At 40.6% G+C, this 59,121-nt stretch overlaps 1 protein-coding gene across 8 annotated transcripts; it reads left to right on the top strand.

Annotated features, from left to right (window-relative positions):
• Positions 1-1,903: 1,903 nt before the first annotated feature.
• Positions 1,904-52,651, top strand: LOC134661321 (polyhomeotic-proximal chromatin protein-like). Of its 8 annotated transcripts, XM_063517326.1 has the most exons (30): positions 1,904-2,413; positions 8,701-9,346; positions 10,315-10,503; positions 10,849-11,034; positions 13,011-13,166; positions 13,365-13,493; positions 15,382-15,494; positions 17,264-17,408; positions 17,999-18,089; positions 19,170-19,205; positions 21,107-21,273; positions 22,050-22,199; positions 24,624-24,819; positions 26,107-26,270; positions 32,628-32,737; positions 35,036-35,150; positions 36,636-36,741; positions 37,315-37,424; positions 38,376-38,486; positions 39,442-39,531; positions 42,831-42,974; positions 44,210-44,348; positions 44,979-45,148; positions 45,699-45,822; positions 46,261-46,352; positions 46,448-46,526; positions 46,628-46,693; positions 46,931-47,190; positions 48,460-48,679; positions 52,529-52,651. In XM_063517326.1, exons 1-29 carry the CDS (start codon positions 2,379-2,381, stop codon positions 48,676-48,678), a joined length of 4,338 nt encoding a protein of 1,445 aa, XP_063373396.1. In that variant the 5' UTR covers positions 1,904-2,378; the 3' UTR covers position 48,679; positions 52,529-52,651. The 8 variants fall into 8 exon arrangements, with proteins under 8 accessions (XP_063373396.1, XP_063373398.1, XP_063373397.1 ...); XM_063517328.1 differs by lacking the exon at positions 19,170-19,205 and having other exon boundaries at positions 36,654-36,741; positions 46,427-46,526; XM_063517327.1 differs by lacking the exon at positions 19,170-19,205 and having other exon boundaries at positions 46,427-46,526.
• The last annotated feature ends 6,470 nt before the right edge of the window (positions 52,652-59,121 follow it).

Below are 59,121 nucleotides of genomic sequence, written 5' to 3'. Positions count from 1 at the left end.
CTATTTTGTGAGCTTATAATGGCAAATTTAAGTAAAAACGCCGAAGTTAAAGCGGTGTTTTTAGGCACCTTTAGAATTAATTCTTCTGAGCGGATATATAGAAATAAATTTGCTTTAATTACTTCATTTTTGGCGTTTTCGGTTACAAATCGACTACGGCCTCCTAAAAAAATGCATAATATTATTAATAGGAATACCTAATTAAGACTACACTGAATATCTTATTATACTTATTTATATCGTTTTGAGATAATAATAATTATTATTAATAATTGTAATTAACTAAAATATGAACATTTTACATTTTACTAGCTGTTCCTTGTATGTAAGTTGTAAATTTCGTCACCTTTCTTGATACAGATCCGTATTATCCGAATTATCCGGATATCCGGATCCGTCAAATTTTAATATCCGAAATATCCGGATCCGAAAAATTGACGGATCTTGCAAACCCTAGCCGTGGCAAAATGCCGGGACAACGCGAGGAAGAAGACCAAATGAAAAATGAATTAGTTAGCTTTTAACCTTCCTATTTCTCTATTACTTATACCTAACTGAAAACTATTGAACCCTGTGACAAAAAAGAATTATAGGCCTCGACCCAATATTTTATCGATATCGATAAGTAATACTGAAAAAAGATAGATATAAAAAAGTGTTTGTTTTGTATGCCAGATTATTATATGTACATAAGTATATGTATACTTATGTACATATTGAAAAAAAAAACAGTTCGATTGTCCAATCCACAGCCCAGCCTGCTTAATTAAATCAACTGTCATTTTAGTAAAGGGAATATTGTTAGTGCTTACATAATAAGGCTATAAAATAAAACTAGACTTTCCTTATTCAGAAATAAAATAATACAAATCAGTACCTATAGATTAATGGCTCTACTAGCGACACCTTAGTCACCACTATACTGCTATGGTTGTAGGAGTAATAAGTTTGAGTAAAGTCCCATAGATGGCACTATACTGACACGTCGTAATAACTCAATTACAAAAATATAGATGGCATTTTAAACAATCCGTAACTAAAAAAATTATATTAACAATTATGTTATTAAAAATATTATTAATGTATTAAGTAATTTGGATATAAAGCCAATAATTATTAAGTAAAAATATTTGTACTTAAATTTTGTAATTCGAGCTTTGAATTCTTACAAACATGTAAATGAAATAAAATTTAATATTACAACTATTAATATTATAACATTAATAAATATTACAACTATAAAAGTACCTACCTATCAAGTACTAGTTTAAAACGTCAAACTGCTTGGCTACGTAGGTCCATTGATACCTATTTTAATTTAATAACTTAGTTTCAGTCTCTTGCGGTCTTTTCGATCTACTAGTTCTAAGAATAATGCAGGTTTTATATTAGGAATCAAAATATATGTATTTTATGAATAGATAGGTAGAACTAATCTAGTAGTTGTGTGTTCAATGAATTCAATGTAAATTAGTCCAACATTTTTTTACAGCAAGTGTGACTACTGTACGACTCGTAAACCCATCGCAAACCTTATTACAGGCCAGCAAAAGTGTTGTTATTTATTAATAATAAGTGCTGTTAATATATTAATAAAATAATTAAGGTAACAATTTAATCACTACCAGGTCCTGGTTTAATATCTATTAACTTATACGTTCAACAATATTTCTACATATGTAATATGCGACTTATAATAATATGTGTTGTATATTAAATATATACATTTATTTAATAACATATTCAACATTGTTTATTACTGTTAGTAGGTTAGATGACAGTTTTATTGCATTAAGAATGGGCGTCAAATAGGGAACAGTTATATTGCTGTCGGCTAGGCTTTTTGGTATGGCGCTAGCTTTGAAGAGCCATCACGGCTTCGGACTTCGCCGTTTCTTTTGCACGTGAGCGTTAGAACGGGATGGCTATAGTAGCATTAATAATCGCACAAACTCTAATTTCGTCCCTCGCGCCCTTTCGTGTGCTTTCGTGCCGATCTGAATAACCGGTTTTGTTTGTGGAACGGTTGTAAACCCGACCGACCAATGGCTGCTCTGGGTTTCCAGCAGGCGTTCTATTGGCGACGGGTGAGCGGTTCGGTTCCGAGCGGGGTAGAGTGGGGTGGCGCGGGGCAAGGGTGCGCCTCACCGGTAGCGCGCGCAGTTGTGTTTCGCCATTCGAAAAGAAGGTTATTGTTGCAATGAGACGGGCATCGGACTATCGATAAAGTGTGTTTGTATGTCGTTTTCGTCGATAATAAGTGTTGTGTTTACTTTCACCCGTGCGAATGTCTCAATCCTTACCTTTTTGTTTGTTTCTTTTAATCACTGCCGCATGGGACGGCGCTTACGTTTCAGTTAACCTTTTATTTTGAAACGATGGAACGTTGTTCTTATGGTTTTTACACCAAAAGGTATTTTATGTTATTTTTTTATTTTATGATTGCGATCGGTGTGGGTGCGTCGCGTGTGTCTAAGCTATTTGTCATCGATATAGTGGACACGAATAGCAATATCAACATTGACAAACCGAGTGTGACTAGACTGACATAATAATGAGTGAAGGAGAAAGGATAAAATTTGCCTTGATTGTACCCTATTTGGGATGATTTCCGACATGACACCTCAGTGTATCCGTTCGCTCACCCTGCCATAGCTATAACGCAAGGGTAGAGCACTGGTGTAATGGCAGGGGGCTCTGTGGCTATTATTATTGCAAGGCTTCTGGTAAAAGCTGACAATGTGAGGCCCTACCGCTCGACGGTCGGCTGTTAGGGGAGGGAGGACGCCGTCTGTCTGCACACATGCAGAACCGGTTCGCGCTCTGACTCCCCTTGTGTCGGTTCTCTCTATCTAACACCACGCGAATCCAAGGCGCCCTCTCTCTCTCGCACCTTTTCATTTATTTTTTGCTTCCCCTTGTGAAATAATGCCAGACGGGTCGTTCCGTTCCTTATTATTATTTTAGTTATGTCTAATCCCCTAACTCATCACGCTTACTAATATAACAAATACTAATATCTTCTAAAAAAACTTTGGAATAGTTCAGAGTTATATTAATATAGTTCAGCATGTAAATAATTTTAACGGGTCTTAGTTTAAGTTTAGATGCTACTGATGCTAGTCTGATGCATGTTAAAAAGTAATACCATTTTACAAAAACCTTGGTAGTGTGTACCTATCTAGTTTTAAGCTTGTACTCTATTGTGAACACTAAACAATCCAGCCAAGTTAATCTATTCTTGTGCTCGACTGGGTTCCCACTCACCTCCTTGGTACTGGTTACTGGTACCTATCTAGTCGTACGACGTATAAAAAACACATACAGCACTAACTATGATGATGTGAACTATGATTAATTGATTATGTATCTGCAGATACATAATTATAAATTATAACCTTCTTTTAGTTTTGTTTCGCGAATCTTCTAAGTTTTCATGAATGTCATAAATGGACGTGTTTTCTAGTATGTGTATGTAATCCGCTCTAAGTTGAGTGAGACTTCGCGATTTGCAATAAAACTTGGTACCTATCTTTTATGGTAGAAACGAAAGTAGATAGTGAAAAAAATATTATGAAACGTAGGTATTAGTAGATTTTGTCATAAGGGAGCAAAATGATATATCTACGGCAAGGGTGTATATTGAATCCTGAAACAAGCGAAGGATTCTATAATAGAATCCCGAGCGTAGATTCAAGTGTTAACGCGCAAGGCGGCACTTTGATCCCTACTAACTGGGAAGAAAAGGACCACTTTCATTCCTCCTAGCAGGGAAGAAAAAGCATTTTTTCTAATAAGTGATGTGAAAAAGAAATTACAATTTCTTTTATTTGAGTTAGTATCCCTGTCTTCAATTTATTTCCATCCTGCAGGTTTGCCGTGGCATACACTGTGAACGCACCCTTATGAGCAGTATTTCGAGTTAAAAACAGTTGTCAAATAGCCTTTCAAATTACCAAATTAATACCATCTTTGTCAAATTACCTTAAAACTAAACTAACTAAAAAGTAAACAGTACCCTACACATTGTATGTGGCTTCGCACGCCGTTTCGGTGTGCGAGCGGGATATCACTATATACGCGCATAGCGTTGTCACGCTCATACAATGGATCGACGTGCGAATTCGCACCAGTGTGATAACCGCGTCAGTCAAGTTTACCTTTAATACTATACACAGATTGTTTATTACCATATGATTAAGGTATATCTTTTACACCAAAAATCATCCCCTAAGGCAGGCGAATGGGGTTGAAACTGTTGGAAGTTGGAAGACAGTTTTATGTGCGGACGATGTCGTAGGCACTAGGCAGAAGCTAGTCGAGCAAGGTAATTAAAATTTTAAAGAAAGTGATCTCACGGGTCTGTAATAGATATACAGATTCTGTTTAAGTATATGCGTATATATGCAGCTTACGATAACCCCTGATATCTACATAGACATAGAACATAGGAAGCCATGTACGTCCTCTCGCACACCGATACAAAATGCACACCTTAATCCTGTTTGGTCTTGTATATACATACCTACAATACACACACCCTTGCGCACTGTGCACCCATAAATTTAAGCATTGCAATTGCTAATTATAGTCATTATGTGTTCGCCTGGAAAGCCGAAGGGCTCCTTTATTTAATCGACTTCAAAATTGCAAAAGGACGTTTGACTGGTATTGTAGACCTTTCTGTTACACGCGTACATCTAATCGAAACATCTGAAACAAGTGACCTGAATGGTCAGAGTGCCTACCGCGAACCACGTTCGACGTGTTGCCTCTCTGTCGCACTTGTAAATTCGTACGTAAGTGTGACAGGGAGGAAACACGTCGGACGTGGTTCGCGGTAGGCCCTCAGAACCGAGTAGGCTAATCCCGTCAAGAAGCACGGGTGTGTACATAATACCTATCCACTGTCGCGCGTGAGAAATACATACATAGGTACTTATAATGTGTTTCTTTCTAGTTCTAACTAGGCATAGACTAAAGACTAAAACAAGACGAGTGTTCTAGGACAAGTAGCGCAACATGTGTTTCTGTGCTATTTGTCGTAATAAATAATTACTTGTCCCTTCTTAATTCTCTAATTACTTTTATTCACTACTTGGTAATCGCTTACCATCAGGCGATTCGTCTACTTTCGATACAATATCATAAGAAAAAAACCGGCCAAGTGCGAGTCGGACTCTCGTTCCAAGGGTTCCGTACATTACACAATTCTTAACAATATCAAAAACGAATTAAGTCCGACTCACGCTTGACTGCACAGTTCTAATAGGTTTTCCTGTTATCTATAGGTAAAGAACTATATTGAGTATTTTATTCATAATTTTAAACCCAGTAGTTTCGGAGATAAGGGGAATTACTTCTAAATCGTTTATCCTAAAATTATTAAAAAAAAAATATGAGATTCTCATAATGTGCTCTTTCATTTGATATGTAACATGATATAGTTTAAAAACCTTTTTTTTAACTTTCTCGTTTACCCCGTTTCGTTATAAGTTGCCCCCATGTGTAAAATTCATTTGTTTTCGTTACATGTCCGTCTTTGGGTCACAAACTTACATATGTGTACTAAATTTAAACTTAATAGGTCCAGTAGATTCGGAGAAAATAAGCTCAGACAAGACAGACAGACGCACGAGTGATCCTATAAGGGTTTCGTTTTATCCTTATTAGGTACGGAACCCTAAAAACTATCCTTAAACCCAATCAGCAGGAATCTATAACGGTACTAAATTGGTAGAAGCTTACAAAATATGACTTTATATATTTTCGTTGCCAAGTTTCACTTTTAAAGTAAAAAAATAAAATATCGATATAATTCCACCTACATGATAACATCACTAACTCACGTAACGGTGAGTTCACAACTTCACTTGCCTGTCAAAGCTGCGGGACTATACTTCGTTTTTACATATAAAACGCTCGCGCGCCGCTCACGTCCCGCCCGGAAAACGCGCCTGTGTGACGGAACCTTAAGCCGGGTAAGTAAAATTTTGCTAACGAGGTCTATACCTAGATTCACGATAGCCGCAGGCTTGAATTATAGACTTCGAGTTTGCAATATTTTTACCCCCGGAGTTAATATAATTTTTTCGTCACACTTGCAAAGAAAAAAACTTAATATGCTTACTTAATATATAGTTAAGTAACTGTTTCTCGATCTCACTTATGGGTGCGGCGCACCAAGGTTGCGGTGCGGTGGGGGGGGGGGGGGGGGGGGGGGGGGGGGTTAGGGCTATAAATCGACTATAACTCACTGGATGAACTCACTAGGGCTATAACTCACTGGATGAACGATCATAACTTAGAAATAATTTTTCAAAGACTTAATGCAATTTGGGCCCTACCAAAAAAACCCCGTTACAAATAGACTTCTCATACAATAACATAAAACTAGAATGCGTTGATAGCTTTACACTTCTTGGCTTGGATATCGACTCCAATATAAATTGGAAAGCGCACGTAAAAAAGATTGCAAATAAAATGTCTAAATTCACCTATGCATTAAGAGAACTAAAAAAAACCACTGACCTAAAATCTGCCCTTGCAGCTTACTACGCGTACGCCTATTCATGGTTAAAATATTCTATCATCCTATGGGGGAATAGCATAGATGCAAACGAGTTGTTTATTCTCCAAAAAACATGCGTAAGAATATTAGCAAATATCTATTGCCCTGACAGTTGCCAACCCTACTTCATAAAATTTAAAATCTTAACCTTAACTTCAATTTATATCTTTGAAATTTGCAAATTTGTACGTAAATACCCCGCTCTATTTAAAAAAATTGCTGACCAACCTAGACGATACGAATCGAGATATAAAAATAACCTTATACATACAACAAACTCAAATCTGAAACTACATAGCACCAAACTCAAATCTGAAACTACATAGCACAAGCCCACAAAATATGGCCATAAAAATTTATAACAATTTACTTAACGAAATAAAAGACATCGAATTGGAAAAAATATTTAATAAAACTTTAAAACAATACTTAATCAAAAAATGTCATTACAGCTTACAGGAGTATTTTAATGAAAATGAGTAAACAGCAAATAAATATTAGGTACGCTGGTCTAACTTCTAAATACCTACTTGCGAGTAAATATAGCTGATCCATTTTACATAATCGTACTTGTTGTGTACCACGGTCTCGGTGCGAAAGAAAAATGTACATACCTACTTATTTGTATAATTCTAGAATATTTACTATTCAACCACCCTGCAATTGATGAAATTATGCTCGAAACGACTAGTATTGTTTACATATCTACCTGATTGCTGCGCCCAGTGTGCGCCCATCAGGGTTTCATGTGTCATTCATTTGTGTACCTACCTATACTCTTAAGTACTTGGAAAACCTGTAATGTACATGTGAATTGCAATAAATAAATACAAATACTATAGATGGTCAAACCTATTTGTCAGTAAATAGGAACAAAAACAACTATACTCATCCTTTTCTTTTGGGTGCTAGAGTACTAATGTAAGACAACGATAGTAGGTATGACTATCTCTGTCTATGTTTGAAATAAGACAGTCCTTTGACACACTATATTATAGCGACATCCCGCTCGCACATCGGAGCGACGTGCGAATCGCAGCCAGTGTGACCAACCATGAATCTAGTATTTTAACTGGATCGGTCATGAGGGGTGGGGGGAAATCACCCAACGGGATAGTCTTATGTATAGCCTGACCAGTAATATATGATAATTGTCAAGAGGGCGCTGTTATTCTCATGTATAGGGTGACAATTCAGTGTAGTATGAAAAAATTAGTTCCAGTGAAATTCCGCAACATGGCGCACCCTCAATAGATCCTGGTTCACCTATAAGAGTAGCAGCGAAAGCGCTATTATTGTTTGTCCTTGTCACTGTCTCACATTTTTTTTTTATTCCTCACCGTAAATTAGTATGGATTATGGTGGGCTTGGAGGATATAATCAAACGGAGACGCCATGTCTGTAATTTTCTGTACAAAACAGTCTGCCGATTTTTGCGGGGGAGGGGAACGTCAAATATATGCGTAACGTAAAAATAGCCATGTCAGATAAACGTCAGTCCATACATTGTGTATGACCGTTGGCCGCCTATTTTCGACAGAGGGGAAAGCCTGTTAATGGCTACTCCATTTAGTTGTATCCTCCAAGATGGTGGGCAACAACAAATAAATTCGACCAATCATAGTGTCGCATTGCGTATGTTTTGTCCCTCAGGGAGGCACGCGTACATACCACTTCTATAGGATCCTACCTTCTATGTATATAACCACCTTAGTTAAATTAACAGTGCAACAGCAACACTATCAGATACGTCAATTTACTGTCACATTGATAGCTGTGTGCGGCTACAGTGCAATGTCAAAAAATATTAAATAAAATAAAATAGTGAAAATTATCACTACGTTTTATATTTAGTAATCATAGTATAATAATTAATATCCTTTAATGTTTAATTACTGGACCCTAGTTCTTTAAACCCTTAGCAGATCTAAGTGCAATACATTAGCCATGTGTTGCTCCCTTCTAAGAAACGAAAAATTATAAATGCCAAATAAACACAGGTAGTCACAGGTATCGTTAATACGCGGGGTGTCGTTGTCGTTACTAACCTTTATGTTGTTGTATTCCTAAGATGTTAGTTATTCCTTGTGATAAAGTTCTCAGTTAATTAATTCGGGCTCACGTTTCAGATCGGAGATACTAGACAACATCCAAAAGAAGAAAGATCAAGATAAGGAGCAGATTCAAAGTGCGGGGTTCCAGCAGGTGTCAAAAGGGGAGAAGGCCGGAGGCGGGCCAGAGAATGCGAGCCCCGCAGTGACGCAGCATGTCCCGGCGCAGCTGCTGTCCCCGCCCCCCGCGCCCGCGCACCAGGTCCAGCCCGCCGAGAAGGACAAGACCATCAAAGTAGCCAACTCTACCACAATCACACTCATCGAGAACGGCTCTCTCAATGCTGACAAAGACAAAGACGCTAACTACCCTAAAAACTATTTCACTTTAGAGCCAAAGAATGATAAAAAAGATGACACCAACAAAAATAGTATTACTATAACTAGGACGGTGCCCAAACAGTCGCCTGGCCAGGACAAGCCAAAGGGGCAGCAGAAGCCAAACAAGAGGCCCTTGCAGTGTTTGGAAACACTTGCAGAAAAGGCAGGAATCACTTTCGAGGATAAATACGAAGCTGCAAACACTCTATTAGCGCTAGATAAACAGAACAATACCTTTCGAAGGCCCCAAGAATTAAAACAGCCTAAAACGGAGCCGGATAATCTTGTTCAAAACGAGGATTATAGATATAGGAATCAGAAAGAGGAGGATGATAAATTGCAGGTATGGTTTATTTAATTAGTGAACATGTTTTTATTTTTTTGTACTTAACTTTTTTTAAGACAATTTTTTTTTCTAAATATATTTAAAGTAACATTAAAGAATTAAGTAACATTGTAGGTTCAGTAGGTTGTCAAGGACAATAAAATGCCATGGTTTGACGATTAATTATTGTTATAATGGATAGACTACACAACTACAGTGTGGTACATGTTTCAAAACATCACATTTAAGTTAAATTAAAAGCATAAAAAGAAGTAATAGTCTTTATAATAAATAAATCATGAAGAGACTTGTTTGTATAGCAAGATTTCATGAAACAAGCACCTGGTCTTAAATTAGGTTGATTTGGAAATAATCAATTTCTGAGGATTTATGTATCTAATACACTCATGGACCAATTTAGTAGTAGTAGTAGTAGTAGTAAACTCTTTATTGTACAAAAAGACATATTAAAAATTAACAAAAAAATAGTAAGAGGAACAAAGGCGAACGTATCCCTTTGAGGGATTTCTTCCAGTTAACCTTTGAGTAGATACCAATTTAATTACAATAAAAAAAAAGTTCAATTACTAATTTTGGGATTAGGTGCTGTAATCCAGTACTTAATTAAACCTTATTTATGCATTCCTCTAAATTTGTCCATGTGTATATTTAATGATGATTGTGAGTTGTTTGCCTATGGATAACTTTTCACTACTTCTTATGTGATTAAAAAACATTTTAACCTAATGTAGTGGCACCAGTGACCAGTATTCTGACATTTTCATCCAACATTTTTGTCTAAGATACTAAGGGTAGGAAGCGTCTTTCTTAATGTGGCAACACTGTCCAGTAGCTGCACAATGTGACCATATTAGGAGATTGGTTCCCTACACTTATTTTCTTCGATAAAAATTTTACTGTTACTTGTTCCTGTCGATCACTGGTACCTATTACTTTCATTTTAACCAAGTTTGTTTTTCCTGCAGATCCAGCAGCAAATAATCCAGCAACAACAACAGCAGCAACAGCAATTGCAGCAGCAACTACAGCAGCAGCAATTGCAGCAGCAGTTGCAGCAACAACAACAGTTACAGCAGTTGCAGCAGCAGGCCTTGCAACGGCAGCACCAGGCCATACAGCAACATATTAAAAACCAGCAAGACCAACAAGAGCTAGTATGTATAATATGTATATACATATTAAATTATGTTTCTATACAGATTGTTTGGTAATTCAAATGGCAGATAAGTTGGTTCTATTACTATCTTGATATCTTCTCAGGCCTCATAAAAAATCTGTGCCCAGTGGCAAATGATGGACCAAACATCCTGTATAATTAGTCATTGCAATTATTATATTTACTTGTACTACCATAGCCAAAAAAGTATTAGGAATCAATGCATTTTTTATACATAACGGTAAATTTTATTTTGAAAATATGTATCAGAGCATTTCATATATTATATGTACGTGCATATTGTTGCGTCAGAAGTCTTAATTGTGTTCTTATTTTCTGATAGTTGCAGAAGCAGTTTCAACATCAACAACAGCAACAACAACAACAGCAGCAGCAACAACAGCAGCAACAACAGCAGCAGCAGCAACAGCAGCAGCAACAACAGCAGCAGCAACAACAGCAGCAGCCGAAACAAGAGCTACAGCAAGTTACTCAACAGCAAGAATTGCAACAGCAAAAGTTTTTGCAGGTTTGTGATATAATATAGCAGGGATGTTGCGAATATCCGCATCCGCAACCGCAGAACTACCGCATTATTTTCAACATCCGCATCTGCATCCGCATCCGCATAAAATCGATGCGGAGTTTAATGTGGATGCGGATGTGGAACAGGTCGGTACAGGAACGTATTAGCATTAGCGTAAGTGCTAGACTGCTAGGTAATTTAGTCATTAGCCAAAAAAACCTATTAGAAATGAGCAATTAAGCGTGAGTGGGACTTAATGTACGGAATCCTTGGAACGCGATTCCGACTCACACTTGGCCGGTTTTTTTAAATAAAAATTACTAAAATGTAATATTTGCCGTTTTTTATGTATCTATCCGCATCCGCGGATGTGAGCCTTTAAAAATCCGCGTCCGCGGATGTCAAAAAATCGGCATCCGCAACATCCCTGTAATATTATCATGCCGCGATCAGAAAGGGATTAGAAATAACAGATTTCCATACACTTACGTCAAAATCAATATGGATTGACAGCTATCTCAATCCCTTTCTAATCGCGATTCAGTAATATAATAATAGGCCTTTACCATCTGTGTCAGATGTTTAAGCAGCATCCCGGTTACGACACTTGTGTTCGTGGCTGTAAAGCCCTATACGAGAGAGGATCCCTCGGAATTCCAATTCCATTTAATTGGTTAAGTGTAAATATTTTGGACACTTTGGTCCATGTCAATATTTAATACATTGACTGTTACCTAATTAGAACTTTAGAGCAAATCCTCGTATGAATGAATAAACTAGTTTCTTTTAGCGTATACTGTCATATGGCAAAGAGAGCCGCCATTCGTAAAGTTATGAAGGGGAAGTTTGGATTTGGGATTTTGTCTAAAATTATACGCATATTTACAAACCACACAGGGTGCCAGCTATAGTTATTGGCCACTCTTAACAATAAGTGACTTGTTTCTTTCTGCCTCACTGTGGAGCCGTAATGTCACCCTATCTATATGCTCAATAAAATAAACAAAACTACAAATGTCACACGAATATTTAATTTGTATTTTTTTTAAAGGGAGTAACACTCTTCTTCTTGATTAATATAATGGGATAGCAAATAAAATATTGGGATACCGCGGCGGTAATACCGCCTCGCTTTATACGAGGGCGAACTTTTCTGTGCAAGTAGACACCCTCCATAATACGCGAGCCGTTCCTCCCTCTAATCTGTATAGGTACATATTTCGCTCCCCTATAATCCCGTCGCCATTTTGGAAAAGTACGATTTATGCGCACCTATGGTAGCCATATTGCAACGACGCATGCTTTAATTAAATGTGGGGTGCGGGTCTAACAATGCTCTGTATGTTATTACGCATCAATAGTTAAACGAGTATAATGTTATACAATAACGCAGCCAGTTGTTACATAAGACTTTTTTGCCATTTAGTCAGTAATAATATTACTTCATGGCAGTTTAGTTCATGTAATAGTAACAGTAGTAAAATACTTTATTGCACAAAACGAGTACATAACACAGATAGAATATAATAAATTTCTCTTTCAGCTAATTATGTCGATGTCTTAGGTAACTAATTTGTTTGTGGGGTATTTCTTTCCATGTTAACTTTTAAACGTAAATAGTTTATTAATAACATAAAATACAAGTTTTAACTAAGGCGAGGGTTACGAAAGATGAGTACGATATGAAAAAAAACCGGGGCTGTTTCCTTTCTTTTGTGAACTGCGCAGTGCGCACCCCTCTTTAGTAACGTCTAAAGTACAGTCAGCAGCAGAAGTTGCTAAGCGGGCCTGGTGTTCATAATGATTTTGACGCGACTTTATTGTTAAGCGAATAAGAGGTAATTTTGAACACCTCATCCGCTTAGCAACTTCTACTGCTGACTGTTGCGTCGTTAGATTTGAGCATATGTATGTGCTTTGCAGTGGTGTGTTTTTTTTCTAATTGTATGTGTTTGTGTGAATGTAATTTCTACCGTCAGGTGGTGAACAACCAGCCGGTGCACACGCAGCAGTTCAACGTGCCCGGCATCGGCGAGATCAACCTCAGCTTCCTCGCCTCGCCGCAGAGCAACGTTAATCTGCTCTTCGACAAGAGCCAGAAGGCCGGCATGAGCGGCGACATCAAACAGCAACAAGTACGTACAATACAACTATCTATTGGAATGATTACTTCTTGACTGACACGGTCACCCACAAGCCGAGCTAATATTATTTCCAAATTAAATGTAACATTTCCTTTTAAAGGTAATTTATTCGGCTTAACTTAACATCTCAAAATTATTGAAATTATTTTAGCGGTAGTTTTTTAAATAATGTTTATAATTATTCTACAGCAATTAGTAGACGGTCAATCGCAAGTAGTCCAGCAGCAGATGAGCATGGCGCAGCACGAGCAGACGCAGCAGCATCACCAGACAGTCACGGTCGTCTCCTCCATGCCCAGCTCCCTGGCCGCGCACCAGGTGAGTAGTGCAGTAGACCAGCCGCTGGTCCAGCAGTAGAGGAGCATGGCGCAGCACGAGCAGACGCAGCAGCGTCACCAGACGGTCACGGTCGTCTCCTCCATGCCCAGCTCCCTGGCCGCGCACCAGGTGAGTAGTGCAGTAGACCAGCCGCTGGTCCAGCAGTAGAGGAGCATGGCGCAGCACGAGCAGACGCAGCAGCGTCACCAGACGGTCACGGTCGTCTCCTCCATGCCCAGCTCCCTGGCCGCGCACCAGGTGAGTAGTGCAGTAGACCAGCCGCTGGTCCAGCAGTAGAGGAGCATGGCGCAGCACGAGCAGACGCAGCAGCGTCACCAGACGGTCACGGTCGTCTCCTCCATGCCCAGCTCCCTGGCCGCGCACCAGGTGAGTAGTGCAGTAGACCAGCCGCTGGTCCAGCAGTAGAGGAGCATGGCGCAGCACGAGCAGACGCAGCAGCGTCACCAGACGGTCACGGTCGTCTCCTCCATGCCCAGCTCCCTGGCCGCGCACCAGGTGAGTAGTGCAGTAGACCAGCCGCTGGTCCAGCAGTAGAGGAGCATGGCGCAGCACGAGCAGACGCAGCAGCGTCACCAGACGGTCACGGTCGTCTCCTCCATGCCCAGCTCCCTGGCCGCGCACCAGGTGAGTAGTGCAGTAGACCAGCCGCTGGTCCAGCAGTAGAGGAGCATGGCGCAGCACGAGCAGACGCAGCAGCGTCACCAGACGGTCACGGTCGTCTCCTCCATGCCCAGCTCCCTGGCCGCGCACCAGGTGAGTAGTGCAGTAGACCAGCCGCTGGTCCAGCAGTAGAGGAGCATGGCGCAGCACGAGCAGACGCAGCAGCGTCACCAGACGGTCACGGTCGTCTCCTCCATGCCCAGCTCCCTGGCCGCGCACCAGGTGAGTAGTGCAGTAGACCAGCCGCTGGTCCAGCAGTAGAGGAGCATGGCGCAGCACGAGCAGACGCAGCAGCGTCACCAGACGGTCACGGTCGTCTCCTCCATGCCCAGCTCCCTGGCCGCGCACCAGGTGAGTAGTGCAGTAGACCAGCCGCTGGTCCAGCAGTAGAGGAGCATGGCGCAGCACGAGCAGACGCAGCAGCGTCACCAGACGGTCACGGTCGTCTCCTCCATGCCCAGCTCCCTGGCCGCGCACCAGGTGAGTAGTGCAGTAGACCAGCCGCTGGTCCAGCAGTAGAGGAGCATGGCGCAGCACGAGCAGACGCAGCAGCGTCACCAGACGGTCACGGTCGTCTCCTCCATGCCCAGCTCCCTGGCCGCGCACCAGGTGAGTAGTGCAGTAGACCAGCCGCTGGTCCAGCAGTAGAGGAGCATGGCGCAGCACGAGCAGACGCAGCAGCGTCACCAGACGGTCACGGTCGTCTCCTCCATGCCCAGCTCCCTGGCCGCGCACCAGGTGAGTAGTGCAGTAGACCAGCCGCTGGTCCAGCAGTAGAGGAGCATGGCGCAGCACGAGCAGACGCAGCAGCGTCACCAGACGGTCACGGTCGTCTCCTCCATGCCCAGCTCCCTGGCCGCGCACCAGGTGAGTAGTGCAGTAGACCAGACGCTGGTCCAGCAGCAGAATGGCACAGCTATGCTCGTGGCGTATTTCTTTAACCACGCCACTTAATCGTAGTTTATGTGACTAGGAACTTTGCTACTACATAATGAAGGGATAAAAAATACGAGTGTGGGTTTATGAATGATGGTAACCCTGCAACTCCAGAGGAGTTACATGCGCGTTGCCGACCCTAACACACCGCACTTACGTTGAGCTGTGGCAACCTTACACAGCAAATACTAAAAAGTGTGTAAATATGTAGGTAAAATACTAGGTATTTTAATTCGAGTAAGGATAGTTAGAAGGCATTCGTTTTGTGCAGGTCCAACAACAGCAGTCAGCGGCGGGCATGCAGCAGCAGACGAGCGCCGGCATCTCTAGTATGCCGCCGCTTCAGAGCCTGCCCCCGAACACGCAACACCCGCAGCAAATCAGGTTGGTATGGTACTCCGCAAGTTGTAGAGAATAGCGCTCGAAAAAGTTTAGAAGTTTCGCGGCTTTCTTAATCCCATTATTAATTAGTAAAGTTATTACCTAAATCGTACAGTCACCAGCATAAATATATGACTGTGGGCAGCCGTGCAAAAATATCTGATGCTCCATTGGAGGCATAAGTATATGACGACACTACCTCGGTAAAAATATGTGATGTTTTGTGGCCGGCAAAAATATCGTTAGTCTGTATCCGCATAAATATCGGATTGGGTAGTTTTAAAAATATTTGATGACTCACAAAAATCAAAATGATGTGATTACTCTCATCTGGCATAAATATCTCTCCACTGGGAATGCAAATACATCGGATGGCAGACGGACCGCCTTTATATCTGACACGAAATTATGAAATATGTCATCAATCGGCAAAAACGAACCATACCTGGATAGCATAAAGCCTTAAATTGTATGAAGTGATTTGACAATTCACGAAAAGAGTGCAGACTTGTCATTGCATATGTCTGTCTCACGTATTTCATTTGCAATTTTAAATTGTGACATAATAAAAAATCAGGTATACTTTTAATAGAAGATGTGTAATAAACCTCCTTACATAAAAAAGAATGATGAAGAAGTCAACTTGTGAGACTGTGACAAGGACAAACAATAATAGCGCTTTCGCTGCTACTCCTACTGAAAGATACATAAGACTATCCCGTTCGGTCATTTCCCCACCCCTCATGCCAGATCCAGTTATATACTAGATTCATGATACGTTCAAACTTACAAATAAATTATATCCATTTTATTCCGTCAAATCGATGATAGAATATAATGTGAGACAGACATATACAATGACAAGTCTGCACTGTTTTCGTGAATTGTCAAATCACTTCATACAATTTACGGCTCTATACCAAACATGTATGATTCGTTTTTGAAGATCGATAACATATTTATGATTTTCCAACGTGTTAGATATATAATAGGCGGTCCGTCGTCCATCCGATGTATTTGCTTTCACAGTGGAGAGATATTTATGCCAGATGAGAGTAATCACATAATTTTTGATTTTTATAAGTAATCAAATATTTTTAAAGCGATCCGATATTTATGCGGATACAGACTAACGATATTTTTGCCGGCCACAAAGCATCACATATTTTTACCAAGGTAGTGTCGTCATATACTTATAGCTCCAATGGAGCATCAGATATTTTTGCACGGCTGCCCACAGTCATATGCTGGTGACTGTACATACTACGTGCCACGCGCGTATATACGTGCGCGCAGCATGCACATAAGGGTGCTATTCCATCTGTCCAATATTTATGTCCAAAGTGCATTTGATCAAAGAAATTGGGTGACTTAATCAAATTTACTAGAAATACCGACATTAAGTGGAGAGAAAATATTCTTAACGCTAACTTACAGAGCCAAGTATTTAAAAATCTCAGCTTTTTATTATGCTTAGGTTCGTTAGTGTATTTTTTCTGCGGTTATTATTGTTATTAATCTTGGAGGATATAATCAAACGGAGACGCCATGTCTGTAATTTTCTGTACAAAACAGTCTGCCGATTTTTGCGGGGGAGGGGAACGTCAAATGTATGCGTAACGTAAAAATAGCCATGTCAGATAAACGTCAGTCCATACATTGTGTATGACCGTTGGCCGCCTATTTTCGACAGAGGGGAAAGCCTGTTAATGGCTACTCCGTTTAGTTGTATCCTCCAAGTTATTAATATAAGAATACGTGTTGATTTGCAGCGCCGAATGGGGCCACAGCCGCGTGCAGGTGATCCAGCAGCCGCTGCAGAACAGCACGTACCTGCAGCAGCTGTACAACGCGCAGGGCCCGCTGCTCATGCCCGGCAACATCCTGCACCCCGGCATCAACTCGCAGCAGATACAGGTATTTGAATATATTTGAATACTGCTCATGCTCAACGTCGTTTTGGTATTTTTGGTGACTACTTTAATGCTTCGACAGAAGATAAGATACGGAACTCTTCGTATTTTTTTAAATGTCGTGGGAATAATGGTACTATCGAATAAAAGTTGAAGGAGTTGAATTGCAATCGCAAATAAACAGGAACATGTTTACCAATACATACAATTGTGATCATTACTTCTTTTTTATAAGGTGAAAGTCGTTGACGTTCACAGCCCAAACAGGTCGACTATGCAGATTCATGATACACCATTACATTTCTATAATCCAAACAAAGTAACCATGTTGGTTACGCAACTCAATTAGCATAGCATTATCCGTAAACAGTAGTATTTCGCACCAGATGGCTGGCGACAACCGCAAATTATTTTTTTGAAAAGCTTTTCCTCTTTGAAAGGCTTGATCCCCGAGGCGGCGGCTTTTCGTGTTTCTAATTAACTTGTCACGGACGAAGATATTGACAACGTATAATGATTCTCGTCACAACGTTTTGTTACACACAAATTATCTTTTTACGTAAGTAAAAAAAATTGTCTTGTATTGTGTTTCAGGTGATCGCCGCGGGAAAGCCGTTTCAGGGCAACCAACTGGCTCCGCACATGTTGACTGCGCAGGGCAAGCAAGTACTGCAGGGGCAAGCCGGTTGGTACCAATACTGATACATTTCACTATATTACTCGTACATCTTTACGAGCATACTTTTTACCCTCTAGCTAGAGATATGCATCTAATCTAAAGGTCCACATTATTAATACATTCCACAATAGTAATATTAGCCAGTCTGCAGGCCAAGGGTTAATTATAGTTAGTCTAACAATACCTGTAACAGTCCAGCAGCTATGAACAGTCAGCAACAGAGAGCCCTTGCATAGATGGTTGTATGCAAAGGTGCTAAGTTAATAGTATTGCTGAGTTTACTTACATTAATTCCTGCTATAAATAGTTGTCCCAAATAGACAGATTGCGTTGCTAATAGTGGTTATATTGACCTTTACTGTCGTGAATAAATGTTTTTATTTAAAATAGCGATTGAATGGGAAAATTTTAAATACTTAAATAATTCTGGCACTTATTTAGATAGATCCTAGAAGTTAAACATTTTAGTACTATTTACAAATAATGTACGCGGCAAACCGTACACTGGCTTTTCAAGAGCGTGGGCTTACAGTGCAAGGATCAATTCTATTCCTGATGAGCGAATTATTGCATTATAATTAAAAATACATCTGCAATTTACATCACTTGCAGCTAGTAGCCTCATAAATCAAAATCAACTAAAATTATATTTTTTTAGTATGGTTCGCTTTTTGAGAGTAGAATCTGTCCTTGCATCGAAAGCGCCACCAGCACCCACCCTACTTTCGTACATCTTGTGTAAATCATTCGCTGAAGGCGTGCGGGCTTTGTTGCTCTCAGAACGCATTCAAATTAGTCATCAATGTTTTCCTCACGACATTTTTGCGCGGCAAAATTATTCATCATATGTTCAGTACTAGCAGCTTAGGTTCCGAAAGCGATAGCGTAACTAACACCGCTACCCACAGCTGGCCAACATTCGCTGATACAGTATCCTAGTTACTCATCGGTTGTTGCACCCCTTGTTGCAATAGTGCAGCCCCCTCTGTAGAATTTACCTATAAACCCTCATAGTATATTCAAGCAGCTCTAATGTATTTACTATCCCAATGTGAATATGAACTTCCACACTATTTAGTTTTTCAGTAAACTTTGCAGGTCTAACGACGTATCAGGAACAAGGTTTATAAATTTTGGAATTGGATTATAATTTGGTTTTTCAGTCTCGTGATTGATGGACTGTGTGTCTTGATTTTACGAGGGAGTCTCGTTTTGTTTCCTTATTTGGTACTGATCAAAATAATAATTGGCATTTGAATTCCGTTCTGTTCCAAGCTTTTGTTGAAAACGTTGAAGCGATTGAGTTCTGTTTTTGTAGGTTCTAGTTTGGAGCGTCCGCTTTTTTACACATTTATTGTTACATTCTTTTAGTTGTAATTGAAGCACTTATTAACAATTATTTAGCTTGCTTTTAGATAAACTCACTTAGTTAACCAAAAAAGCCAGTGAGATCTTAAAAGTTTTTTTTGTGAAATAAAGTCTGAAACATGACCCAATTAACCAATATCAAAATGACACTCAACTTTTAAGATTTCCTTGAACATTCTGGCTGTCTGTATAATATTTTCTCTCTTGTTATGATAATGTTATCATTTTATAAAATTACTTTCTCTTCTCAGGGACTGAAATCTCAAACTAAGATTGAGCAATGACTTATTGATCTGTGAATAATGATTGATGTGTCGGAAAATTCCGTATATTTTTTTATATTTACCGTATATTTACACAATTTCGTATTCTAAGAATAAATTTGCAATGTCAGCATTGAATAATTTTACGGTTTAGACTCTTAAGTGAGTCTAAACCGTAAAATTATTCAATGTTAGTATGTCTCACAACAGTTTAAATTCGAATGTCAGCATTGTTTTAGTAATATATCGCTATTTAGATAATTTTGCCTCAAATGTCTCTGAGAAGAATGAAGAAATAATAAAATAAGAGGATAGTGGACGACCACTTCTCCGTTCTCCATACAACATTAGGATTTAGAACGAATAACTAATTCCATACAAATTTTATTTGCCGCAAAATCAGATAATAATTCAAAAATCTGAAAAAAAAAAAACGAAGGGGCATATCCGTGATTAATATATAGACATCAAACTTTGTAATAAAAATTATTTCTATAACGTTAATATCCAGAGGGAAATGGGAACTACGTTTGTATGGAAAAGCATTCTCGCGCGATCTTCCACTTTCGTCTGAAGTACTTTGCTACGTTGGCTACGCCATGACACATGAAATCGTATTCAACGTAAGGCCAGTGCTGCCAAATACGGGATAATTTCGTACAAGCTGTATTTGGCGGACTGGCGGTTCCTTATGACACATCTAAAAAAATTGAAAACGCTTATACCTATTTGTAGTTCTCACAGATGCATATCATCAGACTAATCTTAAATTCGTTATACATTTGCCATTAAATAACTATACATTTGAACATGTTAATAATATTCAAAATTAACAGTGAGATATCAAATAGTATTGTGGCGTCTCCTCCAGCTATCACGTCGGGGTCACCAGTTTAGCGAAGGTAGAGAGAGGGCAATAGAGAGTACTCTCTCCAGGCGAGTGTTATGCCTGGGGACCGAAGTCCGCTGAGAGATAGTCAGAAGGAGTATTATATAGAAGTGACATTTGAAACTCCGTAAGTGCGATGTAGGTTTGTCATAGAAATAGAATGCGACAATTACAAGTCTCTAAGGTTTCTACCTCACTAACGCCATCTGTTAGAATTATGTGGCAAGTCGTCGACAGTGACAGCTGGAGGAGACGCCACAGTATCAATTCAGTTATTTTACCACACCATATACCATATTATGTTCTATACGGCTCGCAAGAGTCGTGTAACAGCGTAAATGTCCAGCTCGGTGTCGAGTGGGCATCGAGATTAGCACGTGTGGCCGCGACTCGCTTGTCTTCATACCTCAAGTGATCAAGTCAATTGACGTATGACGTAACGCACGGTCAGCCACGCAACGTTGCGGTTGGTACAGTTGTGTAAAGGTGTGTTGGTGCGCCAGCTCCGTTCCCAGGCTACACGACGATCCCCACCATCCCCACCACGCAGAACCAGACGTTCGTGTTCAGCCCGCTCGGCGTCATCAACTCGCAGCCCAGCCTGCTGCCCGCGCACTCGCAGCCCTCCGCCTCCGGCATCTCGCACCAGAAGACTAATGAAATGCACAAGGTATTATGCCATCATCGGAATTGCGACCTTATGAGTTAGTTTGCGGTTCAAACATACGTCAGAATAAAATGATGATACGCTTATCTTTTAAGGTTTTATAAACCTAAGGGGCTGTTCATAAATTACGTCATCTATTTTTGACGATTTTTGACCCCCTCCCCCTTAAATGATCCCGTTTCCTCCTACGTCATGCTACCATCATCCGATGTCCATAACCCCCCCCCCCCCCCTAATTTGAAATGACGTAATTTATGAATAGCCCCTAAGGGTCTTTTGTGAAAAGCTGACTCAGCGGCCTTATATCAAGCCCATATTCATTCGTGATGGCAGATGAGATGTATTTGAACGTATGTTTTTTTTTTTACGAAAGAACTTATAATATTGAAAAGGTAGAAAAAAGCTAACGTTTTCTGTTTAATATGAATTGGCAACACGTTCTATGTCCGCACATGTGCATTATACAAAAACTTGGCGGGCATCGAGCGTAAGCTGTCTGTACCTGAACGTATACCTAGTAATTAAAAACTATAGGAATCCGTCACATGGTGCTAGAATGCCCCAACACCAAATTCGGTGGCAACATTGAAGAGCTCAAAACCTTGACTGGGAAAGCCGTGGATTATTTTAAGAAATCTAGCTTTAAATTTTAAATTTATAACGCAGTGACATGTATAGATATGCCATACGATAAATCAAAATAGGAAAACCCGGCTTCGCTTGGTTACTTTTGGTAGTGTGTTGTTAACGTAACCATATGTGCCGTTGTGGTCGGGCAGGTGATGAGCGGCGGCAAGGTGGCGGGCGGCAAGGCCGGCGCGGTGGCGAGCGGCGCCACGGCCATGCCGGTGGCGGCGCAGTGCGTGCAGGTGTCGCAGCCCGTGCTCGGCGCGCAGCAGCAGCAGGCGCAGATCATTAGCCCGCTCCAGGTGCGTACCCCTAACTAGTCATCATAACCCACTGACAATCCAACCTCTAGACTGAGCTTAGGCCAATTCTTTCATGAAACCGATGCTGCCAAAAATACGGGGGTGCGGGGGGACGAGGTGAGCGAATCCCGTGCCGTGATTGGTCCGTTCAAAGACACGGACCAATCACGGCACGGGATTAACTCGAAGATGGAGTAACGCTACCGTATGTGTGGCAGAGGGGGTAGCGCGACTATGCTATGTCTAGAGGTTGGATTGTCTGTGTCATAACCATAGAGAAATATAATAAGACAAGAGTGCTCACTCCATACATCAGTTAGACGGTTAATTTCAGTATCTACATCTAGCATCGAGTAGCGGAACTATCAGTACTGCTACTTGACAATAGATGTAGCACCGACCGGAAAGTCTTATCTCAACAGCATTAGACTTTCCGGTCGGTGCTACATCTATTGTCAAGTAGCAGTACTGATAGTTCCGCTACTCGATGCTAGATGCTAATAGTGTTTTTGATACTAAAACTGATGTATGGAGCGAGCAATCTATTAATTTTTTTCTCTATGTCATAACTATACTAAACCAATTTCTCAGTAGAATTTTTAAAATTTCTGCGGGAATAGCATGACCGCATTGACAAATTGGTCTTTTCTTGTGACTAATTGGTTGGTCAGACTAAATTTACTATACGGCGTAAACAAAGGACTCAGAATACGTTGGAATGTAGGTATAAGTAAAATGATATATTATTATTCCTTCCACGTGTAAGTCTCCCCACCTAAACTAAACACGTGTAACCTAAAGTCACTAGTTTATATATATATATATATATATACTAGTTTTTAATCAAAAATTACAGTATTTACTCGGAAGTCCTGTGTTTTACTACTAACCTGGGTCCCATCCTTACAACGTAATTAGTTTGTCAAAACGCCAACAAGCTTGTTACCTCAAATTGTATGGAGCCATAAAGCGGCATCCACGGCCAAAATGGCAGAGCCAGCGTTGATCCTGGGCTCGACCAAGATTATGTGTAGTGTATGTATCATGTGTGTGGTAGTGTGTGTGTCAATATGAAGGATATATTGAGTTAAGGAAATTTATCACCATTTTTGCGTAATAAATGTCATAACATTGATAAGAACTGGGACCTTTACTATCAAACATGTATTATTTTTAACGGTTATGTTGATACATTATATATTTAATTTTAACATAATATGAAAATTAGTAACAGTTACACTAATAAACAGGATATTTGCAAGACTTGTATCTATGAGTAATTGTTAATCTCATCGCATTTTGTGCTTAGCGAACAACAATTTTCACAATTTATATCTGTTTTATTTGGAAATAATAAGCTAAGCGAATGTTTTCTATTGTGCTAAGCAAATACTAAGATTGTTCTCATTGTTTGCAGTTCAGCTGCATCTTATACATATAAGTAAATAACTACTTAACATTGGAATATTCCTCAATTCAATAATATATCTTTGGACGTAACTGTCGCTTTTGCAAGTGTATATTGGTACATACACTTGCAAAACACTAAAACGATATGATCGTGGTAGTATTTGCCAAGGAAATGCAATTTTGATTTGTCAAAATAAAGATTCTAACTAGAATGGAATGGAAGACTTTTTATAAGCCTTTGGGCGGCTAGAGTATATAATGTGGTTAAATATCACTTACAGTAAGTAAGGATGAATTGTGGGCTAGGGCTAGTTGTATTCAATTATCGTTTCGATTATGTATCATGCTACGACTGATATACAGGGTGCTTCCTGTAACAGGAGCAATAATTTAAACTATAGGCTGTACTCCTCAAACTGACCAACATTTATTCAGCAACTTTTGATAATAACTCATGTTTTGATTTTTATTGCACTTTAAAGTTTATTCTAAGACGCAATGTATTGCAAATTTTGTTATGTGAGAGCGTGACAAGCAACGTCAAACACACTGATGTCAGCGTACATTGAAGGCAATATTTATTTTGTATGAAAAAGAGGAAGTTTAAAGAATTCATAATTTTTAAAAGTTGCTGAACAAATGTTGGTCAGTTTGAGGAGTACAGCCTTTAGTTTAATTTATTGCTCCTGTTACAGGAAGCACCCTGTATACATAATGGAGATATTCGTCGCATTAATGAACTGAAGTAATTCGTTGTAGACGGAGCTTATTATAAGCTACTATCTGGTTAGAGCCCAAAATTCACTACGTGAGCTACAGAGCCACCTTGCGAGTTGAACTAATCCGTCGACAGTTCGACTACTCGAGCTTACACACACCATTGATGTACGCTCTGATTTCACTCGTGAACTTGTAGATTTCGACGTACGAGCTAGCGTATGAATGCTGGGCTAATTATAAGTGTACTTTAAAAAGGTGCAGTGATATTGAAGGGATGTGTGTTGGGTTCGGCAGAGCGGCGGCGGCACGATGCAGTTCGCGCCGTGGCAGATCTCGGGCGCGCTGCCGCAGGTGTGGGCGGGCGGGCTGCAGGCGGGCGTGCCCGCGGGCCCGCTGCTCGCCTCCAACCCGATCTTCCTGCGCGGCGCGCAGCCCGACGCGCCCTCCATGTTCATACAGCACTCGCCGCAGAACACGCACACTCACAACAGTCAGTATCACCATCATAACAGACTATAATACAGGGTGCTTCCTGTAACAGGAGCAATAAATTAAACTAAAGGCTGTACTCCTCAAACTGACCAACATTTGTTCAGCAACTTTTAAAAATTATGAATTCTTTAGACTTCCTCTTCTTCATACAAAATAAATATTGCCTTCAATGTACGCTGACATCAGTGTGTTTGACGTTGCTTGTCACGCTTTAATAATAACAAAATTTGCAATACATTGCGTCTTAGAATAAACTTTAAAGTGTAATAAAAATCAAAACACGAGTTATTTTCAAAAGTTGCTGAACAAATGTTGGTCAGTTTGAGGAGTACAGCCTACAGTTTAATTTATTGCTCCTGTTACAGGAAGCACCCTGTATAACTATAGTCGGGCGTGGCTCACTCAGCGATTTCGTCGCTTTGCTACAGGTAGCTAAAAGTACATCCGTTCCACCCCAATTTTGGGGAAAGCCAGCCGCGCGTGACGCTGTCGCCATCTAGCGGCCATATCTGTGCTGATTGTAACAGACGCGTTTTGTTAGAGAGTGAATCTTCTGTACTTAGTACTATTATTTATTCTGTGCTATAGTACTAGTTTGTAAACAAAGGCATATGCCGCATGAAAATCCTTCTCTTTAAAAATACGTACTTTCTACCTGTGAATTGCTTTGTTTTTGGTTTATTGTTAATAAATTCACGCTAGTCGTACGATCGCTTTCTATTACGCTAATACTTCGAAAATTGAGTAAAGAGGCTATTTCTATTATGACAATGTGTAGGGTTTATTACTGCAAAATTAAAAACATAATCAAGTGTGGATTGTGGCTGTAATATTGTGCGACCTCCGAGGTTTGCTTCTGCGACTGTTTCTATCTGTGTGCCTGAGCGAATGTTATCTCGCTTTTCTTTTATCTTGAAAGTTATCGCTCTTGTAACCGAACTTCTATTTTAGACAGTTACACTTTTTCAAACTGCAATATTTAACCCTTTGACCGCCAAAGACGTCAACTGAGAACCTTTGTGCATTCCGACAAGCTTCACGATGACGCGCCACGCACGGTACGCGTGGCGTTCAAAGGGTTACTAACTACGCGTGCACGCATGTTTAGCGAACTCGTTTCACGGAACAGCTCATCCAGTCATTTTTAATATGACACGAAAGTTTACAGTCAGTTCCCTAACATAAGTATCAACTGTTGAATACAGTTGCGACGCGAGTACTTCAGTTGGGGCACTTACTGTACACGTATATATGATCTTGGGATTGACCCGTGTTTGTATTACAGACGCGAGCGTGGCGTGCGCGACGGGCACGATGGCCAAGCCGCGCGCGTCCACCGAGGGCATGGCCAAGGCGCCGCGGCCGCTGTCCACCATCATGCCGTCCGGCGCCATCCGCCCCGCCTCCTCCGTGTCCACACAGACCAACGCCAACCAGGCGCAGAACCAGGTCTCGATGTTTTACTGATCCTTCATCTATCTAATACCTTTAAATGAGCAATTCTTGTTTATTTATTTATTTATATATATATATATATTTCGGGGATCTCGGAAACGGCTCTAACGATTTCGATGAAATTTGGTATATAGGGGTTTTCGGGGGCGAAAAATCGATCTAGCTAGGTCTTATCTCTGGGAAAACGCGCATTTCCGAGTTATTATATGTTTTCCGAGCGAAGCTCGGTCACCCAGATATTGTCAATTAATCATGATGTGGAAATGCTTATCCCCTTAGGGCTCATTTAGACGATGCGAGAACTCGCATGCGAGTTCATTACATTGCGTCATTTGATCGGTCGGCTGAATTGATGTAACCTCAATGGTCCGCAATGTAACTAAAATCGTATACGAGTTCGCGCGCCGTCTAAATGAGCCCTTATTCATAAACTTAGCAACCCCTTACAAACCTCTGTAAACTGTTGTCAACTTATCTAAAAAACAGAAATATCAAAATGACGTATAGAGACAAACGATTACCAACGGTTTTTTATTATTTTAGATTTGTTTATGAATAACACCATTAGTCTTTCTAAAATCAAAACTGATATTTAAATAATACGTGGATGTGCAATTGCGCTTTGCTCTTATAAATATGACAATCACTGACTATCGTCATATCGGTATACTAATTAATGTACACAGTAACGCTTGACGCTGACGCCGGTTGATTATTATACATTTGATTGAACCAATCCTTCGTTAAAGGTCTCCGGGTAATAGGCTACATGACTAATTTTTTTTTATGGTATCAATCGATCGGGTTTGTTTTTAGGATCAAATGTCTATATGGGACCCATATAAACCATGGAAGTATTCTGTCCGCTCAATTATGACCCAATGTAATGTATTCGATTGTAGGCGGTGCTTACAGAGTGTTCGATTGGCAACTTCAGTTCGGCCGAGATGACAGTCAGTGACGGATGGCTAAATTAGTTTATAAAAACTACGTTTTTTTGTAATTAAAAATGTCTTCATGGGTCGTGAAGTGGTGCAGAAGTTATTTTAGTTCATATCAAGGACAGTGGAATCACTTTTCACTTGTAGTAAACAGATAGAGTCAGACCAAGAAAAGTCTGCAGCGGATTTGATAGCCCACGCAGTGCAAGTGTTATTTTCACGTCATAATTTAATAGAAGTTTGACGTTTAAAATAACACTGGCACTGCGAGGGCTGTCAAACCCGCTGCAGACTTTTCTTGGTCTGACTCTAACTTCAGTAAAATTTGGAATAAACATGACGACATTTTTTCAATACTATCGTGCTAAGCTAAAACGTAATAACTGCATACGACTTTCATAACAACATACGACTTTTTAAATTGCGAGGATAATAGGGATGGTTTTATGCCAAATGAAGTAGACTATTTTATTAACTTATGTTTGGTTTAGGTGTTTTCTATATAATTATAAATGTAGTAATAAATTCCTTCTTACAGATTTGTATTTTCCTTTTTTATTTCATGAGATGGAACTATAAAAAAACTACCTAGTTATTTCAAATTAATAATCAAATTTAGTATTGTCATTTTACATTACTTTCCATTCAGATTCCCACAAGATGCTATTCGCAGAGAACTATGGAAAAAAGCTGTCCAATTAGAGAGACATGAAATTGAGGATGCCTGGCAAGATATCTAGAATATTATGTTCTATTCATGAGATAACCCGTGAGATAATCATACCCGGTCTCCTATATGTAGATACATTTTTTTCTATCACGCTTTCACTGAATTAATTTAACAAATACACACATTATCTGAAAATGTTGATCATTTGAATCCACTCTCTACAGTCACATATATGTAGGTTCTCTCTCAAGCCATTTCCGTCAGTAGAAAAGAGCGGCAAATTTAGAAAATGTAAGCGCGCGAACGGTTATGGTCCCATACAAAATTTTGCGCCTTTTTCTACTGACAAACTTGCTTGACCGGCTATATACATAATAAAATATTTCCATTGGAACTGAAAGTGGGGATTTATTGTGACTCCGCCTGTTCAAATGTTTTTGACCCGATTCGTGTACCCATGTAAATTTTGCAGGCTGTATAGCCTGTCCGATTTCTAAGATCAAGTTCGCCATACATTTACTATGGCGTACTTGATCTTAGAAAAACGGACAGACGATACCAGTACGGCTACCATCAGTTTGGCACTGACATAAACGCCGTCGAGAACGTAATTTACTTTCTATACATCTCGCTCGTACTCGCATATTAGTGCAAACGAGATGTATAGAAAGTAAATTACGTTTTCTATAGCGTAAATGTCAGTTTTGACACTGTCAGTGACTCATGGTACGGGCTCTGAACGTGACTTCACACTGCCATACAGATTGATAATAAAATATACAAAATACTTATTATAGCGGAATACATTTATACAACAATGAATATTTAATTATGTTGAGTTAGTCTGTCATTTAATTTCATAACAACATTTTAACTAGTTATGTTTTAATCTGCATTAAATTATTATACGTGAATTATTTGACTGGTTCTTCAATGTATGGCATAAACCTATCCCTGTCCAAGTCATATTCTAATCAAATATGAACCGCGAACTCTCAGCGGCCAGTACGTACAGCAAGAAGGTTATTAGCGGATTAATGTCGCTGATTGGTAGTTATTGACATTATATGCATTTCATCTACACTTAGCTGTGTACGTTAGTGTAATAGAGACAGGCTCTGTAAACGTATCGTATTATTTAAATGTAGGCGTAATTGTGTATGTGTGCTAATTTGGCCCGAGAATTTGAACGGTAATGTTCCCAAAGGTGGACTCCACCACTATCCGCTGGGTGCAAAGCATGCTCTCAAGCAGAATGGTTAGGCTGGACTTGCTTAACACCACACTCGAAGTGGCCACTGTGAGAGGCTGCCCGCAGGGGGGTGTCTTATCTCCCCTGCTCTGGACTCTTGCGGTGGATGGACTTCTGCACAAGATGGCGGAGCTCCGAATCGACACACAGGGGTACGCTGACGACCTTGTTGTGACGGTGAGGGGCAACTGCCAAAGTACTTTATCAGACCTTATGCAGAGGGCTCTCAACACCATAAATACATGGTGTGGAGATAATGAATTGTCTATCAACGCAGATAAGACAATTATAGTTCCATTCACGAACAAGCGGAAAATAGACAAACTCAAACCGCTTGTCATGAATGGTAAAAGTATTCCGTTCTCAACAGAGGTCAAATATCTGGGGGTAACACTGGACCAGAAACTGACCTGGAACAAGCATGTGGACGGAATTATACAAAAGGCTAGATCAGCCCTGGCAATATGCTGTCGTTTAGCAGGCAACCGATGGGGTCTAAAACCCAAAATTGCCTTATGGCTGTACACATCTATAGTGAGGCCGATAGTGTCTTACGCCTCTGTAGCATGGTACAGGAAAACGACGCAGAAGGTAACAGTGACGAAGCTTGGCAGCCTGCAAAGAACTGCCTGTGTCATCGTCACTGGAGCCATGTCATCCTCCCCGACGGCAGCCCTAGAGGCCATACTAAATCTACCGCCCCTTCACCTGCATCTGGAGTTGGAGGCGAAATCTAGTATGCTTAGAATAGCGGGCGCGAGGAGAGGTAATTGGTTATCGAAAACTCTGAGACTGTTTAAGGAATCAGTGTATGATATCCCTGTTCTTGGGATACCATCCGACACTATGGCACCCAAATTTTGTCCACTCAAACATTACTCAGTGGAACTCCCCAAAAGGGAGGACTGGTCAAACAGTCAAATTAAGTGGAAAGAAGGAAGCCTAAGGTGGTACACTGATGGCTCCAAATCCGGATCTGAAGTAGGCTGCGGAGTATACGGTGAAGCGCCTAGGAAAAGCATCAGCTTAAACCTAGGACGTTTTTGCTCTATATTCCAGGCGGAGGTATACGCCATCCTAGAATGTGCGTCAATCAATCTGCAAAGCAACTACGGTAATCACACAATCTATATCCATTCGGATAGCCAGGCGGCACTCTTAGCCCTAACCTCTGATGTCACCACATCGAGGCTGGTTGAGAACTGCAGGCAACTATTGAACAACCTTGGAGCCAGGAACAAAGTTGTTCTACGTTGGGTCCCAGGGCATGCGGGTATCGTAGGAAATGAAAAGGCCGACGAGCTCGCGCGAGCAGGGGCTAAAGGGATAAACTACAGTCCTGAGCCGTTTTGTGGTATCCCCAAAAGCCTAACGCGGCTCACCCTAAAGACCTACTGTCAATACACAACAATTCAACTCTGGAGGGAAACAACAGGTTTGAACCATTCCAAAGCGCTTATCAAGGCCTTCAGCAAAAAGGCGTCCTCGAACGCCTTAGCGCTGTCTAGGAACCAACTGCGCAACTTGGTAAGGGTGCTTACTGGGCACTGTTGCCTAAATAAGCACATGCACACCATGGGGAAACGTGACATGGGGCGGTGCAGACTCTGCATGGAGGCAGAGGAGACGCCCTTGCACATCCTCACAGAGTGCCCTTGCCTAATGCGTACTCGTGACTTAATCCTGGGCGGGCACATATTGCGCCCGGAGGAGGTAAAGTCTCTCGAGTTCAAAAAGATCCTGCAGCTATTTGAAGTTGCATGTTTGGATCGAGAGTTGTAGTAGGTGGCGATCACAATAGATCAGCGATGGTCGCAGTGATACATAGGCTTTGGAGCCTTATATAGCCCCTAACAAGAAGAAGAAGAAGAATGTTCCCAAAGGCGGTTTCCAGTTATATGCTTTCACTGGACCCATTGCATTAAAGTAACACAAAAGTAAGAAATTGTAGTCAAAGTCCGACCGAGTCGCACTTCACTCGCGAAACGCCCTATACAAAACGGCCAGAGGCCGTGACGTCATCGCCCATCTTGTAGCGTGCAAAGAGTATTAAATCACTACGTTTTAAGAGTCGGCACTCTCGAACAAGCCTTAAACCGAATTAAGAACGTACATTGTGCCAACACACCAAATAAATGTCAATACTGCCATCACAAAAAAAACAACGCTAGGGCTCGACACTTCCGGTACCTACTGTTTATCGATATCGATTAATGTGCGATACGTGCTGTTGTACTGTACTACTGTAAAAGTAAATATTGAGAATCAGGTGGATTAATAAAATAAATGCAAAACATAAAAATAATTTTATTTTACATAATAAAGATAAGATACAGATAGTTTTATATTTACGAAGGCATATTACAATACGCTTATGAACGTAACTAAAGCTACAATCTACTTTTAGAGCACTCCTGCAAACACTGAGTCTTGCCTGTGAAGGCTGTGAACTCCAACTTCCCACAAAGGGAAAAAGCTGTCAGGCTTATTTACATTCACTTGTAGATATTCAGAGGTTGGAGTTTCATTCAGCCTTTGTATAGGTAAATATTCCAAATCCTCATTACCTGTTACCTTTACCCATAGTATAGTCGATATCTGAAATAAAGGGATTATCGATAAGTTGTTCGCACACTATTTGTGTCTTAGGTTACCTAGTTTTTTACAAGAAGAATCTATTCACAGAATGTTTTCGTTTTAATCAAGGATTGTAAACGATAAAAACTACTCCAAACTAATTAAATTAGTATCTGGTAACGACTCAAAATGAAAATATCGCACAAAAACATCAGTTTACCGACCTGTTCGAATCAAGGGGAAATCTTGCCAAAAATATATCAGAAGTAAGTTTCCTTACACGCCTGACCCCACAAACTTCACATTTTCTTAAAGATTTGCCCCCCATTTGAATAAAAGCTAAAGTTATTTAGTCTAAACACAAAAATAAACACGTAACATAACCGCTTTCACGACAATTTAGAATGACGGTAGACGTTTTACCGATCATACCAACCTAAAGAAAAGTAGGTATAATACGTCTAGGTTTGAAAGCAAGTATGGTATGTGCTACCAAAATGCAACAGCAGTCATTTTAATTCGATAAGATTATTTACTATGCCTCAACGTTGGTAACAAGTACGTTCCTAAGTTATCATAGTATGGGGTGTCGATGGGCTGGTAGCGTGGACAAAACAAGAAAATTACGTTTTTGTCGGTGAAATATTGCGTTTATGTATATAGTTGCTATACAATATTTTTTTGGATGAAATGTAAGGAACCGAATGGTACCCTTACTTTTATCGTTTTTGGAAGTTAAAAAAACCTTAAATTTTGAAACTTTCAGGTCCTGTAATTTTGTAATTTTTCAATATTTTATTTGAATATCCACATTATTGTGATAAATTGCTCGTTTGCTATCTATTTTACTAGATTTTGTTATAAAATACAACATGTGCCATCATCCCTATTGTGTGTTTGTTTTGTGACAGGCAAAGCACCGAGGCAAGCCGGGGGTGCGGTCGCCGGCGCCGGCCGCCAAGCAAGACGCCGCCAACCAGACCAACAAGATGCAGCACCAGATGCAGCAGCCCAAGCAACAGTCAGTACCACTCTTTTTTCATCCATACCGTGTCGGTGGCAAACAAACATACGGCCCGCCTGATGGTAAGCTGTCACCGTAGCCTATGGACGCCTGCAACTTCAGAGTTGTTACATGAGCGGTACCGACACATTAATAACGTGTACACTCCTTTTTTTAAGATCCCCATACTATTAGGCTAACCATCTCTGCCACTAAAGATAAGCGATTTGTTTGAGTTATGAAGGCACGCAATGGTGAACATCAATACAATTTTTAATTTCACGACCCTACTTTTTAGGGTTCCGCAGCCAAATGGCAAAAAACGGAACCCTTATGGATTCGTCATGTCTGTCTGTCCGTATGTCTCAGCCACTTTTTTCCGAAACTATAAGAAGTATACTGTTGAAACTTGGTAAGTAGATGTATTCTGTGAACCGCATTAAGATTTTCACAAAAAAATAGAAAAAAAACAATAAATTTCGGGGGTTCCCCATACTTAGAACTGAAACTAAAAAAAAAATTTTCATCAAACCCATACGTGTGGGGTATCTATGGATAGGTCTTTAAAAATGATATTGAGGTTTCTAATATCATTTTTTTCTAAACTGAATAGTTTGCGCGAGAGACACTTCCAAAGTGGTAAAATGTGTCCCCCCCCTGTAACTTCTAAAATAAGAGAATGATAAAACTAAAAAAAAATATGTGATGTACATTACCATGCAAACTTCCACCGAAAATTGGTTTGAACGAGATCTAGTAAGTAGTTTTTTTTAATACGTCATAAATCCCCTAAATACGGAACCCTTCATGGGCGAGTCCGACTCGCTCTTGGCCGCTTTTTTAACCCTATGCTTACCGACGCAATATCGGCTCACCTAAGAGATTAAAGTTCAAGTTAGAACTACTAGTCGTTTTTTGGCTGGCAAATGTATACGCTTCGGAGTTAAGGGGCCTTAATCTAAGTCGTTTTCTAGTTCACAACGAGTTTAAATACACAAAATAAGTTAATCTTTGTGGATAAGAACAGGCTCACCCTGCTTTCCTAATTATTGAACATTACCGTTTTTAGCTCAATAAACCTGGAAAATTAGCGACTTGTGCCAGCTGGATACGAAATGTTGTCTCAATTGCATTTCTAGCTATCAGCCATTGTAGTAAAGAACCATTTTGTGGCATTCGTGGCACTTTAGCAACGGCCGTACTTGTTCCTTTTTTATGGTAATGTTGGAATCGAGTTTGCAGCATTCCAGACGTTCTCATTACCCATGAAAGTTTCATGCGTGACAAGTTTCATATCTTTGGCCGTTTGGGACCATATTTATAAAATTACTAGAAAAAATAATAATTTTAAAACAGATTACTTTTGGCGGGAAACAACTCTATTCCCTGTACCGCGCCTGCGCGAGGTATTTGCGTTGTAACTTACCGGCAACGGTGACGTCCTAAGATTACGGATTGAAATGGAGCTAATTAGTGACTTGGTCTTTTCTCGCGCGCAATTTTTGGCGTTTTTCGAAATAAAGGCTGCGCGCGTTGTACCGTGCTGCCCAGTTTCGATAAATAACCGTCGCTAGTGGAACTTTTGTCCACAAGGTCATTTCGTAATATCTGCATAATTACGTTGCATATTGCAAGTGCATCACGAACATTATACTGATGGATGAAAAAATGGTATTATATAACTGTCGTTTGGTGGTTACGTGGTGTATTTGAGGTGTGTTAAGTATGAAATAAACAAGTTTTAAAAGTTTTTCTGAAGTTTTGTTCCGAAAATAATTTTTGAGTCTAAACGATTTTTAGTTCCGTGGAATTCTGACAGCTAATAATATTAAACATCTAACTAATATATCATATTCAAGGCCCCACCTGTTAAACCTATTAAACACAAACTATGTAAATATTATTAGAAGCCCGATTGTTTGGTAATACCAGAAACATTTTGTAACGCAAGAGACACTCAAAACTGTCGATTGTATGATAAAATTTAGCTTTTATAAGGACAAATAACCAAAGAGTTATAGTAATCTAATATAATATTTTATTTTTTAATATAATCTCAGTAAACATCGCACCTCGAATTTGACAGCTAATGTGGATACCTAATACGGCAGTTCTGGTTGTAATAAAAGTTGACTACGCAGCTACCACAAAACATATGGCGCCGATTAGGGTCAAATACTTAGGCTGTCAAACGTTTATCATAGACGGCACGATTTTTTCTCTTACTTTATACAATCATTAATTCTTTGTAAACAACAAAATATGCAATCCTTTTCCATTTATCGTAGCGTCCATAAGTTTTGTTTTGTTCCCCAGGGTATTACTGATGAATTCGAGCGGGCAGATGACGCAGATATCGAGCGTGCAGGACAAGCAGCCCATCACGAAGACCATCCAGCAGCAAGCGATCTTGCAGCAGCAGGCGTTGCAGGTATCTACGACATTCGTGTACTCGATAGAGTACAGAGTTGATTGCCATAGAACTCATTGACACTATTTATTTATTTAATTAAATACATTTACACGGTATAACAGCATGTGCCAATGCACCGAGTAATAAGACTTACAAGAATTACAGGTTAACAAATATATATAAAGTAAAATAGATACTTAGTCATTACAAGTCAAATGCAAGTACTGGGAAGCCTTTCATCCATCATCTCACAAAACCTCAGACACTCCCGGCACACATTCGCCCATCTCCACGCAAACAAGTCACACTCTGGTCACAAAATAGATACAGTACAGAAGTCAATCACATGTATGTACTTCACTTTTCATACCTACGCTCGGCGGTCGCTCTAGGGTTGTCAACTATGATTTATGCACAAAAAACTATCGTAGTAACGTGATAGTGGCACTCGTATCTAGTAGTGGCCGGGGCGGGGTGCATAGGTACCTACCTACCTAACTGTTCTGTCATAGAGAAAAAAATACATAGAGTGCTCACTCCATACATTAGTTCAGACTATTAATTTCAGTGTCTACATCTAGCATCGAGTAGCGGAACTATCAGTACTGCTACTTGACAATAGATGTAGCACCGACCTATTGTCAAGTAGCAGTACTGATAGTTCCGCTACTCGATGCTAGATGCTAATAGTCTTTTTGGTACTAAAACTGATGTATGGAGTGAGCACTCTATGTATTTTTTTCTCTATGGTTCTGTTTAACGTTAAAACGAACCATCGAAATACAAGCAGATACTTACTTACCTCTCTGAAACCACTGGTAGCTTAAAAAACGACAATTCATCGTTTTATGTTGAATTCAAACAACCGTCCACTGAACAGTTATAATAACTTTTTTTGTTTCTCCATTATTGCACAAAAAAGTTCACAGACGCGTGTCTCAAGCGGATGGCACTCGCGCTCGCACTGGTCCCAACCGGTCCGAGATATCGTGTCCGTGAGCAGTGTCTATGTGTGCGTTGCTCGAGCGCACTTTGTATGTAGATTGATTTCTGTACTGTATCTATTTTGTGCTCTGGTGCTCATGTCAGGAGTGCATTGAGCAGCGATAACGCGCGGAGGAGTGGCGAGTTTCTGTGCGATACTGTGCGCGCCGCCGGCACGGCCAACAGTGGACGTGTTCGCGGCCTAACTATGAAGTATGACAATCGTTCATCGAATGACAGATGAGTTGAGATGACAAATACGCCATCTCGCGCATTTCACGCGTGGTGCAACTTAGGAACGCACGCGATTGTGCCTTATGAAAAGGGATGATTGATGCATGGAATGAAGTGGAACGCACTTAATATTGAAAACAATCCAAACATTGTTACAACAGTACAGCTTAACTAATCGGCTAGCAAAAGAAGTATATCCTTACCTCGAAAAAGATAATCTAATAACTTTCAATGTATTTAATTGTGAATATTGTGATTATTGATACCAAACGTTACTTTCTCCAGCAACAGCAACAACAACAGCAGCAGCAGCAACAACAACAACAGCAGCAGCAACAGTTGTTGCATCAGCAGCAAACGCAACAGATGGTGCAGCATTATCAACAACAAGGTGAGCCTACGCTCCACAACGTCGCGGCAAAAGTGTAACCGAGGGTGATTGTTTATTGAGGAAGGCATCTGTCAAACTGACATTGCCGTAGACATGCGCAAAACGCTTCACTGAGTTGAAAAAAGTGATTCATATCTTTCGCTCGCAGTGAGTGATATATATCACTCAATTAGCTCATTTCGCTCAGTGTATCTGTAGACTATATTGTTCACGAGTGAGTAGAGAGAGATGTCAATCAATCAGATACACACAGCCATAAGTGCGACCAAGATGGCATATCGCGCGATACGATCCCGCGATGTTTTCCCGACACCTTCCGAATTCTTCCGAAGCGCTCCGAAACCTATTCGCATCGTCTCACTCGCTGCTCACGCTCGGCCGGCTCATTCGAATCATGAGTGGGAAAGAGCGCGCGAGGAACGCAGAGCGACTGAACTACTGAGCGAGTTCAATCAAAAGATATACTTCATTTGAATCACTCACTTGTGAACGACACATAATGTCTACATTGCCGACATGGTCCATAAAAACATTCGATATAAAGTGATTAAAATGATACGTTGTGGTCGGCAGGAATGACCCTGGGCATGCAGCAAGGCTCGCTGCCGGTGGGGTCGGTGGCGCAGAGCCTGCCCATGGCGGGCATCCCGCAGACCATCTCCATGGTGCAGCAGATACATCCGGTACGTACCACACTAATAATATTCCGCTTATGGGTGAATCAACTTTTTCTTGTCACTCGTTGCCATGGTTACGTTCTCCTGGCTCACTCTTTAAATCTGATTTTTATGCATTTAAATTCACCAAACACGCTTTTTTGTGATACTTATAAACCCTTTTCCATTGAGGGTCGTCTACCAAACGTGTCAGAAGAAAGTGGTGTACAATGTCTTCTAACAAACTATGCTACTATTGTCTCTTGGCTCACCGGACAGAATAACAACAAGAAAAAGTTGATCCACCCTTATAAGGTTTAAACGAACATGGTTTAAAATCTAAGCAGATAATCTGACACGATCTGACTTTAACGAATTAGTTTTGCCTCTACGAAACATTTTCGCTACATACCGGGAAACCTATGTTACCAGCTACAACCGCAGCTCGGCGGTGAATGTGTTAACATTTGATTTGTTAGATCTGTTGGGGTACAGCTGGGGTACAGTTGGGGTGAAATGTGATTCGGTGAATTACTACAACAATTTTATGCTTTTGGGGTACAGGTCTAACAAATCTAACATTTTTTTGTCCTGGTATTAAAACATTATTTAAAAATTTCTGTGAATCTACAACAACTAACTTATTTACGTACCTACGAGTATTTATACTCGTATCGTGTCACAGAGGACGGAACTCGAGAGAGCTACAATTTCAAATTGAGCTTATCTTGCAACACACGCGCGGCACTGCCTAGCAGTCGCGCGTAAGCTCGGGTGGTATCGAGTTGTCTTGAAATTCAACAGAAAATAATAATACTACCTCAAATTGGCTGGACACTGACGATGGCAGCCAAGTCCGTCTTTTTTTATTCACTAATGTATGGCGACCATCCCTGCCCTCGTTAGCGAATTCCCGTTTTTTTTGTAGTCATCGAGTATGAATTGATGTAGTGGATAGTGACGGAATGTGTTGTGCAGGGCGTGCAGCTGAGCGGCATGTCGCAGGCGGGCACGCTCGTGGGCCAGCTGGGCGCGGCTCAGCAGGCGCAGGGCACGCTCGCGCAGGTGCAGGCGCTGCAGCAACCACAGGTGAGGGACCATAATAACTGTAACGTGAAATTATTTACGGATCGACCTAGTCTTAAGACGAAACAGGAGCTGAGATTTAAATATTTTAGGTAAATATACCTGTCTCACTAACGGAAGCGGCTCCTAAAACTAGTGCGATAAGGACAAGGCGAAAAATCCTGCGTAAAAATCTCAAAAATCGAGGTTTCGTACTCGACTGTTTCCTCCTCCAAAACTTAACCAATCGTAACCAAATTTGGAAATCTAAATGATTATGAAATTATCTGTGTCGGACCGTTTTTCTTTTTTGACTAATTGATATCAGTTTTGAATACCACGCCTCTCATTGCGGCATAGTCAATTAGGCCATTTTGGCCATTTTTGAAAGGCTCTAGCGTCTTAAAAAACAAAAATATCAAAAAAAGCAAAACGGTCCGACACAGATATTGATAATATTAATCTGTGTTGAAAAAATCATTGCTCTAGCTTCAAAACCCACGGAGGAAACAGTCGAGTACGTTTGTATGGAGAAATGACCACTCCTGTTGGCTCTTAAGGTTGAAGCACACAAAAAGCTTGGCACTAGACCAGCTCAGTATTCTTTGCAGTTTGTCACTGCGCTTGAGTCTCGCCGTGGGCGCGAGGACGGCGCGCTAGCCGCCCGTGGCTTCCCTTAGCCGCGCCGTCATACAGGCGCTGTAAGTCCACCTGCTAGCCATACCAGCCGTAGTCGGTTCCCTTATGATTAGTTGGGGCAGTGCTAGGCTGGTGCCGAGCTTTTTGGTGTGCTTCAACTTTCATGGTTGTTAAATAACAGTTTAGTTACTTAAGACACTTATTGTACTTAATATACTTACAAGTTCATCCCTTGTCTCTACCTTTTTTATTTTTCATGTTATCTACAATCAGCTGCCATTGTCAGACCAATTGACATGTAAAAGATAGCGTTGTTTACATGAGCGTACCGTATTTGCAGACTCTCGTCGGCAGCGGGCTCGTGCAGACTTCAGTGGGGATGGCCGTACAGCAACAAGCCGCTTTGAACCATTCCACTGCGATGCAAACAGTAAGAATCATACTTTTCTAGTTCTACAATTCCGAGGATATGTTGTGTTCTTGTCTACTGTCGATCAATGTCGGGGAAAATATGTTAGCCTAGAGTTTTTCCGTCACTCTTACACTCAAATTATAGCCAGTAGCTTCTAACCTCTTGTTCGCTATGTCGTATGTAAATGTCGGACGCACCAGTAAGTACTTCATACCGGGTGCTGACTGGCGACCGCGCCAACTAAATGCGAACGACCTAATACACAGCTCATTTATTCAAGTGACATCACTAGATAATTCAAGCTCCGTTAATATTATGCAAAATTTTTGAAGTGTAACAATTTGTGTACAATGCCAAACTATTAGTAGCTTCGTGAATTTCACGATAAACATGATGTACCTAATCTTTCAAAGTTCACAGTTCAAATATACTTTATTCATGTAGGCCTAGCAACAAGCACTTATGAATAGTAAGTAGGTATTACATATATATTATCTTAAGCTAATTATCAGAGCAATTTATTGATTCACATTTATAGACGGGTCTAACGCGAAATTTATTCAACTACCTTTATATACCGACGTTTCGACACAGGTTTCACTGGTCATGGTCGCGGCCAACTGCTTTTTGGCTGCTTTGCGGCTTTTTAAATATTATACAATTTATTGATGTTAATATTATTCTATAATAATATTGGATAATTATACAGATCATATTTAGTACTAAGAATTTCACAAACAGATCGTCAAACATAATATATATATATATATATATAACAAATACTAGTCTGGAATGTTTCTATCACAAAAAAAAATGATTCTATCATCTGACTAAATGGTGATTCTAGACAGCAAACGCACGAGCATGGGTAGCTCTAGGTAGCTATATAAAATATCCAAATCAACTGTAAGTGAGCTTATAATATTTCACGAGTTCCCTCCATTTCGCCAGTAACCCATCATCAAATAGTGACCTGATGATAACAGGACCAACTGAGACAAACAAATACAATCTCCCAAATCTGCTAAGCCTCCTGCGAGAAATCGGGTAGCATAAATAAAAAATCATCCGACGAATCGAGACCCTCCTTAGAAATGTTGAAGTCGGTTAAATGGCGAGCCTAGGGCGCGGCGCTCGGCTAGGTTGTCGTAGTGGTCTGAGTGTGGTCCCGTTGGCAGCCGGGGCTGGCGCTCGACGGCGCGCCGCTGCTGCCGTCGCTGCTGCAGGTCGCGCCGGCGCTCCTGCAACACGAGGTAGCCCACCATCCTTCAACTAGTACAACCTGCTCCGAACAACATGCAATACTGTTTCTTCAAACATTTAACGGTTTTTAATACGGAAATAGTATTTTATGCAACCGCTGTTTAAGAGAGGTCAAAAAAGGCGAGTGGCGTGAGTAACAATTTGAGGCGAAGCCGAAAATTGTTAATAAAGACGCCACGAGTATTTTTTGACTCGGTTAAACAACGTTGCATACAATACTTTTTCTACGACCAAGCACTTACTTTTAAATAAAATTGTAAATTTAACAAATATTTTTTAATTCAACAAGTAGTAAAGATTCTCGGTACGGGCGGGAAAAGAATGAATGAATGAATGAAATATAAAAAAACATGTTATGGTTCACTTATTTGTCAGAGATGACATTTAAAATAAGGTTGGCAACACTGTATTTCATTCAATATTTTTTAAGTGGTCATTACACGAAGTATCGTAAAATCGCCAAAAAGATATTGCGTGTATGCACAAATTCTTTTTTGGGGAATAGACTAAAGACTTGTCTTGACAACTATAAGGTAGGGTTTTAAAGGTGTGTGCACGACCCTTTAAATGACAAATAAAAGTACGGGAGTAGAAAAACATCTATTTCTTATTCCAGGGCTCCATTTATTGAATATTAAATTATTGTAATTATATTAACTGAAGTAACCCGAAGAACATTGTGCCCTATTCGCCTGTGCCATTTTTTCAATTAATAATTACACTTAAATATAACAGCAGTCGTGTCTCTAATAGGACAAATATCGACACCGCCAAAAACTGTTAGGGGTTTTGCTAGTTTTGAAAGTTTTGTATCTGTGGTTGTTTTGAGCAGGTTATTGTTACTCGACCCCGCCTCTACATTTTTCTTACCCGTTTATAACACGTTTTGCGACAGTAGTGTATTTGGGAAATTGCTTATGCTATCATATTTTTATTCTAGAAAGGTGTTGTCTGTCATAGTAACGGGACATGATCTAGTTGTGATACCTATTCGTAACATGTTTAGTTTTTCACATTCGTTAGCGTTACATTTGTTCATTCCTGATTATCACATGTCGAGTCTTTCTGTTCGTTTCTTTCGTCGTTTTTGTTTTCATATACACCTGCTCGCATTTACCACTACCGCCATCCTCATAAGAACATGTGTCACATACAGTAGGTAGTGTGTTATTGTAGTTTCTGTTGAAAATGGAATAGATCTTGGATAGTGAAATTCTTGTCAATGTTCGTCAGTAGGAATTGTCAAATTGTTGGGCTATCTGCATGTTTCATCGATATTGCAGTAATAATGTTTTTATTCAAGTACCTATTTATTAGCAGCCGGGCAGTTTTGAACGGCTTGTGAATGCTAATTCAAATGTAATTATAATGTTCAGTGAAAGAAGAATGAATTATTATTTATGTACTTTTTCCAGTTTATTGTTCTATGTTGTATTTGTATGAACTAGGATTCATAGTAAGTTTCTTTTTATTACAAGTAATTTTTTAAATATTTTCTTTTGTATGATTGAGCATGAAATGAAATGATGTTAAAAAACATATCTACAGAATTCTATTGCCCTCAATATAAACAAACAATCTCAATTATAAACTGCAAATACTGCAATAATGCTGCAACGCGGTCTTTTGAGCTCTTATTTATGTACTACTTTGCTGTTACACTTCCACATGTCAGTCGGTCATTCGTTCATTTACAAAAACTAAATGTAGCTACTGCACAGACAAGACATCCTCTGGACTGAGCATAGTAACGCTACCCCCTCTGCCACTTATACGGTAGTTTTACTCCATCTTCGAGTCAATCCCGTGCCGTGATTGGTCCGTATCTTTGAACGGACCAATCACAGCACGGGATTCGCTCACCTCGCCCCCCCGCACCCCCGTATTTTTGGCAGCATCGTTTTTATGACATAATTGCTCTAAACTCAGTCTAGAGGATTCCTAGTCTATGACCTACTGTATTTTAAAGAATAGTCGATGTACAATAGTATTAGCAACTGGTGTCGTTGTACACGGCGTTGTATAGATGGTGTTAGCGGCGTGTTTGTGTGCAGGTGGGCGGTGGGCTGAGCTCGCCGCAGCTGACGCTGGGCGGCGGGGGGCTGCTGGCGGCGGGCGGCGCGGTGCCGCTGCCGCAGCCCGCCGCGCACGTGGTGCACGTCAAGAGCGAGGACGACAAAAGCGCGCCGCACTCACAGGTCACGCTATTATATTAAGCGCCACTTGCACCATCCCCCTAACCCCGGGTTAACCGGTTCAACCATTAACCCCGGGTTAACCGGTTCAACCATTAACCCAGTGTCAAATTGTACTGGTAACCATGGTAACTACAGATTTATCCGGTTAACCCCGGGTTAATGAATGGAGCAAGTGGCCCTTACTCGACTACAACATTAAACAAATAAGAAAGCTTGCGGTCATCCCACATTGATACTCACATATATTCATACATTTTTTTATGGGAGCCCGACGGCTTATTTCAGGTGTGACTATTTTTACGACAAGTACGATTTTTCTTTAAAAAATATCGGTTCCTTTTAAAAGTTTATACATACTTTCTAACGGTATTCATTGCCACGAGCCCAGCCCAGACAAGGTGGAAGTTAATAGAAAATCATCTAAGTACATTAAACTCACACGCCAAGGCCGTTGCTTTGGCGTCGTAATATTGGCCAGCAACGTCAGTAGGTCGCCAATGTTAAAAGGAATACAATCCTAAAGCTTTGGATTCCTCCGAAAACGGTGCCGTATATAGCGGTGAATGACGTCACTAGAACGTTGTCTATGTAAACAAGATGGCGCGGTTTCCTAGACGGCGTTGATTGTCAAAGTAACGTAAAAAAGCGGTGCCGTCATTTGGATGACGGCCGCCATGACGGTGTCGATAGTTTCGTGAACGTTTTATTAGATAGCGGTGACGCCATTTTGAATAAATGACACGCGATTTGAATAAATAATTCCGTATTACGATTATTTTCCTCTTCTGATGATATTTCATCCTCCAAGTAAATTATAGATGGTCAAGCAAATCTTGTCAGTAGAAAAAGGCGCGAAATTCAAATTTTCTATGGGACGATATCCCTTCGCGCCTACATTTTTCAAATTTGCCGCTTTGACCTTGGTGGCTGACGGCGTGTTATGACGGCGTGGTACTTTCCACATGTCGTCACCGTAAAGACGGCCGTCTTTTTACCGCCGCTATATGATGGCCGCTATAAGACGGCACCGCTTTCGGAGGATCCAAAGCTTTATACCTATTATTAAATGAAATTAATGTGATTTTGACAGTTATAAATTGACCTTTACATTACATAATATCAAGACCTACGGTTTAACTAACAGCCTTAGTTTCATACATTTATATACCTTATAGTTTGTTGCTAGGTCGTGTAAGATTGTCATCATATATTGATTAGATTAATTAATTGTACAGACGCCGGTGCAGCAGATAGCCCCGCAGCCGATGGCCGCGGAGCCGGCGGGCGAGCCGGCCGGCTCGTTCCCCGCGCCCGCGCCGCCCGCCCCGCCCGCCTCCGCCGCCGACACTCCGCCCACGCCCACCGCCACCGTCGGTAAGGAAACGCTAGCGCATATACTTTGTAGCTTTCTAGTAGAGCCCGAAGGCTTATCCTATTGTCTATTGTTCAGTAAAACCGCACGTGCTACTTACCTGCAAAAAAGGGTCTTCATTATTCTATTTGGCACCTGAGCGCGGGCTAGTCCAACGCTCAAAAAACCAGTGTAGGTGCGCTCTCCGATAACGCGCCTTTGTTACGCATCTCGATGACACATTTTAGACTGGTTCTGTAGCGTTCGACTCGCCGGCACTCAGTATTTCGGTTACTGAGTTGAACGGACCACACACATATTTATCAATTAGTCCATTTTGAATCTTATTGCAATTTCCATAGGAGTTGTAATTCAATTACCTGGGTAAAGTGAACGAACGATTTTTTATGCAGGTGGTTGTGGCACGTGGCACGAGCGGTTTTACTTAACAATAGACAATAGAATAAGCCGTCGGGCTCTATTAGAAAGCTACAAACTATACCTCGCATCCGGCTTCTGGACATCGCTTCGAATCACTTATGTAACCAATTGTAACCGCAAACAAATGTGACACATGGGAATCATTATTTAGACATTATTTTTATGAAATACATCATCAATCTCTCTTTCTAAAAACACATTACATTGAACAGGTCCGGCTAATGGCGAGTCGAAGTCAACCGAAACCAAGCAGGAGCCAGAGGCGGCGGCCGCAGCGCCCGCCCCCGCCCCTGCACCTACGGCCGCCCCCGCCCCCGCGCCCGCCCCTTCGCCTGCGCCCGTGCCTAGCAGCGCGCAGCACACCACACCTTCAGCGTCCCAGGTACGTATTTACATTTATTTAATGCCTTGAATATGAAAGATACGCCGCATTTGACACCTTTTGTAGGCGGCAGACTCGGCGGGCAGCTTCGCAAGGCCGTCTCAGGCGATTGCCGCGGGACGTTTGCCGCGCGATGCTGCCTCGGTACAAAAAAACAACGGACGAGTCTTTCGCGGAAGGAAAGGTCGGCCCGGGAAGCGTCCGGTAAGCTTACCACACATTCACACACCCGTACACCCGTTCTAGTATTAAATACTAGTTTTGGAAAGAAGAGCTAAAATTTGTCAACACTTCGATGTATCTAGTGGCTCAGGACCTCAGGAGATTGCAAGCTGAACAAAATGTGAAACTTGCTGTGTGAACGGGGTATTTGTGGCGAGTGCGGCAAGTAACGAGCCACTACTGATACTAGTATTCGAGCGATTACTTATGTTACGTTTCAAGTCTTGAAAAACTTCTGCCAACGACTTCGTCCGAGAGTGAAACGTCACAAGTTGTATATGAAACATATTACATGTCTTAGGATCGGTCTGATAATGAGATGTTGCAGGTGGCGACGACGGTGGCGGCCAGCGCGCCGGCCAGCACCACGGCCGCCATCACGGCGCCCGTGTCCGCGGGCGCGCCGCTCTTCAAGAGCACGCAGTGCGCGCCGCGCCACATCAGCCAGCCAGGTACTACCCAAGACTACATAGCACATATATGTACTTAGCTTTCAACTTGTTGTCAAGGTGATCCTGAGTTGATGTTGTTTTGACCGATGTTGCCATGTTGGCCGAAAAGTGGTGTGTTTACACTGGCTACCCACCAGCTCAAAACAATTACTTTCATATTCTTATCAAACATCTTTAACACGGTATTTTTTTTGTAATTTAAAAATTACACTAAAAACTAGAATCACTTAAGTCTGATACGTGAAAAACGTGTATTTGTTTCGACGGAAAGTGTATGAGAATTGTAAGGGCGATATTATATTGGCTGGTGTGGGTAACGGCAACACTTTCAAGCGGCAATTTTTTTATGATGTAAAACATATGTCTATCAACTTTCTCTTCCTTCTTCCTCTCATCTTTAAAACTATGTAAATTTTTGAAGAAATGATTTGGTTGCAGACAAAGGGCTACCAAAAGCGATGGTGAAGCCCAACATCCTGACGCACGTGATCGAGGGCTACGTGATCCAGGAGGCGGGCGAGCCGTTTGCAGTAAGTTGCCTGTGTGCCCGATACCGTCTCTGTACCCCCGTCTAGGACAGACTGTATATTTAGAGCTGTGATAGAATAATGTTTTTAACCCCAAGGTGAACCGGCCGCTGCGCGAATGGGCGGCCGACAAGGACGACAAGGAAAACAAGCAGCCTTCCAGCGACGAGCCCCCGCGTAAGTCACCTCAACTTATATTGCCACAAGTCTGTGTATGTTGTCCTACTTAAGTTACCGATCCCACTAGTAGCTATTTATACTTGAATTTTATTTATCAGGCAAGCAGATCATCCGACTGCTGCCTGACCAAGAGAATTATACAGTAGTCCTCGCCGGGCTCAAACGTTAGTAGTGAATACACATCGCCAGAAATACTTTCTCGCCGCATATCACCGTAAACATGCTTACTAACCCATCTGTGACTTCGTGAGCGTTTTGAGGTATATAACCTCTCGCTATGGCTAAATCATTGAGCATCTTTTTTAGAACCACTCACAAACTAATGTTTTCTTTGTAATCGAGCGGTTAAATTTCCTTGGGACCGAATGTCAAAATACAACAACCTATTTTATGTCGTGCAGGCAAAAAGCAAATGTTGGAAAGTGGCAGTAGCGGACATCATCATCTACCCCGCATCAGCTCGAGCCACGAGAATGACCGGGAGAGCAACGCCGGTGCGCGAGCGGCGGCGGGCGCGAGGGCGGGGGCGGGGACGGGGGCGGCGGCGGGGGCGGGGGCGGGGGCAAACGTCAAGACCGAGGGCGCCGCCAGCGCCGAGCCCGCGCAGGCGGCCGACGACACCGCCACCAAGCCGCAACTACCCAATGTCAACAAGTGGACGGTGAGTTTACCTTGCTGATTGATATGACTTCCAATGTTATCATTGATTCCGAATACAATGACAAAAAATACAATTATTAACAAGTATAATTTGTTAACCCGTGCGAAGCCGGGGCGGGTCGCTAGTAATAAATATAATAATTTGTGGCGAGCTGTTGGGGAGTAACGACCCCACGGACCCGAGTGCTCCAGAGAGTCGGTCAGGGTCTCCGTCTCCGGCGTGTCTTCGTCGGTCGGAGTGGAACCCCAAGGGGACCCGCAGGACTCTCGGCTCTGGCTTGCCTTAATTGGCCGCCAAAGAGGAGTCGTTAGAGCTATATGCTCCAGAGGTGGAAGTGAAATTTGCGTAAGCGCGAGTTGGCACAGTGGCTGTCTACAGTCACTGGGTAGAAAGCGGTGTACACCTCTCGACACCCCTGAGCCACTCACACCGATGTTGCCCCTGGTCGTCTTCGCGACGGCAGTTTCAGGGGCCCATCTAGTGCGCGGCAAGTCACCACCTTCCTCGATAACTTGTGTAAACCTTGTTATGGCAATAGTATTTGCAATAGCCCAGTCTCATAGTCCACCCAAACTTTAATCCATAGACCGGTATTCTGTTCACTTTTTTTTCTACAATAGTCCCAATGTCTGCTGAGACCCGTTCATGGGTGTCTATTGTTGCACCTGTAAACGGGTCCCAGCAGGCGTTCTACATGACATTAAAGCTCTCCAAAGGGCCTCTACGTGTTGGATCTATATTCCCACGCAAGCCTATCAAAAGACCGGGATTTATAGGCCCGTGATCCCAAAAAAAAGGAGATACAAATAATAACTGTCAAGTCCAGTAAGTACCTAGACTTGGCTCACGAGATAACCGCCATGTGGGATGTTGATTCGACGATCATTGTCCCTATAGTTGTATCAGCGAACGGTCTAATAGCGAAGAGTCTCGACCAACATCTTGAGAGACTCGCTAGGTGGTTGGATCAAGGGTCAGATGGAAAAGGCGGTGATCTTGGACACGGCGCGGATAGTCCGCCGGTTCCTCTCTCTGCAGCCCTGACCACCGGCAGCTTGAGCCTTGCCCCGCTGCTGGCGGCACCCTAGGTTAGGTTTTTTTTATAATATGTTTATAAGTATTTTGTATTGTTTTTGTGAATGGTTTTATATTTTATTTTTATATCCATATTATAAAATAACCTAACTTAGAGAAGACAAATAAATAAACAGAATAATAACTGTCAATGAGTATGCGTATTAAATAGTGAGGTGTTGTATGTGTGTGCAGGTGGCCGAGGTGTGCGAGTTCATCCGCAGCATCCCCGGGTGCGCGGGCTACGCGGACGAGTTCCTCATGCAGGAGGTGGACGGCGAGGCGCTGCTGCTCATCCGCGCCGAGCACCTCGTCATGGCGCTGTCCATGCGGCTCGGGCCCGCGCTCAAGATCGTGGCCAGCATCGACGCGCTGCGCCCCGACTCCGACCAGCCGCAGCACGACCACGACTGAGGTAAACCATGTCACATTATATGTATACAGTGTGGAAAGATAAGTCGGGCCCTGGAGGGAAACTACCTTAAATCCTTAAGCTGGCTCATTTTACTTAAAGGAGACATTCCTTTATTTTTAAAAAGAAACAAACTTGCATTCAAAGATTTTCTAAAACTCGCTTGCCTCGCCCGGGACTCGAACCGACTAAAAATTCCAAAAAATAAAAACTCGCAATTTTATTCTACTAGTCGATACAGTTAATGGTAATGATAACATTTCTCCAAGAAACATTAGGTCTTAAACTCGTCTGTCGTACAAAATATCCATAAAATGTAATATTTAGTACTCAAGATTTTTTTAGACAAGCCAAATTGAAGAAAAAAAGAAAAATACTTTGAATGCAGTTTTGTTTCTTTTTAAAAATAAAGGAATGTCTCCATTAAGTAAAATGAGCCAGCTTGAGGATTTAAGGTAGTTTCCCTCCAGGGCCCGACTTATCTTTCCACACTGTATATAACCAAATAAACCAAACCAACCAAACCAAACCAAACAAATTACGAACCAAACCATTCTGAACCAAATAAATTATGACTAATGAAAATGCGGACAAACAACACATTATGACTTAAAACTATTTGGGAAACAATAGATACCCTATATACATACCCACCTACTGCGCCAGTTATAGCGCACCGGAACACGACAGACTGCGAACACCGCGATGTTACTGCTATGTATAGAGAGGCCGCTCGAATAAACCTATCTTTCTCTCGTGTTGCACAAATAACTATTTTTTTCCAGGCATCAACATGCACGTTGATATGAGTCATTCAGCTATTAGTTGCATATACGTGTAATAATGACCATGATAACGTGATATGAGACAATAAGTCCGTCTTTTTTACACGCAATAGGGATGTTGACAATTTTTTGGAACTGGTTTCATTTTGTAGATAGACACGTAATAATTACAGAAAAAAATATTAAAAAAATATATTCATTAATTTTGAATAAAAAAACATGTATAATAAGTTTCGTGTTTAAATTTCGCGCCTAAACGCTCCAAACTGTCACGTGACCTTGATGACGTAACGGCGTTTTAAACAAACTGCTGTCAGTAATTTTTTTAAATTCTTTTTCTACTCCAGCACTTAAATGTGTCAATTAAATGACTGACAGTGATATCTAAAGCAATGTCATTTGAATGCTTTGTCTATAGGCTCATAAGATGACTGCTAGCAGTCATCTTATGAGTATAATACAACTGCTTTATTTTTTTTAAAGATACAAGTTCCGATCATCTTGATTGAAATAGGTATGTTTTCATTTACAATAATAACTTTTTTTTTTTAAATAATAACTCAATTTTTTTTAAATAATAACTCTTTTTTTTAATATTTTTTTTTTTTTGCTGCAGCTGTCATAGAAAAAGTAATGTATGCAACAGCTCATAATTGGTTCTTAAAATTCTCGGGTCCTTTTTTACAAAACTCGACTACGTCTCGTTTTGTAACTTCGACCCTTGAATTTTAAGAACCCTTATTATATCACTGTTGCATAAACTACTATTATATGGCAATTGACAATTTTTTTAAAAGCCTTAACACACTACCGCATCGGACAGTGACCTTCTTTCTCGCTCTAACTTATAGCTGCGTCCTTAACGCACCACCTTACACACTATCGATTCGTGCGCTGCACCGCACCAAGATCGCGTTTCGGTACGATAATCTGTAGACACCACAGACCTAGAATCCGCTCGCGCTTGACAGACAGCTTAAGTGTGCGAAAGGGAAGCCATCACGTATATGAACATCCCATGAGTGCGAAAGAGTCGGACTACCAATGAGAAAACGTAACCACTTTTGAGTTTGACGACGGCCGCTGACGGCCAAGAGCGTATCCCGGTAATTTTCAAATTGAAAAATATACACGGATTAGGACGAAAAGTATTAAATAAAGTAATTCAGTGAAGATGGTGTCTTGTAGTGTGCTGGGTTGCAGTGTCACAGGGCCAAATAATCCAATCAAATACTCATTTCAGAGGATTTATGATATTCCGAGCGAAATTTTCATAACGATATTTTGTCAAATAGGCAGCGTAAAAAGTGTAAGAAGCCGGTTTATACAGTTCATTATAAGTTTTTCTTCCTTTGTGTGCTAATATTTTATCATATTAGGCTATAATTTAAAATATTTTGTGTAAAAACATAATCTGTTACTTTACGCTAGGGCTTGACAAAATGTTCATATGACGGTATCGATAACTTGTCGGTATATCAATAGCTATGTAATTATTTCTTCACAAGACATCATTAAGATATTAGCTTTTATAACCGACTTGAAATAATAACGAATGTTATACCTTTTTGAACGTGCTCATGTTTAGCAATAAATTTAAACTTCACTTTCCAACACAGTAAGAGTTACATTAAGATAAATCTGCAAGGATTTTGATAGCACACGCAGTGCAAGTGTTACTTATACGTCTTAATGTCGTAGAATTTTTACGTTTAAAATAACACATTTGAAAAAGTAGTCGATAAAGCAATCAAACATCGACAGATTATTAATATGTTGTAACTTGACATCACTATTTTTGATCTCACATAGACAATTTACGCACACACTTGCATTTCATTTTTGGTCACACTTTTGAAGATTGACAGTTGTTCTTGTTCATTTAATTCTATGGTAGACACTTAGGCAGGTTTTATAACTTGTCTTTGGTGATTCCACTGTGATTACGTCACGCGCTCCGATTGGCGTTTGCAGTCACGTGATACTGGGCATTATTTTAAATACTTTTGATTATTTTTAATTAATTTATTACGCATATTTACACTTGCAAAATATGATTTTCCGCGTTCTAATATTCCCTGCTATGGTAAAAACATAACATATTATATATTCGCGATTCATGTCAACATCCCTATTATGCTGCTATTTTATAATGCTTGCTCGGGATAGCGGATGGACGGACGGTAAAGTTTTGAATTGTTATTTTTATATCTTCTTCCTCGCGTTATCCCGGCATTTGCCACGGCTCATGGGAATCTGGGGTCCGCTTGACAACTAATCCCAAGAATTGACGTAGGCTCTAGTTTTTACGAAAGCGACTGCCATCTGACCTTCCAACCCAGAGGGGAAACTAGACCTTATTGGGATTAGTCCGGTTTCCTCACGATGTTTTCCTTCACCGAAAAGCAACTGGTAAATATCAAATGATATTTCGTACATAAGTTCCGAAAAACTCATTGGTACGAGCCGGGGTTTGACCCCGCGACCTCCGGATTGAAAGTCGCACGCTCTTACCGCTAGGCCACCAGCGCTTTATATAGTTTAAAAAAATAGTAATATTTTTGTATGATCATAAATAAAATACAAAGTTTTAGAAGCAATTTTCTTGTTAATAGTTTTTGTGCAAAATAGTTACAAATTTTTAATGGTGAATTTTAGATTTTAGCTCGTGATTTTTTATATCGAGCGGAAGTTGTTTAATAAAGCCTGAGATACACTTGTAAGTTTTACTTACGTAAGTAGGGACAAAGCTATTTGTTAGAATGAGATAACGATATTCATCTCTCATTCTGTAGTATAGCTGTGTCCCTACTTACGTAAGTAAAACGTACAAGTGTATCTTGGGCCTCAGGATTAGTTTTACGTTAGTTACTAGTAAAGGGCGGGTTTCTCTAGAGAAAGGGCTCAAGATTTCTATTCATATTATATTATATTTTTTGGCAACTGACAAAAACTGCCGACTCGATCCACTGTACCTTAAGGCTCTCTGCAGTGCCGACTACTTAAAACGTGTTTACCTCCGATACTTTAAGATATAACTCTCATACGACATATTATTCTGTTTCAGAATTGCTTTAAGTCCATCCCGAGTGGGCATCAATAGAGTTAAGTACTACAGAAGTTTAGTGATGTGTTCATAGTTAATTGTCCCAAGAAACGACTTGTGTAAAGTAAGTAAAGTATATAGTTTTAGTCTAATACAGTTAAGTATAGTCAATTCATATATTGTAAAACCATTGGTATCACTCATGTTAAGAGTAGTTGAAGTAGGTATTATATAAGCTATGTTTTAGTAACCGTAAGTTTGTATTTATGTTAAATAATTAATTGAATCTTATTAAACAAAATATTTTTAAACGAATCTAATGGACGTAATATTATAAGCACATATTATTTAGTTGTTTATATTTTAAAATAACATTAACCACACAAGCTTTGTTATTCATATGTATTCGTAGTGTATGACTGTAAAATGTAAATATTGAATAGAGACAAGTAACTCGTTGTGTTTGTGAGTGTATCCTTAGGTCGAAACGTGTTGCAGGCTCCGCGTGGCCCGCGGCAGAGCGCCCGTGTGGCCGCGGCCGCGAGTACCTACTCGAGGACTAGTTGTCGAAAGTTCCGCCTATTTAGTGTTAAGCGTCACGTGCGTAATAGTTTACATTATTCGATGATTCTATCTTATTAGGTCCCTCTGCCGACGCAGCGTCACCGCCGTCCATTTGATGTCATCGTGATCATTACTCGTGTGAACATCACCCATTGTTCAAAAGTCATGAGAATATTATTTAGCCTCGGCGTTCTCATAACTATAAAAGAATAATAATAACTTTGATTAAAAAAAAACAACAACCATTCATTTCGACGATTATTATGAATAGCGAATGGGTAGCGTAGCGGGCATTACATTATACAAATTTCAGAGCGCTAATTAACCCTTTAACCGCCAGAGTCTGATATATAAGACATTACATATCCAGCTCATTTCGCCTCAGTCTGATAAATAAGACAAAGATCTGATTTGGTTTTTACAGCACATTTATAACTACCGTAACTATGCCAACCTTACTCTGCGTGGTACAATTACTGTCGGTGGCGACACGAGCACGCTCGATCAAAAATTGCTGGCGGTTAAAAGGTTAAGTGTTGCTTGGCGAGATAAAAAGAGCTTGTTCATTACACTACACTAGCTAGCGACGCTAGATAGTGTCTTATTTTCATTTCGGCAGTGATCATCGTTCGAATCGAACCGCATCTTCCGAACAGAGCTAGTATATCATGGCACCATCAAAACATCAAAAAGTTAGTATTGTTTTAACACTGATGTACAAAACATCTTTATGTTTTTAATCCCATAAAAATAGCATGTCTTTATAAAGTTAAATCATGTTTAGCAGTACTTCCTTTTCCCTAGTCTGTGGCTGCGTCATTTTGAACTGAAATGCAATAACTAAAACAATAAAACATCTATACGTTCGAGTGCGTCGGTGGCGTGCCGACACAGCCGACAACTGACCTTGTACAGTAAGCGCTGAGCGCGCTAAAACCATTTACACTATGCGTTCTAGTGCGCTAGGTAGCGCTAGTGCGGCAGAGTCAAGGCAGAGCACATGTGATCGCACTAGATTGGGTCACTAACTGGCTAGCTGTCTTTACACTATACAAAATTAGTGCGCAAACTCAGCTAGCGCTCTGTAAATTGTATAATGTAATGCCCGCTTAACTAAGCGAAGCGTGAAAACTGCCACAGTAATATATATCCATACTCCTTGACATCCATTAGCACACTTAATTGTCCTGATGACTATGATAATGACTGATGTAACTACGAGTTCCGTGTATTTAAAAATGTGAGATTTTTACGTCTAATATTACTGAAAGAGGTAATAGTTGAACTACAATTTCATGTCATGTGTCAAAAATCCTTACGATTCGCCGAAATTGAATAATATACGTGTCTCAAATGTCTAAAGTAACTGAATTACGTATATATGAGGAAATAAATACCATTCACTCGTGTCAGTGTAAAAAATAAAAAACATGGGAATAGGCTGTATCAGGGACACAGCCGTAGTGGTTGACGTGAAACGTGGTGTGGAAAGTTACTGCTAAAGCCGCTTATGCTCTGGTTTCCTAGGATAGCGGTGCCGTCATATAGCGGCCGTCTCCATACAAATACTACGACATCCATATTTAGCCGTATTATTTAGTATGGAGACGGCCGCTATATGACGGCACCGCTATCCTAGGTAAACCGATCTTTAGGGCCGCTTATAGGGACGTCATAGCGTAAACGGCTAGGTAGATTTGTAGAATGTCGGGTTTCCCCGACCCTACAGTGTAAAGCGTGCTTGTATGTTAGACGCATACCTAAAGGGCGTCGCAGGCGTCAGAGCGCGCTTGTGTATATTCGTAAATTTTATTAAATCTCTCGTAATCTCGTATCTAATTCGTCTACGATCTCTAATTCGTAAAAAAACGTAAATTCTACATTGGGCCCCATAAATTCCACGACTCTTCTCTTTCCGCATAGACTAAGATTATTTTCGGTCATACTTATCAACAAATGGGTTGTCATAAAATGAACATAGCATTTGATGGGAAATTTTGTACCAATATCGTTGTACTGTACTACTGTATACAATTACTGCGTCGCCTTTGCGATCAGTAACTATACCTATTTTCAAGTAATGACTACTTTCTTTATTAAATACTTAGACCATTTTTTATTTTTATTATTAGATATTATATTTACAGCAAAAAGGGCTCGACACTGATAGTGATTAGCAATAGGAACTCGAGATTGTCAAGCAGCCGATGTATTATTCGTTATATTATGTGTTCTAACCCGCCACCGGCGTCATGGGTTCTAATGCATTATTTGAGGAGATGAATATGTTTAATAGGGTTAAAGTGGACTGTAAAGAACCGCTATTACTTTATCTTAGTATCCGAGGTATTTTACGTCGGTTTTATGCATTAATTTTCTCACACGGTGGCCTCAAACAGTCGTGAAGTGTGACAGTTTGAGCAGTCGTGAAGTCGGTGAATGCGCTGATGAGTAATTATTAAATAAACACTGCAAATAGGGGTCAATTTAGCTCCGAATGCGTCGTTTCTAGCGCAGAATCAGCGCCATCTATGTCAGCAGCACATGCAGTTCCGAGTAATGGCACTAATGCCTACTTTCGTCTATCTATACACTGATATCAAAACTATTCATATAGGTAAAGGTTTCAGAGACCTTTAGTTACATCAGATTTTTGATCCGAGCCCCTCAGCTCAGCTACGGGTTTTCAAAGACGTTCACCTTAGGTTTCACGTCAAAAACACTTGGTTATCCATCGACTTGACAAGGCAATCCCATCGGCTCGTACATAGGTCGGTAGGAGAGTAGAGGTGAATGATAAAGCACACCGTTCATAGAGTAGGTACTCATTGCAAAAATAGTAATGAATGCACGAATGAGTCAATGTCCGAATGTCATTTGAGTGCAGAAACTTTGTGTTCATTCTTACACTTGGCTATTGAACATATCGATACGACAAAAGAACAGTAAGTAATTTAAAAATCCTGCTGTCGTTACGTTACTGACATGCTGTTGTGTGCGTGACCTCAACTCTGGTGCCGACGACTAAACTAACATACTGATACGTCTGCGTTGTATTTATTCACTAGTGATTTTAGTAGTAATGTAAATAATAATATTAATAATGTAGACTTAATAATCAATACCTATTTCTGACAAATACCTATTTTAGAATTTTATTTAATATAGTTAGAACATATTTCTAATTGTGTAATTTTTGGTGTCCTTTTAACGGAAAAGCAATATGAGTTTTACCAATGGTTTACTAATTGTATACTAAAACCTAATTTAGAATAATTTGTTATTAATTTAGAATTATGTCTTAAGTTTTTTATTGCAAGTGCAATAATATTGGAATAGTTTATAATTGTAAAAGATAACTGAATGTCATCTTATGAATAATGCTATTAAAACGTATAATTTAACATCTTCCTAAAATTCGACTTATTGTTATGGTGCTATATAATTTTGGGATTGTGTGATAGTTGGATTGTATATGTATACCCGCGGCAAGGAGTCTACAGTCTAGTGAGTCTAGCCACATCACGGCCGCGCCCCGGCCTGCCGTGGCCCGCGCCGCGCGGTGCCGGGCCGGGGCCGGGGCGGCAGCTCCTCGCGCGCGACCTGCCCGCTAGTGCTTTATCACGCTAACCACTAAATATTACTAACTAAATTGTGACTGTCACCATTATAGTCGTTGCGACAAATTTGTCAACATATAGGCTAATGTAAATAAAAGTGGTTGGTAAAGTAATACCAAAACCAGATCGGGTGTATATAGGTATGTCAGGTGTTTCTTTTGTAACTACGAGTAATTAAGGTCTTATTGAATGTACGATTTTATTACTATCTGTTATTTATATTAGCATGCACTCAGCACATCTGAGTGAAATGTTATCGCTGTAGTAATCCGATAAATGTAAGTCGCGCATTCGCGGCAGGCAGTTTGCGTGCCTGAGTAAGCCCTAAGTAATCTTTACGACCAAGGGAGTCTACCAACACTTTCAGTGCCAAACTTGTGCACTTTCATCCTAAAAGAGCCCGCGTTTCGGGTTTTAGGCAGTGAAAGTGTTGACTGATGGAATCCCAATTTCTTAAAGTCAGTGTTGTACAGACCGGGGCGTCCCCTGCTGCGAACGCATCTGGTGCCTGTTTCAAACATCTGAAATTGACTGAATTAGTATTTGATCTGTTTAAACAATTATTTTGCGACCTTACACGTTTATTCAGGCACGTGGTTTGCACTTTGTAGTTATTATTGTTACATTTATACATATTTGTGATATCGATTATAATTATTATAAATATGTATGTGTAGTAATTTACTAAATTAGTTTCTCTTTCGACAGTTTGAGCACTGTCATAGAATCTGGATTGTTGTCAAAATTGTTGCATCGCGTCTGAGGAAATTTATAAAAGGGGTAAAATAATTTATTGTAAAAAAGATACAAAATAACTCATTATTAAAAACAAATACATAGGTACTTAGAGAACCATTGCGGCCCAGACGGTACTCGTACGCGCGGCGGCGGCTGCGGCAAGAGACGGCCATGTACCGAGAAATAGCGATCCGACCTGTGGCCGGTGGCCGCCGCTCGCCGCTGCCACTGCCTATTATGTGGTCATCGCGGGACTGAAAGAATATCCAAGTTGGTTGTTGACTGAGAATACTTCTTGAGTTTTTACCTAATTACCTAATAGTCACAACACAGAGACACGATGAAACAATTGTGCAAAGTATCCGCCGATATTTATAAACATACGAATATAAAGTTCAGCGAGGCAGCTAGACTTGCTGAGCTTTCATGGTACAGTAGCAGCGTCTCGCTAGCCAGAGGCTTTGAGGTACTTTGTTCAAATTTTTCTAAAGGAGACGCTCACGACGAAACTAGAAAAAAAATAAACAAATGAGACTGATAAAAAACTCCTTTTATTTTATCTCTTGCAAATACAACTTAGCGCCACTTACACCTTTCCACTAACGCGGGGTTAAAAAGTTAAACCTGGAGTTACCATTGGTTACGAGTACAATTTGACACTGGGTTAACCGCTTAACCCTGGGTTAGTTGGATGGTGCAAGTGGCGCTTAGAAGAAATCTCACAAATTATGACGCATATATTCATTCAATAGAGCTAGAAAAATGCATTTCTTCCTAATCTTTCATAGACAGTTTTTGTTACTAACTTTTATTTTTGTGTTACTAACGTGTAGGTACGTTTTAATGAGGTATATTGTGTCCCATAAAAAATTTTTACTTGTTCTCATTTAACGGACAGACAAAAATACACATGCCAGCTTTCCTGCATCTAATTTTAAAACATCAGTGAATAAATCTCGAATGTAATTTATTTGAAGAAACGTAGGTATATAAGTACCTACGATATAAATATTAACGAATATTATATTAGTGAGAGATAAAGCTGGTCAAGCAAATCTTGTCAGTAAAAAAACGCGAAATTCAAATTTTCTATGGGACGATACCCCTTCGCCCCTACATGTTTAAAATTTGCCGCCTTTTTCTACTGACAAGATCTGCTTGACCAGCTATAGTATTGTAGGAACTCGAGTCCTTTGAGTCTGAATTTGAGGAACTCCGCTCGTTTTTACGAGATCCTGCACTTAAAAAACTTCTGAGTCTTTTAAGTCTCGAGTCGAGTCTTTTGTTGACTCTTTTTTAAGACCAGATCAAAAGGACTTAAGCCTCCGAATAAAGACTCCGTGAATTTTTTTATAGGTTATTTCCTAAATAACAGTAAAGAAATTAAGGCGTTAAAAATTAGGTATACATAAAGATAATGCATTTCGAATTTGTAAAAAAAATCATCGAGAGAGTTCTCTGAAAAGGACTCAAGTCTCTACAAAAGACTCGGGTCTCTATTAAGTTGAAAAGAACTTGAGTTTAGGCTTAATTATTAGAGTCTGATAAACTGAGTCGGGTCTTGAAGCAGAGGACTCGAGTCCTACCCAAAACTAGTGAGAGGCCGCGGACAGTTTGTACGCTTTGAGTATATAGCCTAAGGAGATGTGATACACGGGCGACCCCCTCCGGCAAAGTACATTGGTCAACTGT

The sequence above is a fragment of the Cydia amplana genome, chromosome Z (genome assembly GCF_948474715.1).
Source record: "Cydia amplana chromosome Z, ilCydAmpl1.1, whole genome shotgun sequence".
Taxonomy (NCBI): Eukaryota; Metazoa; Arthropoda; class Insecta; order Lepidoptera; family Tortricidae; genus Cydia; species Cydia amplana.
Note: the sequence above shows the minus strand (reverse complement) of the source record. Positions and strands in the feature narration are given on the sequence as shown.

What these genes read in the sequence shown, in the direction of transcription:
- LOC134661321 (XM_063517326.1), top strand. Translation starts at nt 2,379, where the DNA reads ATGGAACGTTGTTCTTATGGTTTTTACACCAAAAG. An exon ending in TGCAGCAGCAGGCGTTGCAG is followed by an intron (nt 35,151 to 36,635) that starts GTATCTACGACA and finishes TACTTTCTCCAG; the next exon opens with CAACAGCAACAACAACAGCA. An exon ending in CACGCCCACCGCCACCGTCG is followed by an intron (nt 44,349 to 44,978) that starts GTAAGGAAACGC and finishes TACATTGAACAG; the next exon opens with GTCCGGCTAATGGCGAGTCG.